At 31.3% G+C, this 72,089-nt stretch overlaps 3 protein-coding genes across 5 annotated transcripts; 2 read left to right on the forward strand and 1 right to left on the reverse strand.

Moving 5' to 3' along the window:
* The first annotated feature begins 12,658 nt into the window (after positions 1–12,658).
* On the forward strand, positions 12,659–17,534 carry LOC102660819 (pyrophosphate--fructose 6-phosphate 1-phosphotransferase subunit beta). Of its 2 annotated transcripts, XR_005888498.1 has the most exons (5): positions 12,659–13,392; positions 13,608–13,723; positions 13,942–14,287; positions 14,808–14,930; positions 15,182–17,534. XR_005888498.1 is itself a non-coding variant. In XM_006596573.4 (4 exons), exons 1-3 carry the CDS (start codon positions 13,264–13,266, stop codon positions 14,084–14,086), a joined length of 390 nt encoding a protein of 129 aa, XP_006596636.1. In that variant the 5' UTR covers positions 12,659–13,263; the 3' UTR covers positions 14,087–14,287; positions 14,808–15,065. The 2 variants fall into 2 exon arrangements, 1 of the variants encoding a protein (XP_006596636.1); XM_006596573.4 differs by lacking the exon at positions 15,182–17,534 and having other exon boundaries at positions 14,808–15,065.
* Positions 17,535–48,132: 30,598 nt separating this feature from the next.
* On the forward strand, positions 48,133–51,709 carry LOC100777487 (beta-fructofuranosidase, insoluble isoenzyme CWINV6). 2 transcript variants are annotated; one of them, XM_003544491.5, is made up of 7 exons: positions 48,133–48,389; positions 48,575–48,583; positions 49,022–49,887; positions 50,199–50,357; positions 50,457–50,695; positions 50,768–50,858; positions 50,939–51,709. In XM_003544491.5, exons 1-7 carry the CDS (start codon positions 48,227–48,229, stop codon positions 51,140–51,142), a joined length of 1,731 nt encoding a protein of 576 aa, XP_003544539.1. In that variant the 5' UTR covers positions 48,133–48,226; the 3' UTR covers positions 51,143–51,709. The 2 variants fall into 2 exon arrangements, with proteins under 2 accessions (XP_003544539.1, XP_040865276.1); XM_041009342.1 differs by having other exon boundaries at positions 48,308–48,441.
* An 18,280-nt stretch (positions 51,710–69,989) lies between these two features.
* On the reverse strand, positions 69,990–70,707 carry LOC100778024 (glutaredoxin-C6). Its single transcript, XM_014766607.3, has one exon. The coding sequence runs from the start codon at positions 70,616–70,618 to the stop codon at positions 70,193–70,195; it is 426 nt and encodes a 141-aa protein (XP_014622093.1). The 5' UTR covers positions 70,619–70,707; the 3' UTR covers positions 69,990–70,192.
* Positions 70,708–72,089: the final 1,382 nt, after the last annotated feature.

Consider the following 72,089-nt stretch of genomic DNA (forward strand, 5'->3'; position numbering starts at 1 on the left):
CAATGCTTAATCACCACACATGACAAAAGCTATAATAATCAAAACAAGCCTAAAAGGCTGAAAATAATAAGCCAACACAGGCCAAATATCGACAAAATAATGAAAAGATTATTCACCAAACAATTGGTATGCACCTTTCTGAAATAGTGCAGAACTTCAAACAATAGTTAGTACCTTCAAAATTCGAAAGCATTTAATCAAACATCTTGTAGGTAAAAACTAGGTAGTGCCCTTGTTTGTCCCACATGCAAAATTCACATCTGCCTTGAGGCACAACAATATAATCTTCATAACATCAATGCTACCATAAGTTGTAGAAACTATCAAAGAGGTTCTATGCTTCAATCATGCTAAGATCATTCCTTTGTAGTTTCACTTCAATACCATTTGTAAGAACCAGCCAATGCCATCCACCTAATTCAACGACTTTCTTAACAACACCTAAAGAAAAGATGAAGTTGAATGAGATTTTGATTTCTCTAGACCACCTCATGTGCCTTCAATTGACAATTATAGGTGGAAACAATGGTGATTATCAAGTTTAAAAAATTAAAGAATTTTAATTTGTGTTTTGATTTTCTTGGGAAAGCAGATAATAAAAAGAATGAATGAAGCAACGAAAAAATGGAGATGAAAGAAAATGGAGAACCATGATAAATCTCTGAATGAAAAGGATGAACGAAGCAGCAGAAAAGATAAGTGCATCGAAGAAAAGAAAAATTGGAATGAATTCATAGCTCTGATACCATGATATATCTCATGTTTTCCATGAATGAATGAGTGCAAATGGAAGAGAAAGAAATGGAAAAAGATAAAACTGATTAATATTGGGGTAATGCTCAAATGAGTAAAACTCAATTTTTACATGAATACATTGCGTCTTATATAATTGATGTTAGTAACTAACTTGTAACTAACTATTAACCAATTGACAAGTGTACCAATTTGTAATAAGTAGTAAAATACTCAGAAGTCCGAGTGTCAAATCCACAGGAACTTTATTTGTACTTAGATTGATTCAAACCCAATTTAAAAATAATAGAAGAAGGAGAAGAGATAAAGATGTAGAAGAAAAGACAAATATTTAAAGATAAAAATAGAAAATAGAAAATATTTGAATTAAAAGATGATAGAGATAAAAGAAGATAAAAGATAAAGAAAGATAAGAAAAGAAAAATAAAACGATAAGATAAGATGAAATTTGAAGTAGAGAAAGTAAAACGAAAAAAATAAGAAAATTAAACAATGGCTTTTGTGTTAAGGGTCTGTTTAGAATAAAGATAATGTTGGGACCTAGCATGCCTAACTCTCCTTGATGCAATTTTAATGATTTTCTCTATTGAATGTTTTCCCAATTTCCACCTCACATATGCTAATATACTCAACCCGGATCCCTCAGGTTGAAGAGCCTAATTTATATATTCTCTCTCCCAAATCCCTTTGCAAAGACAGAATAATAAACAACATTAAGTAAAAAGATGCTATACAGAGGCACAACAAAATCACGCTATCCTTATAAATATAATGTTGAGATGTTCTTTCCCAGTTCTTTTAGACATTACCACTTCCTAATGAATAATTCCTAAAACAGATGCAAGGATGATCAAACCACACAATAACAATAAAAGCAAGAAAGAACAATAGAAACTAAAATTGCATTAATAGATAAGAAAAACAGTTACATTACAAGAGCTGTTGGCTATTAGGTTCCAACTGGGGGTTTAGCTTCTCATAGTCATGAGAGGCTTTACAATTCAAAGGCTAAGGGAGTGATAGATGACTAGTAACAAGGCAAAACAAAAGGGGAATGGCTAAGAAGAAGATTTCCCCTAAGGAAGAGGCTCGGGATATGGATTTATGCACTGCCTTTGCTTGACTCCCTTTTTATAACTGCTGATATTTTCTTTTCATATCTGCAAGTCATAGATAAGAAAAATATCAATTCATAGCATTTAAGTTAAAAGTAACTGCTAAATAAATATCTTTTAAAGATATTTTCAATATATTTTTATTATCAAAAATAGCTCATATTTAACAATTATCACTAACCAAACTAATAACTAACTTGTAACAAATTAAACTAGTAACTTAATCTGTATCTCTAATACAAGATGCAACTAAAGCTTGACACATGGTGTTTTTCACCTAAGATTAGGAGTGGGCTTTCAATGTTCTGATTGCTCATTGATAGCAACAAAAGAGAGAGATAAAAATTGTACTGATCTCGTAAAAATTGTACTAACTAATAGTAATAATAAAAACTAAGTTAAACATAATATATGATATAATAAACTAAATTAATCAACTAACTATTAATATTTATTCGTTCATTCTATGGTTGTACTCTTAATTTTAATATGGGTTTTGTACTTTTCTGTTATATTACTATTAATATTAATGTTTTCATTTTAATATGTAATTTCTAATATTTTTATTAATGTTTAATGAATATACTCTTAATTTTTTAAATATGTATCTTAAACTTATCTTATCTTATATTTCTAAGAATTGACGTATTATCATATCAAATAGGTATTACATCCGTGCATAATAGGTTTGTATCAAAGTTCATGCTTCAGGGATATTATTTTGGATAATGGACATGCATACAAAATCACTAGTTTATATACATAAACTTTAATAATTTATATATTTAAAAATAAATTAAAAAAATTATGTATTGATTGTGTAAAATATTTTACACAATTGTCCAATCATAACTCATCATATATTATAAGTTTGTTAATTTTTAAAAGAATTACCTTCAAGTAATTCAAATGATAATTTGTGATTTGATGACGGTGTAAAATCAATTTACACCGTTATAAATATTAAATTCTATAAAAGAAAATATAAAAATGTATAGGAATATCTTTGGTATTTAGTGTAAGTGAGTAATAATCAACTAGCGAACCCTATCAACTAAATTTAATTCAACTACATTTATATGTAAGTAGAGGTGGAAATAGGTCAGGCCAGACTTTGAAAGGACTGAGCCTAGTATACGATGAATCTTTGAGGCCTGAGCCTGACCTATAGCCTATCAAAGACTTTTATTTTGGCTCGGTCTGATCTTTTTAAAAGTCTAATCTAGCCTGATAGTCTTTTTAAAAGTCTTCTCCACAATAAATATTTAATATTTTATGGAATAGGAAGTAATAGGAAAGTTAAAAAAAAGGAAAGTCAATCAAAATAATGAGGAATATAAAAGGACACATAACTCACATCTAAATTGTAATTAAACTCCTTGATTATAGGAATAGAAGTTATAAAGCATTAATGTGTAATCAAAGTTTGATAGTTTAAAAAAAATTAATTGTATCCAAAAAATAATATTATATATTGGTACCTAAAAAATAATATATATATATATATATATATATATATATATATATATATATATATATATATATATATATATATATATATATATATATATATGCTTTTAAAAATGTCTGAACATACCTTTTTATATATATATGTCTGTTCAGACCAGACTTTATATAGGTCAGGTCATAGACTCCTGTGGGCCGACCTAACCTATTCCCATATATATATATATATATATATATATATATATATATATATATATATATATATATATTATTTTTTAGGTACCAATATATATATATATATATATATATATATAGGCCAGCCTATCAGGCTTATAAGACTTTCTAATAAACCTAAGCCTGATCTATTTAATTTAATAAGCTTTTAAAAAAGTCTGAACTTACCATTTTAATTAAATAGGTCAGTTCAGACCAGACTTTATATAGGTCAGGTCATAGACTCCTGTGGGCCGGCCTAACCTATTCCCACCCCCTATATGTAAGAGACATATAATTTAATATCCACAAAAATGTTAAGTACGTATATTGGTAAAATTAATTTCTCTCTATCAACTATTGTCAAATGATGTTCAATTGTTTATTCGTATTCATTTGGCATCACAGAGAAAAACAGAGCAGCGTTAGTTAGTATGTAATCATGTATATAAAATACTAAGAAAGTACTCCCTAACATGAAGATATTAGACGCCAGTGGAGTAAAGAAGTTCTTTTATTTATCTTCAAAAAGATATAAGAAAAATAAAGAATCTAATTATACTCAAAACAATTAGGTATTTCATCATGCGAGTTTGTAATAAATAGGTAACTAAATAGTGTAGATGAAATTCAATACTTTGTGTTAGTAAAAGCTCAAAAGGCACTCCTAATTATATTAGAGAACTAAGCTTAGAAATTATTTTCCAAGTGAGTTACACTTTAGTATTAAGTTCCTTCCTAATACAAATTAAATTACTATATTAATAAGTATATCAATCATATAAATAGCATAATAAAAAATAAGAATATCATTCTTACGATGACTTTTGCACCATTATTACTAAATACTATTAAGTCATAGTTATATTAATAATCAAGAATAATAATCTACTTATCCTTAAATAAACAATAAATGGATTATGTAATGCAATGAATAAGGGATGGGAAATTCGAACAAGTATGTGGATGACTAATAAATTGATAATCATAATTCTTCTACTTTCACCTAATATAATGCCATCAAGTTAATAATAATAATATTCTACTTTCTCCTAATATAATATCACCTCTCCTTCAATCATAGTCAGTCTTTTGTAATATATGTGTGATAATTTTAGCCAAAAACTTTGATTATTTTTAGATAAACTCATAAAAATGAACAATAACTATTTATATAAATGATATCGACTTATGTTCTTTAACTAAATGATTAAGGATTCTAATCCTAATTAATTTTTGGATGTGAAATAAATTATACTAAAAGAGAAATACTTATTTTTTATGCGCTCACAATCTATATAATTATTTTGTTCCAATAGCATAATCAACAAAAACAAATTATTGAACAACTACTTTATAGAAATTGCATCAAAAGACGGATATAAAGGGGGAGAAGAAGGGGTCCTAGCCTCCCTCTCTTGGTACTTCTTATGTATATACATATGTATTTTTAAGTTAGTGTAAAATTGTAAATAATGATTTATATTTTTTTAGGAAATGGTGTAAAATAATGATGGGTAACGGTTACTGTAAAACTTTGACAAGTTAATTGTGTTTGTTATTATTATGATAATAATTAGTGATAACTAGTATAAAATTATGTAAAATTAGTTGTATGTTTATTGTTATTATCATGATGGCTAAGATTATTATCATTTAAAATAAAAATTTATTTTAATTTTATGTGTAAAAAGTTATATATTTAAAAAATTTACAAAGGAAAATAAAATTCAACCTCTCCTCTGATAGATTTCTGCATCCCCGCCAAGAATTTTTTTGGCATGTGTTTACTTTAATTGTAATTTTGAAACTTAATATTTAATATATCTTTAAAGTATTATTTAGCATGACATATATATGCACATGACTTTAAATTCTTTAATATTTTTTTAATATTATAAATATAATAAATTTATAAATTAGTTGGATTATAAATAAAAAGTTAAAAACTGTATGTGTTAATTCTTGTGCTTATAATCATTAAATGAATAATGCTCCATTAATTTGAAATAAAAAGATGCTTACGAGTATGACCATTAATAATTAAATAGATATAGTAGATTTTTTATAAGAAAAATAATTTTATTAATAATTCTAATATAACACAAGTTGTGCATTTTTTTTCTTAATTTTAAGAGGAAAATTTAAATCAATAAATAGTTTAAAAGTGCATATTATATTTTTCTTTCAATATTAATGGAATAGAAAATCACTAAATATATTTAATTTGGTTTTAGTTGAGAATTAAAAAAAATATTAGAAAGTGTAATATTTAACATTATTAACATATAATATTTCTTTAATCAAAATTTGTAATAAAATACTTTTATTTATCAATTCTTTATTACCACTACTAAATCTCTGTTATTAATTATAACGTCAATGTTAAGGCAAGTGTACGGTGTCATTGCAAGAGAAAAACAGAACTCAAACTCCAGATACTCTGTCCTTGCTTGTTTCGAACTCCATGTTATATGCAACTGCAAGTTGGAGGAAACAGCTAAACAAAGATGTATAATTTTACTTAAGCACATAATCAGAGTCTGTATAAAAAACATTTTAGGATAAATTAGTCTCTATCCTGAGATCGCAAGGGATTAATCTATGCTCATTTGGAGATAGCTTGAATTAAAATAAAAACTAAAATAAAAATGTTAAGATAAAGGTACATTACTTCGTATACCCCCAAAAAAGAAAGAACAAGACTTTAATTTTCTTTTAATATGTTTACCTTGAAGACTTTGAGTCTTCGAATAATAACATCTCCAAGTAAACTTTAATAATGAGATTAATGAGATGAACTTTGAATTACCGCCGACAAAATAAATAATTGGAGTATGCTAAATTGCTAATATTTTTCCATTCACATTATTCCGAGTCTTTTCTCCTGTTTTTTATTCGTTTCTTCCACTGAAGACTTGCCATATATAACATAATAATCAAGCACAATGGTGTAGCATACAGGATCTAACAGGATTTTGGAATACTTCCTTCTGGAATTTGAGTTTGTCTTTTGCGTGTTAACCTCGATTATAGAACAATAAAATATCAAGATGGCATCTACTAAGTAGTTTACTTAAAAAAGAAAATCCAATTTGAGGAGACTTTGAAAGTCAAGTTATCAATAAATATAATTTCTAGGTATATTATTCTCAAAGTAGGTGTCTATTTTAATTCTAATAATACGAATTTGTGTATGCAATTCATGTTATTTATCTGTGGCGTTTCTTCCACAAAGGGAAAGATTCATAGTGTGCATAATTGCAAATATTAGCCCTTGATCAAACTAAGCCACTACCCATCTGGCTCTTTCCAATAACTTTGGTGATCAATGCATAATTGCAAATAGGTAAAATTATACTTTTGATCTCCTACTTTAGCTCCAATTTCACATTTGGTCCATCGATAATTTAATTCACAAATTTGGTCCTCCTGTTTTATAAAATTTTGTAATATTTGTCTCGAACGCCTCAATTGGACGTTGATCGTTAAGTAGTGACGTTGACTGCCACGTGTCAACGTCCGAGAGACATCTTGAAATTGCTTGTGCTTTTTTACCTATTAGTAAAAGTAAAATATTTTTACGCTGAAAAAACCCTAAACATTTGTGCAAATTTTTTCTCAGATCTATCCAACTTCTCTTTTTTGTCCTTTTTATTTTGTTTGGAAATCGTCATCATCACCATTTGATTTGCAGGGCCATAATTTTTCTGCTTTGGTTTTCAACTCTTCCTCGCCATTTTTTATTTTTTCTTCTTCTTCTCTGGTTGTTTTTTTTTTCCTGAGAAAAAAAATTGAGCTCTTTTTAGCTAAGCCTCCAAGCAGATCCAACTAAGGAAATGTAAAATTTTCAATTTTTTTTATCAGTATCCTCTTTTCAAACCTTCCCCTCATGTTCTAGATTTGAAGATCTTGTCATTACCTCACTCCTGTTTGTGCCAAGATTTGTTCTGTTTCGTTCCCCCCTTTTTCTATTTTTAGATCTTGGTCTTCTCCATGAGGTGGCTTTTTGTATCCATGGATTGAGGCCCCATGCTTAGAGCGCGAATCATAATCGTCGCCATCTGTGGTGGTTCTGCTAGAACGCTTCCTTTTCGCGCCTCCATCGAAACCCTCGCCGTCATCCTTGCCATTGGCACCGAACTTCCTAGACCTATCCTTCTGCTTATCACTAAACTCCCAATCCTCATCCTCCCTCTCGCGCTTGGAGTAACCGCGATCACTGTCGCTCGAATCCATAACCAACTACCGAAATCTAAAGTCAATGCGATTATTCTCTAGAACTTTCTCGAGGGAGCACATGAATTCGCCCAAACTAGTCTCACTCTGCGGGGGGGTTTTGGTTTAATGATTTGAAAATTGAATGAAAAAAGAAATGAAAAATAAGGGTTTTGGTTTTTGGTAACAAAATTGAGATGAGAAAAAAGGGGGGACTTACCGGCAAACAAGAATGGAGAGGGGTGATGTTGTTGACAGTGGGTGGTAAGCACAGAGGGAAAGACCAAGAGAAGAAAAGGGGCTCTTCTTGATTCTCACCAACGAAACGATACGACGTCGGAAGTTGTTTGGCGAAATGTTTAGGGTTTTTTTAGTGTAAAAATATTTTACTTTTACTGATGGGTAAAAAAACACAAGCAATTTCAAGGTGCCTCTCAGACTTTGACACGTGATAGTCAACGTCACTGCTTAACAGTCAACGTCCAATTGAGGCGTCTGGGACCAATATTACAGGATTTTACAAAATAGGGGGACGAAATTTATGAATTAAATTATCGGGGGACTAAATGTGAAATTGAAAGTAAAGTAGGGGACCAAAAGTACAATTTAGCCTTGCAAATATCATCATGGAGATCAATGCATCCCCCCACAGCATTAATTCAGTCAAGTATAGGGTACATGAAAAACAGCATTACCGAACTTGGTACCACTTTCAGGCCCCACAAGGCCACAAAATTGGATGAATGGCATTATCCTTAGCACTCTCTTATATTGTCCATTCACTTTTAGCACACACATGCTTATGTTCTAAATCATTGTCTCTGTCTAATTATTTTCCTTGCCATTTGACATGTTTTGCTTGTTGATGAAAATTGAACATGGTTGCCTTCATCATGCAGATCCAAATGTATGCTAGTGAACTTCTTCGACTTTCAGTTAAATTAATATTTATCTCTTGTCCATGTTACCCTTCTAGCTCCCCAATGAGAAATTATTTAGAGAAACAAACACTCACTCCTTGTTCATGTTAACCCCCCGTTAGATTACTATACGATGTGTAACCATCATGTGTCTATTGTTCCGGTTAATCTTTATGTGTGATATGTAGTCGAATTTTTCAATTTATCAGAAAGAGTTTATAAAATTTGATTACATGTTACCTGAAGATTGATCAGAACCACGATAATCATAGACTATACAATAAATTCTTTTAATTATTTCAACACCCTCCATGTTAAAAATTGTTTTAGGACCATATTATCATCATAAAGTGATCTACATATTTTGAGATAGTGTGTTGTTTGGCTATGTAGAATATTCCAAGGCAAGTTTGGCTTCATAAAAGTGGGAAGTGGTTGATGCAGTGGCCAAATGAAGAGGTAGAAAAACTACGTGACAAACAAGTTAGCATAATGAGAGAGAAATTGGTTGGTGAATCAACTATTGAAGTCTCTGGTATCCCTGCATCACAAGTAAACTGGTGCAGTATTTTCTTACATTCTTTTTTTTATGAACTTTATAACCTAGGACAACATCTATGAGATTTTTCTTTAAAACTTAACATTTCAAGGTCGATGTAGAAGTGTTGTTTGAGCTACTGAAATAAATAAAACTGAAAATTCAAATCACTTATCTCTCTTTTCAAATATCGTTTTGATAATCCAACTGGACAATGTTAAGTATCACGGATGTAAAACCTACTGTCCAAAAATCAGCTCAATCCAATAGTGAACGAATTCATAGTTACAATATGAAAAAATGCTCTTTGCTGAGTGTGCAAAAGTCACAATGACTTTTCCTCTCCTTTCTCTCTCAATGTTTTTTAACTATTTTTTCTCACAAATGAGTCTCTCTCTTACATTCTAATTTGATTCCTTTCTACTTAAACAAGTAAGACAAAGTGATTATTTACTCCATATAGGAAGAGAGTCCAAAAAACCCAACAATTTATACCTCATGTGTTGTGACCAAAATAATTTTTTTTTGTTATTCTCATTATTTCATTTGTAAATTATGGTTATTATATTTTATTTTGGATAGTTATTTATGGTTGAGACTTGAATATACACTTTACAAATCTTCATTGAGGTAGGAACTTGATAAAACCCCATATGGAACAATCTTTGACATTGACCCTAATGTCAAAATGATTTCACTTAGAAGTTTGGCATCTTTATCGCTGATAATAAATACTATCCGACTTGTTGCATCATATCTTAGAATTTAATTCCAACCTAATTTGAATCGACGTGGAATTGGATTTTTTCCAATATCATGCTTACTAGTTTGATATATATAGGTTCATATTATGCAGATGAACCGCTCAATAATTGAAAGTCTTCGGGAGAAAGGGAGAATTTGTATTACTAGTAGAGTTTATCCCTCGTTTGTTATTGACAAAGATGCCCATCTTTATGTTTTCTACAATGGAAGCCAGAGTGTGGTGATCTCTGAACTGAATGCTTGGAGCATGAAGCAAGCAAAATTTGGCCAGGAAGAAAGCATAGTTAAGCTGTAACTAAAAGGATTTTGATAATCATTTAAAATTTTGTCCAGGTATTTTATGTTGTATGTTATGTTCTCTCTTCATTCATATTTAAAACAAAAAAATGAAACAAGAATACATTATCTGAATAGATCTTTAAAATTTAAAAATGATTTCGGTCATTATTTTGATGATTGATACGTGTCTAATCATGTTATATCGTTGATCATGTTAAGCTAACATGTAAAAAATGTTAAAATGTATGTGATGTTATTAATAAATTATGATATTTTTTTTAAATTTCAATATTTCAGAATTTAAACTAAGATGAAAAATATATTTGAACACATTTATATATAAAAATATTTTTATCTTTTTTTAATCTCTCCTTAAGCTTCTTCATCTTTCGGTCACTTGAAATAAAATTATAGGAGCAAAAAGAGAGAGACAGATACGGAGAAAGAAAATAGGCAATATATTAACAATATAAAATATTTTTATGTTGTCACCTAATCATAAATACAATCATACATAAATGTTGTGAATGTCAAACCTATAATGTCACTCCCTAAATGCATAGCATTCTTTAAGCATGGATAAAAATCATCCAGAATTGGCCATTAATCCTAAATGATCTTGCTTTCCCGTGGTTGGCAAGGATAGTCTTTAGTTAGAACACCCTAACTTCTTTCTTCAAGTTGATGTACTTAAAGGATCTCCTAAGGAATTCATTTATAGTTGTGACTTTTTTCTTGGGCATCAACCCTTGAACGTATAAGGTCTCCTTGTTGAAGTAGTCAATATATTATTTGAGTGGCTCATGAGGTTTTTGTTTGAAGACAATTAAGGTGGCTTTAGACTTGGGTTGGACTCGGCTTATTGAGAAGTGGTTGGCAAACTTTTGTCTCAGACATTTCACCTTGTGTTTATTAACTCAAATATGAGTTCTTGAAACCACCTTAATGTTGTCTTCTTTAAAATTAGGGGAAAGACTGACATAGTAGAGGCTTTAGCACCTTTGTAAGAAAGCATAGACTTAAAAACATCCATGTTTTCCATTAGGTCCCTAGAGCCATCATATTGCTCCATGGTCTAGAGTTGCTAATGATTCTTAGGTATCAGGAACATCAAAATACGCTTTGAAAATGGTTATTTATTGCTAGAGTTTCTTTGTTTGCGAGAGTTACCATTGTTTAGGGTAGGGCCGTAGGGGGACACAATGCATGTTTGAATTAAAGTTTTAGTGAAGCTTAAGTTTGCAAACTGAGTTTGCAAAAGTATCTAAAGTCTTACATCTCTCAAAGTGAGTTTCAAGGCAAAATTTTATTCTCAAAAGTACTTTTGAGGGATAACTAAACATTTGGGATTGAGTTTGGAGAGAGTTACCATTGATTAGGGGGATACTTAGTCTCCTTGGATTGAGTTTAGAGTGTCTGGTAGCTAGTGTGGATCTAGGAAGTGGATGGAAGATTAGTTGGTGTGATTTACTTTAGGTTTGAGTACTTCATTAATAATCTTAGCATATCGTTGCTCCAAATGCTAGATTCGTTGATTTTGGCTTATGATAAGTTATTAGTTTGAGCAACTCGTCCTTTTTTAGTGTTGCATCATTGAGTTGGCTGAGGTTGTGAGAAGAACCTCCATTCTTGGAAGGAAGGGGAACTTTTATCTCATGATAAGAAAGAGGTCTCAAATTTGGTCCAAAGGCTCCCACAGCTGTAAGCATCTCGTGAAAGCTTTGCAGCTTGACTAGGTTGAAACACAAGCCTGCCTAGTACCAAAATCAAGCTATGTATTGATGAACCCTTGTAGTAGCCTCTTTATCACATGAATGCCTTGCAGCCGAAGTTATGAGTTTAAAACCTTCATTTGGTTTCAAAAAAAAATTCGCAAGGATTTCACTCCCATCCACCTTGCTTTACAACATCACCGTTATAGAATTGCCCTCCGCCTTGTGCAAATCAACAAAGACTTGTTCTAGTTAAAGGGAGGGAAGATCTCACTCCTATGCATCTTGTAATTCAATTAGGGATAAATGACCTTAATTTTGACTAAGTTCCTCAGGACTTGTCCGGATTCCATTGGATATGTGACTGCTAGAAACGAGAATATATTGGTTAAGGAAGATCATCAAATCAATTATTCTTTATAATTATTAATTTCATTGAGTATTATAGATTCAGTTATTTTTCATAATTCTTTTTGATAATCTAACATATGGATAATTATTATCAATATCTATATACTAGAACTGAAGTATGTGGAAAATACTAATGTACCCATACTTAAAAGCTTGACACATGTACACTTGCAGTTGACAAAATTGAAATTTTAAAAAAGTTGAAAGATTGACACGTGTACACTTTTTTTTTCTTCCAAAATTATTATCTTTCCATCTAAACTCACTTTCTCTTTCTCACTCTCTCCATTCACATTCCTATTTTCTTTTTCTCTGTATTCTCACTTCATCTCATTTTTTCCTTTTTTGTTTTCAAAAATTTTAACCGTTTCTTTTGGGTTTTTTGTTTGTGTCTCTCTGGTGTTGTAATTTGTAAGTTGTTTATGTGTTTGCATGTGTTGGACATGGATCTTGCTTTTTTGCCTGTTTATTTTGAAAGAAAAAAAGGATTTTTCCTTGCCTACAAACCACGTTTCGTTTCAGAAATGGAGTTTTCTATTGTTGCTGGAGTTTTGTATGTTTTTCTTCATTGTTTTGGGTTTGCTCTTTTTTTGTGTTTAAGGTTTAGGGATTTTCATTTTTTTAAAATTATTTTCTGCCATTTTTGTGTGCTCCTCACAAACAAAGAACCTTGCATGTATCATATTTCTTATTTTAATTATAAATTTATGTCACTTTTAAAATTATTTATTTTTCACATGGGATATATTTTCATTCCAGCATTTTAATATATTTGTATTTAGAGGAGGGACTCACACGGGAGACAAATCACGTCAGTAGTGCAATGAAGGAGGAGGAACTCACAAGAATGAGAACTGGTCAATACTAAAGGCATGTTACAAGTTGCAGGTATGGTATCAATCTGGCTAAAGGTATTATGGAACATTACTCGAAAGGGATCCAAGATTCTGACAAACCAAGGAAATTGCTCGAAGATTTTCGAATTGGGAAGCTCATCACAGGTAATATACATAGGTTGCAGGTTTCTAATTAGCATTTTAGGATAACTTTTTTTTCCCATTTTTGATTAATTAAAATAATTCAGATTGATAATTCACATTTTCTGATCATGTTCATTAGGACATTTATTGGTTGCAGGTTATGTGTTTGATCAAATGTCAAGATGATATTTTTGGGTATATTTTCTTATTTCTTATTGGTATATATTTCCATTTAGGTTGGCAAGATAGAAGCAGAGAAAATGCTTATTCAAATGGTTGAAACTGAGTTGGAGAAGAGAAAGCAACAGGGCACATATAAAGGAGGATTTAGGGGGCAGTCCCACTTTTTTGGGTACTCCGTCTATTTTAGATATATCATTCTTAGAGTTGTAAGGTTTGATAATATGATTTGCTATGAGACAGAAAAATATGAAAAGGTCCTATGGTCCTGCTTTAGGATTTACCTTCAAGTTTAAGCTGGATTAAAATTCTTTTGACCATACATTTGCTAATGGCATCTCTATCTTTGGTTAGAATTTGTAGTCACCTGTACTCTTTTAAAATATGCAGCTATGAAGGGAGATGTGGCTTGCCAACTAATTTTGATTCTACTTATTGCTATGCATTGGGTTATGGTGCTGTAGCCCTCCTTCAAAGTGGGAAGACTGGATTAATATCATCAATTTGTGCCAATGCTCTTCACATTATCTTCTAATCATCAAATTAGATATTTCTTCTCGATTGGTTTTAATGATTGATTATGGTTGAAAATGTTTGGTAATATTGGGGCCATCAACTCAATTTTTTTATTTGCTATGATATTTTGATCAGGTTGGTAATTTATGTGCTCCTGTAGAAGAATGGATTGTTGGTGGAACTGCACTCACTTCATTGATGGACGTGGAGAGGAGACATGGTATACATTGTGATGTAGCGGAGCTTTTGCTTTGCCCCAATACTTATTTTCTAAATTTTTATTCATTACATGACATTTTGTCTCCATGTTGTTACATTTATTTGAATGTGCTTTCTCTGATGTTTTGCTGTTAATGAATTGTGTGATTTTCTTTTTAGGTAAATTCAAGCCTGTTATCAAAAAGACCAATTGAAATTATATATCAAACCAAGAAGCTTTTCATTTAATTGATTCCTGCGTCTTAGCTTTCAGGCGTTTGGTGGTGATTATTTTATACATTATATATACTTTGATTTTTATGTCTGTTTAGATCTTATTCCATTGAAATTAATTTACATATATAAAGACATCCAGATGTAGCTTGATGTACCTGTAGTCCTTTAATACTCTTTAACAAAGCAAGGGTAGATGATAGAAAAAATTATTTAATTCACAAAACAAAGAAAATAAACGGTAGTTTTGTAAATACTAAATACTATTATAGTAGTAATTTTCTATTATATAATTATTACTATTACAGGTATGCATCAGCGGTGGCAATAGAGAGCCAGTCCAAGTTGGATGACGAGCAATGGCTAGCTTATTAGATCACCTATTCGTTTGTCACCCTTGCGGAAATGATTCTTCAACCTATCTTAGAGTGGTGAGTTAGAAATTATATATTTGTATGAATGAATCATGCATAAACATATTCTCTCATTGAATTTATTTATTTTCATTGGAATTTATCTTGAATTTTATCAAAGAGGTTTAACTGTTTAACTCAGAAACTTGAACAAGTGTGTCATAAATCTCTTAATAATCATCTTTGTGATTCCTACGGACTACGGATCAAAAAGAAATTGTTGATTAATATAGTTAGGAAAAATTGATTATATAATTTGAAATTGGCAGGATACCAATTTGGTACGATGTGAAGCTATTGACGGTGGCATGGCTGGTGTTGCCGCAGTTCGCAGGAGCTGCGTACTTATATGAAAGGTTCGTGAAAGAGCATATAAGGAAATACATAACGGAGAGGCAGCATCTCTATGGCAACCACCAGCAACAAAGCACAAAGTCTCCCAATAACAGTGGCAAGGCCAAGAAGTTCTTCGAATTCGTCACGCCCAAGAAAGTGAGTTTTAGTTGGTTTAACCTTTTTTCTAATTATCATTTTGAAATGAATTAATTTGATACATCAAATTCTAATGTAAATTTGTGGTTGTGAATTTGCCATGACGGTGCCAGAACAAGGGGATCAGGAGGCGTATTGAATTGGCAATTGGACAGTGCTGACCAGTGTATTTTAAGTTTTTTGACTGAGAATCTTCCAATTGGTCTTTTGAGTCAAATCAACCTTCCTTTTAATTTGGTTATAACTGTGTTTTATTTATGTTTTATGTATATATATGTATGTGGATCTGTAAATTAACCATTTATTTAATTTTGATTTCTTAAATGATTGGCTCTTATATTTCTTCTATCGACTGCTTTATCTTCTCTTTTCTTCACTTTCATAACTTAAGCTGCAAGGTACAAAGACAAAAAAAAATGTAATCTTCTGAGTTCCTTGATGTAATGTTTTGCGCTGTGTATTGTTTTCTTAGTTTTGATTAAATATATATGGTTATACTAATTTAGAAGTCAGATGTTGTATTTGTTGACCCATCACATGTGATTGTGTAAAACTACTTGCTGCTTAGACTTATGCAGTAATCTTCTAGGTGGGCTTCGGTTAGCATTCCCAGCATGCCAATCAGCATTGTTCAATGTACTTATATATATAGATAGATAAATTGTCTCACAGCAACACGTTTCTTTTTTTCCCACTTTTTCCTTTTGTTTTTTGATATTGTTCAGTGGTATTTTTAGTGCTCGCAGTTATGCATTTTCTGATCATGTTCATTAGGACATTTATTGGTTGTAGGTTATGTGTTTGATCAAATGTCAATATGATATTTTTGGGTATATTTTCTTATTTCTTATTTTAATTTTAAATTTGTGGCACTTTTAAAATTATTTATTTGTGATGCATTAGTACAGTTTAGAACTTTTAATTGCTCGGCTCTTGCTGTTTGAAAGAGTGAGTTATCATGTTCATTAGGACATTTATTGGTTGCAAGTTATGAATTTTCTGATCATGTTCATTGGGATATTTATTGGTTGCAGGTTATGTGTTTGATCAAATGTCAAGATGATATTTTTGGGTATATTTTCATATTTCTTATTTTAATTCTAAATTTGTGTAACTTTTAAAATTATTTATTTTTCACATGGGATATATTTTCATTCCAGCATTTTAATAGATTTGTATTTAGAGGAGGAACTCACACGGGAGACAAATCACATCGGTAGTGCGATGAAGGAGGAGGAACTCACAAGAATGAGGTAATATGAATCTTGCATCTTTGGAAATCAGCATTGTTCAATGTGTATATATATATATATATATATATAAATTGTCTCACAGTAACACGTTTCTTTTTTTCCCACTTTTTCCTTTTGTTTTTTGATATTGTTCAGTGGTATTTTTAGTGCTCACAATTATGCATTTTCTGATCATGTTTATTAGGACATTTATTGGTTGCAGGTTATGTGTTTGATCAAATATCAATATGATATTTTTGGGTATGTTTTCTTATTTCTTATTTTAATTTTAAATTTGTGGCACTTTTAAAATTATTTATTTGTGATGCATTAGTACAATTTAGAACTTTTAATTGCTCGGCTCATGCTGTTTGAAAGAGTGAGTTATCATGTTCATTAGGATATTAATTGGTTGCAAGTTATGCATTTTCTGATCATGTTCATTGGGACATTTATTGGTTGCAAGTTATGTGTTTGATCAAATGTCAAGATGATATTTTTGGATATATTTTCATATTTCTTATTTTAATTCTAAATTTGTGTCACTTTTAAAATTATTTATTTTTCAGATGGGATATATTTCCATTCCAGCATTTGTATTTAGAGGAGGAACTCACACGGAAGACAAATCACGTCGGTAGGGCAATATATATTGTCCCACAGCAACACGTTTCTTTTTTTTCCACTTTTTCCTTTTGTTTTTTTTCTCATTTTAAATTTTTTAAAAATCATGCAACGCACAGGTCCCACACCTAATTTTTTATTATAAAGTTAACAAAAATAGAAATAACAATTTTTGGATTCTGATGATATTGTGTATTTGATTAATAAAGAAGACATGTATAATTCTTTTAATGTAATAGGAATTACTGATTTATCAAGTCTATTTTTGTTATGATATTTTACTCCCTATGATATTGTATGTATATGTAAATTTGTTTGGGCCCCTTGGGTGGAGTACCCTCAGGTATAGGGTATTTTGTTTTTCTGAATTATGATGGAAAAAACGCTGACTTGACTAATGGATAATGTTGTGTTTGTAGAAATTGATTGTTCAAGTGCTTGCGGTGTGAAGAATCCATGATTCACTTGGGGAGGATATCACATTTTTGTGTTAATTCCTCACAATGTATTTGATTGTGCAAATAGAAGATTCGCTTTATATTAACTACAGTTTTCTTTAATATCGCATTCTTTTTCTTTATTTTCTTTTAGGTGGATTTGACACAATGCATGCTGCGGCAAGGTAATTTGAATTTCGTGATTAGGTGTTTTTGGTTTTGTTTAAGCGTAAGAAATATTATTATTATTATTATTATTATTATTATTATTATTATTATTTAGTTTCAGGGCTTATGATCGAGCTGTGATCAAGTTCCGTGGCGTTGATGCGGATATCAAAAGGAAATCGACCTTTCTAAAATGTCAATGATGAATCAACAGGTCTTTGAATCATTTGTAAATTAGTTAGTAATTTAACCTATTATTGTAAGATAAAATAAAATTATTGTATCATGTAATCATTTTAAAAATTCACAAATATTTATTGTTTAAGAAGTAAACGTTCGAAAATACAAAACTATGAATGTTAATTAAAATAATATATCTCACATTTTAAATTAATTAAAATAATATATCTCACATTTTAAATTAAGAAAATATGGTTGTATTTTATTTGAATTTTAAATATTATTGACAAATCCTTTTCTACTAGCATGATCCATTTCTGCAACAATAGTTTTTATTTAAATTGTTTAGGATCGAAGTGGTGATATTAAATTATTTGGATAGAAGTTATAAAGCAGGTTGTTAACTATGAAGTGTTTTTTTAATTTGTTGCTATTTTTTTAACAAACTTGAATTGAATTTGTAGTTTGTGGATTTTATGTGCAAATGAGTAACTTGACGAAGGAGAAGTTTGTGCATATTTTGCCGTGACAGAGCATTGGTTTTCCAAGGGAAAGCTCCAAATACAGGGGATTCAATATGGGTTAAATCTGTATTGCTAGAGGGTAGTCTTATTCTGTATCAATGATTTGAATTTGGGCTTTAGATCTCTTTGTAGTTCTTTTTTCCCTTTTGTTAAGTATGTGCTCAATGAGATACTGGGGCGGCAAGGTCAAGGCATTTATCTAAATTGTTAGATATTATGTAAATTGCTAGATATTTTCATTTGGGCATCTTTCATATTATGTAAATTGCTAGATATTTTCAGTTTTTATATGGCAAGGTCAAGGCATTTATCTATCTTTGTTGCTTCTTCAGAATAGTTTCTACCGGTATTAGTGGTGCAAGCTACTACACTGGAACTTTCAATACTGTCAATCGCTCTCCGGATGGAAGGTATGTTGTTGTGATGGCATTTGCTTTTGCTTCTATTTGTCTAGTACTTATACTTTTTCTATGCCTTCTTGCATAGTGTTTCGTAATAATTATTTTATTTTTTTCCAGCCATTCTGGCTGCCACGTAATAGAGCAGTTGCCAGAAGAATCTAGAACATGCGATGGAGAGCTGATGGTGGTCTGTGATAGACTATTCAATTTTTGTGATCTTGAAACTAAATTTCTTTGCGTTGCTCTATTTTTCCTTTTTTTTTGCTAAATCATGTTCACATATTGGCTGATATTAATGTAGTGTTGCAGTCTTTGATATGTCGAATTGGTTGCCTTGAGCAGCCAGTGTTAACATGAATACATAGGAAATGATCCTGGAAAGAAATTTTTGCTTGATGGAGAGGTCACTATTGACACAATGACAGATGATGTGGAATTCACAGGTTAGATTTTGGAAATCCAAAGGAATGTCGATAACTAATCACTTACTAATTTGAAGTTTTTTTTTAAAATAGTGTTGATTGAAACTCATTAAAATGTGTACATTTTTTGTTGCGGAGCTGCCTTTTCTTATTTTAAAAACTTATCATCTAGACTATGACAGATAGTTGGATAGAGAATGCTGTCAATGGGCTGATGGGCAAGCAGGTATCAGCTTCATCTTATACATTTGTTAACCATGATTCATATTATTTTTTCCCATTCAATGTTATTATATTCTGTGTTATGAAATTTTGGGTACTATATGCAGAACATGATTCTGACCGGATTGAGTTCTTGAAGCTCTCTAACAGAATAGAGTACACAATTCGAACTTGGTATCTTCTATAATTTGAGGAGTTGATGGTATCATCTATTTTTTGATTTGTCTGACATAATCATAGTTGTTTTTAAGTTGTTGTAGATCTTTTATGTAATTTATTTTTTGAATTCTGTTATGGAGTTCAGATTATATATATATATTTTTTTATTTACATGGAAAAATGTGGCTAATTTTTTCCCTATTATTTTACAGATAATGTTTTGTTAATTTTGATGTTTAAATAATTATTTAATTATTAATATTCAATTTTATTATGCTTCAGCATTATGTTTCATTTTATGCCTATGTTGCAAATAAAAAAAATGTATACCAAATTGGTTAACAAATGACCCGTGCATATGCACGGGTTACAATCATGAGCACAAATTACATATTATTGGCCTTCTTGCAGTTTTATTTACATAATATATTTTTTATTTTCTGTGTATTTTAATTATTTCTCTTTATATTTATGGGTGAAAATAAATTATACTCAAAATTTCTTATTTTATTATAATTGAACTAATTAAGTAACTCGTGCGTACGCACGGATTACATACTAGTTATCTTATAAACATCTCTTAAAATTCCAATACTTGACTGAGTGACTGAGGACAAAAACAGATGTAAAGACACAGAGTTATTCTTTACTTTCCCCTATATATAGATGAGGCTGACAACACTGTTTTACACATTGCAGCATTCAACGATGACACAGAGTTATTCTTTACTTTCCCCTGTATATAGATGGATAAATAGGATCAAATAACACTGCTAAGAGGATGATACGGTTTATAATATCTCAATGCATATAATGATATAATAACTTTAACATATTTTGTGGATGTCAATTAGTTAACTTTAATTCATCAATTAAATTATTTAATTTGATTGATTTAATTTTCTGCTTTAATTATTTATTAAAAATATTAACAAATTATTTTTTTTTTACAATTTTCAAGTAATAAATATAAAATATATAATAACATAATATAATATACATTTTTAAAATATTTCAATGAATTAAATTAACACTTTAGTTTGTAATAGTATATATAATAGTATAACTAAACATGTATATATTTTATCAAGAAAATCTAACTCAATTGATTGAGTAAAGTGTACGTGTGAGTTCTCATTATATATGGGTTGATACATAACTTTGATGGCTACCAATAAAAAAACATATATATACTTCTTAAGATTAAATTAAAAAAAGGATAAAAATATGTTATTGATTCCTCTAAAATTTTTCAAGATTCGATTTTCGTTCTCAAAAATTTATTGTCTTATTTTGTTCCCCTAATTTAGAAATACTCCACTTTTAGTCTTCAAAGTGACTATAATTATTAACATTTAGTGGTGATTATAACCTGCCACAAATTGCACTTTGGATATCAAAACTAGAATGTTTATAAATAAGAAGGACAAAATAAGACAACAAATTTTTGGGATGAAAATTGGATTTTGGAAAATTTTGAAGGAATAATAAAAAATTATCCATTGAAAAATATATTAACAAATTTTTCTTTAGTAAATATTAGACTAAAATGTAATTTTGGCTACCTTTAATTCTTAATATGCAATTTCTGTCCTCATATTTTTTTCATTATTTTTGTCCTCAAATTTTAGAAAATTCATAATTTTAATACAACCTTCAATTTTGCATACATTTTTTTTATTTTTTACATGCTAATTGGTTAAACTATTTATTAATTTTTCCTTAAATGAATAGATTAAGTCTAGGATTCAATTGGGCAAACAAAAAACTTATGAAAAAAATTAAAATTGGATCAAAATTATAGTGGATTTTTAAAATCTGACAACTAAAATCACAAAAAAAAAAAAATAGTAACCAAAATTATAATTTATCTTAAATATTATCTTTGCATACTACGGTATACATTCTAAAACATAAGTGGGTATATGTTAATAAATATTTGTGGGGTATGCTACAATATACATTCACTTCTTTTTAAGAGTATGCTAGCAAGACTAAATAAGATTTTATTTAAAAAAATAGTACTACATGACTAAAATGATTTTTTTAAAAGAATATAAAATGTTCAATAAAAAAATTATCCTAATAGAACAAAAATTAGTTTGTTCTTTAATCTTGTAAAAAGTTTGTTTAATTTAATCCTTTTTGTTTTTAAAATAGGTGAAAACTGTTCTTATAAAATAATTATTGTTTTTTGATTTTGAGACACTAATTTAAACCTTCTTTTTTACTAATTCAAGACATGAAAGCTTTTTCATTATATTTACTTAGGTGAAAAGGTGAAACCCAACTAATGTTCAAGCCAAAAAATGCCATAAACATGATGATAATTACTTGCAAAATGAGTCTTATGAGCAACCAAAGAAAAATATGATATTAGATTTTTCTATTTTATGGTTGTTCATTAGATTCATTTTTCACATAATTTTCATCATGCTTATATCTTTTTTTTTATTTTTAAAATTAGTTAGATTCTATACTTTTCATATACGTAAATCTAATGAAACAAGTTTTACATCTCAAATTAGTAAAAAAATAAATCAAAATGGTGTATCCATATTGAAACTAGTTATTATTTTTATAAGGACCATTTTGATTTTATTTTTTTTGGAATGAAGGACATTTGGATTTATTTATAAAGAACTATATTGAATTTTTAAAAAATATAATAGAAAAAACATAAAAGACTAAAATGTATTTTATTTTAAACTTATCATATAACACAGGAAAAAAGTTGTATAAGTAGGTCAAAGTACAATTTATGAGTTTACGATTTTAACAATCCCTTGATTATATTACAGGCAATTACATTATTGTACAAAAGTGGGTTAATTTCTTTTCAGAAATTTGGAGGGCGAAACAGCACTAGACATGGCACGTAGCCGAGATATCAAGAAGAAATTAATTATGCTTAGAGCACACATTGAGGGTTATGATAGAGGTCGTAGGTTTGTAATGACAATTATTGAGTGGATAACTGGCACAATAGATAGAAGAGATACCAAATTAATTATTAAGTAACATAGAAAAAATAATATTAATTTCATCAGACTGATGCTGGGACTAATAATACTCTGAGTCATGTGGCCTCCAATTCATCCATAATTTGGAAACCTATCATTGGTAATGAAGGGAAATAAATAATGTCTGATTTAGAGAAAGCAGCATACTTTGAGTGATTCACAAAATGAGAGAGGATAAGAATTTCGTGCAACCCGCCATGGCATGTTTCGGTGATCACTATGATCATTGGAGCTTACTTTATGGAAAATCTCTCGAGGTCAAAGGGGTATTGGAATTTGGTGGAGACGAATTATTATCAGAATTCAGAACTAACAAAAGTACTGGAGTTAACCGAGGCACAACAGATTGGAGGATGTTATGTTTAAAGATCTCCAGGTAAAGAATTATATGTTTGATAAAACAACTCTTGAACAGATTTTGGAGAATAATTAAGCTGAAAGGATTCTTTGTATATACCAAGGAGTCGTAGAATTGTAACTGGATAATGGTGTTACTACACACTTTTTAGCAAGAGTATAGTAAATAATTTTAAATAATATTAATTATTGAAGGCCAGCTTAATGGAGTATATATAATAATATTTATACTATATATATGTAATTTATAATTTTAACAAGATAAAATATTTATTAGTTGTACTAATTTGTAATAATGTTTACACTATATATAAAACTTCGTACCCCATTGCCCGGAGGCTGTTTCCGGATTCGAATCCATGACCAACAAGTCACCAAGGCACAACTTTACCGCTGCACCAGGGCTCGCCCTCAAAAACTTCGTACCCCATTGCCCGGAGGCTCTTCGCTATGCGAAGGTATGGGGGAGGGATGTTGTACGCAGCCTTACCCTTGCATATGTAAAGAGGCTGTTTCCGGATTCGAACCCATGACCAACAAGTCACCAAGGCACAACTTTACCGCTGCACCAGGGCTCGCCCTCAATGTTTACACTATATATGTAATTTATAATTTATTTTGTATAATTTATAATTTTTAGCTAGATTAAAAAATTAACAACATACTCATTTATATATTATAACCTATTATAAATTTAAATAGGGTATTGAAACGTATTGGTTGTGAATACCCCTTGTGTACGAATTCTTGGTAAGGTTACGAACCAGTACCACGTACCAGAGCGCACCGAGAATTATGTGACTATGACGGGTAAACTCCTTTGTAGTACATAGGTGCTGCGATAGATAAATCAACACTTGCCATTAAATCATAGTCACTTTTGGATGTCATTTCAATGATTTCATTGAATTTAAAGTTGACAAATGGGCTAGTAGTAGATTAGTAGTGTACGAGCAAAAATCGTAGAGGAATACTAGAATATGACATTCTCTCTCTCTCTCTCTAAACAAAAACAGCATTGAAATAGCAAAATCAATGAAGGACATCCTAACCAGGGCAATACCCCCTCCATTTCCCACGCTCAACAACCTGCCTTAAATATATTAATAAGAAGAAATAACTAGAAAATGCATGGGGGAATGAACCAAACCCATGAAAGAGAACTATTTGGGCAAATTTACTGTACATGGATTGTTTTAGAAACAATTTATCAAACAGGATTTGTTTTAAAACATATTACAAACAGGGTCTGTTATGGACGTGGATGCCGTCATTGCTGCCGGCGGGAGAGCTTGTACCGTCATTGACAACAGCGGCCTCAATGCATACCGCCATTCCTCCTGGCGAGACATGGTGACTAGGAGAGAGAGGGGCATCCATACCGCCATTCGTCCTGGCGGGACATGGCTGACGAGGAGAGAGGGAGCCATGCCGCCACTGGTACTGGCAGGACATGCCAACGTGGGCAGTCCCGCCACTGCCTCCTGCGGAACACGTTGAAGGCTTCAAGGATAGCTAGGCTTGCAGGCTTGCAGTGTTTAGAAGATAGCTAGGCTTGCAGGCTTGTAGTGTTTAGGGTTTGCAGTTCTGAAAAGCCTACTATTGCATGTGAACATTAAAAAATTTTGAACGTTGGGGTTCAAGTTTTCAGCTATAAAAAAAAATGGTTGAAGTTCATTGTTTACGCTTACATTTCTCCTTACCTTATTGAGTTCTCTTTCTCTTTCTTTCTTTTGTGTGAGAGCTTATTGTGCTTGTGTTGTGCTTGCGTGCTCGTGGTTCAAATTTCTTTCAAATTTGGTGCTTGTTGTTGGTGTGCTTCCATCCTTCAAGTGTGCCCTTACCCTTATCTTGGACATAAATTCCTGGTAAGTATTTTCAAAGTAAATCTGTTAATATATATTATAAGTTTAAGTTAGTTAGTATTAAGAAATATTCTAAGTTAGTTAGTATGTAAATAGTAGGTTAGTTATTATTATCAAAAGTTCTAAGTTTAAATTAGTTAGTATCAGTAGGTATTTTTTTTACGTATTAATAGATATTCCAATGTTAGGTTAGTTAGTATGAAAATATTATTTGGTTAGTTAGAATGAAAATTTTATTTAGTTATTGTATATATTGTTAGATATTATTTGGTTATTGTATATATTTGGTTGAAAATAATATTTGGCTGAAATAATATTTGGTTGAAAATTTTATTTAGTTATTGTATATATTTGGTTGAAAATAATATTTGGCTGAAAATATTATTTGGTTACTTAGTATGAAAATATTATATATTTGTTTAGTTAGTATAAAAATATTACGTGTATATATATTTAGTTGTTGTATATATTCTTAAATTTTATATATGTGATATTAGCTTTTGTAGTATTAGGTATATATTTAGACGGATGATACTTTAGCCTAATAAATATATATACATGCATGATACTTTAGGATGACACACGTAATATTAGATATTTTAGTATTAAGCACAAGTTAATATTAACTTTAGGTATATATTTGTAAATTTTAGACACACGTAAATTTTTAGTTTTTGTAATATTAAATATTTGACACTTAAATAAATAATTGTAATATTAGACACTTGACACACGTAAATTTATCTTTTTAGTATTATAATTTTGTATTTTAAATAAATGAGTTGATAATGTAATATTATTTGAGTTAATTATTTTTAGTTAGAATGCTATATATATTATTTGTTAGTTTTAATTTGTAGGTTAATATTATTTGTTTTAGAAAACTTACGTGATTAAATATATGATACATTGTACATTATTATTATTTTTGTATATATATTGTTGAAATGATTTTTTGCATTTCAATATTTGTTTGTATTATAAATAATTTGTTAGTCCATATTTTATTCAATTATTTATTTGTTAATTGTAGAAAAAAAATTACTAATAAATTAAAGTTTTCTTCACATGTATTTTAATTTATGTATAGAATATATTAAAAATTGGTCAGTTTGATTTTTTACAAATTTATTGTTATATATTTAAAGTTTACTAATAAATTAAAGTTTTCTTCACATGTATTATATTTTATTTTGTAGTAGCAATGGCATCTTCATCATCATTTTCATCACATATTAACATTAAGTCTGGCTCCATCGATACTCATGTATTATGGATGCAACCTAAGCATGTTTCAGAACATGTTTGGAATGAGGAAGAAAAAAGGAAATTACATATCAGACGAGCTGTCCCCATGTATCAAGGGGAAGAACAAATTCTAGAGCAAATTTTTCCTTTTCTTCAACAATCTGGTTTCGGCTAGATTATCAAGATGAGATACTTAAAAATAAATGCCTCATTAATTAGTGCTCTGATAGAAAAATGGAGGCCAGAAACACATACGTTTCACATGAGATGTGGAGAGTGTACTATTACTCTACAAGACGTCTCTGTATTGTTAGGTATAAGTGTGGATGGTTTACCATTAATCGGTCCAACAAATCTTGATTGGGCTGATTTATGTGAGGAATTATTGGGAGTCAGACCACAAGAAGATGAAATTAAAGGTAGTGTGGTTAAATTAAGTTGGCTGGCTCACCATTTTGCACAAATAAATAATGACGACGACGAAGAACAAGTACGAAGGTTTGCCCGTGCATGGATACTGAGATTCATTGGAGGTGTCTTGTTCGTTGACAAAACCAGTAACAGAGTTTCGCTAAGGTACCTTTAATTTTTACGTGACTTTGAAGAATGTGGCAGATATGCATAGGGAGCTGCCGTACTTGGTTTTCTATACAGAGAGATGTGCAGTGCCACCGATTATAAAACTAAATCAATCGGAGGTATGTGCATCTTACTACAATTGTGGGCATGGGAACGATGTCCAACCTTGGCTCCAAAGAGGACTCATTCCCAAGTAGAAAATACACCACTGAGGCACAGGTCAGTCTTTTTTAACAGCATCTTTCATTTCAATAGAATAAATGGTTTTAGGGTATATTAAATTTTATTCTTTGTAGGTGGCTGCGACGTGGAAACCAACATATTGGCAATGATGATGTGAAAGTTTTTCGTCACAAGTTGGATATTATGAAACGTCATAAGGTAAGAACCATGCTATTGTATTTGTAAAATAAAAAATTATATGTCTTATTTTACTACATTGTTCACAACTATGTTGTTATATGCAGTTTGTGTGGGAGCCTTACTCATCAACCGTTATATCATTGTTGCCTCCCGTTTGTTTAGTCGGAAGTCTCGCGTGGTACGCAGTGGTGCCACTAATTTGTTTCCAAGTTATTGAGTGGCACCAATCGGACAGAGTGTTGAGACAATTTGGGATGCAGCAACCAGTTCCAAAGTCTCCTTCACAACCCTTAAGCATTCATGGCATAACATTAAAAGGGAAACATGATGAAAATTGGGGGCAATTGTTCGCCCCAATGATTCATCAGTGGAATAATCGCCATGCATTTAGGGTCGACGCTTATCCCCGACAAGAAGACCTATTGAGCTTTAACTCGGACTACATGGTCTGGTATAGGCGAAAGACAAAGATGTTTGTTGACTCACAAAATGCAAAGACGGCTACATTGGTATTCTTTAATTTTTTTGAATATTTAACTTGATCTTTTTTTTAATGATGACCATTAATTTTCTGACCCTTATAATTGCAGGCTGAAGTTGCGGAGACATTACAATACATGGTGTCTCCTCAAGGAAGGAATACATGGACAGTTGATGATCTCGTGCCTTATGTGGAAAAAATTACAATTTTATCCGAAGAGCAAGAGAGAGTCACTGAGCCAGTGTCACATGGTCCCGCATCAGAGCGTCAATTTCCCGCACAACAGTTTCACATACTTCAGTCAAGTGTTGAAACTCAGGGCATAGATAGATGAAGGGACACTGTTGAAGCGGAAGAATATTCCCAACAAATGGCGGAGCGTGGCCATGGAATGTATTACACGCCACAAACATTTGCTGAGTATCCGACACAGATGTATCAGTATCCTTTTCAGGGTCATCACACTGATACTTCTGCAAGCCAGCAATCGTTCGGTGGTGTTGCGGAAACACAAGCTCATTTTTCATGGCCCACAATGACCCCTTCACAGCAATATCATGGCCCAATTCCAACACCTAATGCCCCGTTAGGAACACAATGGAATGTACCGGGACAAATACCTAATACGGGTGACTTATTCGGTGTTGATTTGCGTCACGCATTTTCTGCAGAGGCTGACGAAGAAGAAGCGGGGAGGCATCGGGGCAGAAGAAATCCTGATCGCCAAGCACGACGATGGGATCGACCATGTGGCACATCCTCACGGCATCACGGACACCAAAATGAATGATTTGCATGTCTCCGTTTATTAAGGCTTTGTTGTATATTTGTCATTTGAATTTCACACGTAATGTATGATATTTAGTTTATTAAGGCTTACTTATGGATACAATTTATGTCGCGTATCAAACTATAATAATCAATGAACCCTAAACCAAATAACTAAGGTAGCCAAAAGGAAAAAAACTAATGTTTCTAAGTAACGATGAACATCAATGTGAACTAAACCCTAACCCATAAAACATAAAAACTAACCCCTAACCCTTAAAATAAAAAACCTAACCCTAACCCATAAAATATAAGCAATTAGCCCTAAAATGTTTAGAACTAAACCCTAACCCTTACAATAAAAAAACTAACCCTAACCCATAAAATATAAGCACTTAGCCCTAAAATGTTCAGAACTAACCCCTAACCCTAAAATATAAAAAAACTAACCCTAACCCTAAAAAATAAGAATTAACCATAACCAACTAAACCCTAACCCTAAAATAAAAAACTAAGCCTAGCCCTAAAAAATAAGAACTAAACCCTAACCCTTAAAATAAAAAACCTAACCCTAACCCCTAAAATGTTGAGAACTAAACCCTAACCCTAAAATAAAAAAACTAAGCCTAACCCTAAAAAATAAGAACTAAACCCTTACCCTTCAAATAAAAAACCTAACCCTAACCCCTAAAATATAAGAACTTAGCCCTAACCCATAAAATATAAGCAATTAGCCCTAAAATGTTCAGAACTAAACCCTAACCCTTACAATATAAAAACTAAACCCTAACGCTTAAAATAAAAATAACTAACGTTGGTAACTAACGATCAACACCAATGTCACTCAACCTCGATTGATCCACTCCATTTATTTCAACTTCTAAATGTAATTTTATTTCATTAGAACTAAAATAAAAAAATTAGCCCTAACCCTTAAAATAAAAAACACTTAGCCCTAACCCCTAACAAATAAGAACTAAACCCTAACCCCTAATAAATAAGAACTAACCCTACCCCCTAAAATAAAAAAATAACCCTAACCATAAAATAAAAAACTTAGCCCTAACCCCTAACAAAAAAGAACTAAACCCTAACCCCTAAAAATAAGAACTAAACCCTAACCCTTCAAATAAAAAACTTAGCCCTAACCCCTAAAATAAAAAAATTATCCCTAACCCTTAAAATAAAAAAAACTTAGCCCTAACCCCTAACAAATAAGAACTAAACCCTAACCCCTAATAAATAAGAACTAACCCTACCCCCTAAAATAAAAAAATAACCCTAACCATAAAATAAAAAAACTTAGCCCTAACCCCTAACAAAAAAGAACTAAACCCTAACCCCTAAAAAATAAGAACTAAACCCTAACCCTTCGAATAAAAAACTTAGCCCTAGCCCCTAAAATAAAAAATTTAGCCCTAACCCTTAAAATAAAAAACTTAGCCCTAACCCCTAACAAATAAGAACTAAACCCTAACCCCTAATAAATAAGAACTAACCCTACCCCTCAAATAAAAAAAATAACCCTAACCATAAAATAAAAAAACTTAGCCCTAACCCCTAACAAAAAAGAACTAAATCCTAACCCCTAAATAATAAGAACTAAACCCTAACCCTTCAAATAAAAAACTTAGCCCTAACCCCTCATATAACCCTAAAATTAGCCCTAACCCTAAAATAAAAAACTTAGCCCTAATCCCTAACAAATAAGAACTAAACCCTAACCCCTAAAATATAAGAACTAACCCTACCCCCTAAAATAAAAAAATTAGCCCTAAACTTAAAATAAAAAAACTTAGCCCTAACCCCTAACAAATAAGAACTAAACCCTAACCCCTAAAAAATACAAACTAACCCTAACCCTTGAAATAAAAAAATTAGCCCTAACCCCTAAAATAAAAAAACTTAGCCCTAACACTAAAATAAAAAAATTAGCCCTAACCCCTAAAACATAAAAACTTAGCCCTATCCCTTAAAATAAAAAACAAACTCTAACCATTAAAATAAAAAAAACTAAACCCTAACCCTTAAAATAAAAAAACTAAACACTAACCCTTAAAACATAAAAAGTAAACCCTAATCCCATAACCATACCTTTTAAACCCATAACACTAAAATATAAAATCTAAACCCTCAACCATAAAATATAAAAACTAAACACTAAACCCTAAATACTAAATTCTAAACCCCAAACCCTAAACACTCAATTTTTAACCATAAACCCAAACCCTTAACCCTAAACCCTTAAATCCAAAATTCTAAACACTAAAACCTAAGGCTTAGACCCTAAACACTAAACCAAAATACTTAGACACTAAACCATAATGACTAAGTCCATAGTTTGTCATTGTAGATAGTTAAAAAAAACTAAGGTAGACAAAAGAAAATAACTAACTTTTTTAACTAACGATCAACACCAATGTCACTCAACCTCGATTGATCCACTCCATTTATTTCAACTTCTAAATGTAATTTTATTTCATTAGAAGCACACATTCAACAAAAAGTAACTGACGATTTCATTGAAGACCAACAAGTAAATACATTGAACAAAACCTAAAGTAATACAAGTCAGTCATGTAACATACATAAATCAATTAAATAAATTACTCCCACGGTCAGATTGCATTGGACATCGGCGCGTATTGTGCCCTTCAGCTCCACATCTACTACATTTTTGTCGGTGGTCAGATGGTTCGACCCAATACATCTCATTCCTTATCCTTGTTGATTTTGGCCGACCTTTCGCACGAATTGTAGTTGGGTCAGGGATTAGTGTCCATGCCTCATCAGAAGGAGGAATTGCCACTTCATTCCCAAGAGGCCACCACTGTGCGGAGTATGCTTTTAAGATGTGCTCATTGGTGTAAACAACATCTATATATTGGTAGTAGTTCATGCTCACATAACCACAAGCTGCAATAATGTGTGAACATAGATAGTGAAGCGCAGAATACCTTCCGCATTGACAATAATGGCCATTCAAGTTAACTGCCCACTTTTGTCCGCCACGTTGCGTTATAGGATTGAAGGTCTCCTCTACTTCAAACCTTGTCGAGTGGATATCATACACGCGAACGATGTGCGAACAAGTTTGTTCTTGATTTTTCCTAAGTTCTGTAACAAGCTTAGAACAATAAACTTGGCCTTCTCTTAATTGTCTTTGGGCTTGGCGACCACGATCAACAAAGTACTTTCGGCACCTACTATATGTTGACTTGACCAACACTGTTATTGGAATGCTGCGACAATCTTTCAACACCTTATTCACACATTCTGATAGGTTGGTTGTCATGTGACCATATCGTCGTCCAGATGTATCGTAAGCCATGCTCCATTTTTCCTTTGAAATGCGATCAATCCATCTTGCTATGGCTGGACTCAATTGACGAAATTTTTCTAAGTTTTGATCAAACACATGCTTGCAAGGAGTGTACGCTGAATCAAATTTGTTATCATCAAAAGTTGTACGTAGACATCAAACTCAAATTAAATTAATGTATAAAATAAACCTTACCCAATTTCTTGAACATCTCTTTTTGTTTCGCGTTGTTGAATTTGTGATTGAAATTGCTGGCTATGTGTCGGACGCAGTACACATGATAACCGTGGAGAGGTTGCCAACCAAGATGTTCGTTAGCGACAGAAGACTTTATACTCGCGTGACGATCAGATATTAGACAAATTTCATTCTTATCTTTGACGTGTTCACGCAAGTGGGCCAAAAACCATGACCATGCTGTTAGCGTCTCGCCTTCAACCACGGCGAATGCTAGAGGAAGAACACCACCATTTCCATCTTGCGATGTGGCCATTAACAGGGTCCCACGGTATTTGTCGTATAAATGTGTGCCGTCAACTTGTATGATTGGCTTACAGTACTTAAAAGCCTCTTTGCATTGACCAAATGTCCAAAATACTCTATGAAACTGACGATGTTCGCGACTCACCCTATTACCAACAATAAAATCGTCATGTAGTATTTGAAAGTAAGAGCCAGGAGAATGATTTTGCATGTGTGTTAGCCATGACGAGAGTTTCACATACGACTCTTCCCAATCGCCATATTCAATTGCAATCGCCTTTTGTTTGGCCATCCATGCTTTTCTGTATGAAACCTTATAGGAAAATTCACTATTTATCCTTTCTTGAATCAAAGAAATTTTTATTGATGGATCTTCTCTGATCATGCCTGTAATTCAAATAATAAAATAAAATTACAAATTAAAATAACAAATAACGCAAAACTAGGATAATATGAACATAAAAAACGTACCTACTACGCAAGTCGCAATTAAATTTGAATCAAGTTTCTCATGGTCTTGTGTCATAGTCATATTTAGACATGTGTGCGGTCCACCCCATTGTGTCACTTTTCATGCATCAGTTTTTTTGGATAAAATTGCCCTCATATAAAAAGGGCAAGGAGACTCTTCGGTGTTGTTGGGGCAATAAACGATATATTTGTGTGATTTCGTTTCAACAACCTTAAAAGTTTGATGCACCTTCATCACATATTGTTTCAGTGCATTTTTGACCGCATCTTTACTGTCAAAATCCATGCCAACATATAATTCTTGTCCAACATTAAAAGTCGTTGGCATGCCCAGACCACAAATGTCCTCCTCGTTCGGATGACTCCAATTGATATTATTATAATGCGTAGCATCATTCCAAAATGGATTTTGAATTTGTGGTACACCTAATAATTTAAAAAAAAATCACGTCAAAAAACTACTCCTATTTAGTTACCATTAAATACAATTCTCATAAAAAGATAGATGTATTCAACTAATTTTGTATTTCACAAACATTTACCTTCGGTTGGGTGAACAATTGAAACTGGTTCAACGATGTCAGTGACTTCATCGTCTGTATCAGATATTCCATCATACTATCATCTTCATCGAAAAGACTCTTCAACGTATGAGTTAGATGCAAGATAATCATCATCATCATCTTCATCATCATGTAAATTGCTTATATTTCTTGGCAGTTCCGACTCATGATGAGATACATTACGTCCACATGACGTAACAGAATTTGCAGCATGAAACATCGAGCCACCAACAACATCCTTTTCTACGTACAATTCTAGAACTGACATTTGTTGTTGTTGTTGAAAACTTTCGATCATAGTTTCAACATCTTCGTCATCACAAATTTGCAACGCAACATATTTTCCTGAAACTAAAAATCTACAACTTATAGTAGAAATAATTTCATTATTTTCTAACTTTACCTTATCTCCAATTTTTTTCTTCAAAGCATTGAAACTAATCCCGCGTTTAATCTGAATGGCCTTTTTACTGTCTTCAAATATTACACCATCATTGTCTTTATATACTCTTCCGTTGAAATACAACACTGTAATAATTGAATTCATGATATACCTACATGATCAAAATTAAAAATAATTAATCATAACAATAGTAGTTTTAAAATAAATAATTACTGATACTAATTTTATAATAAAAATTCTAATTAAAAAAATTAATTCACTTAAACTTTACCTTCAAATTTTAGTCTAACAAATAAAATCATTACTTCAATTAAATATTTTGTCGATGATACAAATATAAAATATTTATTTTCTTCCTCTATTAAACTTAAACTACACATTCATACTTTATTCTAAAAAAATTACTCTAATTAGATAATTTATGGAAAATTCCTCAACTTCAAAAAAATTCCAGACAGACACAAAATGGAAGGGTTATAAATGAAAGGATTAGACTTAAAAAAATTTCAGACGGAACATGACCAACACGCCTAGGCGCCCCAATATTTGTATCTTCGAAGCCGTTTTTCAGTACTAATTGACGAGAACAACTTACTTAACTCAAATGAGATATGTTCGGTAATGAAGGATATATCATATATATACATATGAGAAAATTAGTAGGAAAGTATACTCTCTATATATAGGAGTGGAGGAGAGACAAATAAGGCCTAATTGTTCTCCATGTCCAGTGAATAGTCTCAATGGTTAATTAATTAACTTAACTACATGCAGGTATATGTAAGGCAAAGAATACTCGGTGAACAACTAATTTGAAACTTAGTGAGACAAAGAGATAAAAGAAATATATACAATTCAAGTATAATAACTAATATTATATATGCCATAAAAACAAAGAGATACAAAATTAGTGAGTGTTAAAGAATTAATTCAACTATATTTTTTAATATTCTGTCCTAGTGATTGCTTGGAGAGATAAAATATTCACCTATTATTTTTCGAAAACTGGAGAAGTATTAGACCTTATCTAGTGCTAGTTTGTTGTCTCAATATTTTTCTTATTTACCATAAAGTATAAAATAATCTAAAAATCCAAGTAAAGTTCTTTTAAGATTATTAAAAATCAATAAATTACTAATAAATATAGTAACGAAAAATTGTTATTCCCATGCTAGTTTTTATGTTAGTAAATTTAAATGACGGGACTTTTAAAATTGGTAATATTTTTCTTATTGTTTTTATAATTAAAATTACAATTTCTTTTTGTTAACTTATACTAAATTTTATTACAAGTGAAACTTCGTACTCAGGACAAACCACAAAATACTTAAGAAATAGCATGTAATTAGTTTTTGTCTTAAATTAAATTATATGTCAAATAATACTTCAGACACAAAAACCATTAACAAAAAGGCTTACAAATAATTACTACTAATAATTTTTAAATTTAAAACGTAATTTACAAAATTAATACACTTAAATTTGAGCTTCAAATTTCATTCTAACCATAATATTTGTTACTTCAAAATAAAAAATTTGTACATGATAAATAAACAAAACGAAAGAAAACTTTATTTAAATAAATATAAAACATCCTTACAATAGAATCAGCAAATTTAACGAAAATCTTTCTTCCTCTTTCACACTATTTGATACTCTCTTCAATGTCAAAACGAAAATCTTTCTTCCTCTTTCACACTATTTGATACTCTCTTCAATGGCAAATTTTTGCATGTTGAGTGTCATTGCAAGTTTGCTCTATTTAAAGAAATTTTTACCAAAAAGCTATGTGCAAAGTAAATTTACACGCTATTATTAAAGTAAATCTGTATGCACGTCACCTCCTACTTGCCTAGCCCTAATCTTTAACATGCCATGCATGTGATTTCTGATTGCCCTATCCAATACAGTGTCCTAGTCTCCTCTAAAGCAAGAAGTGGGTGCATGTGAACTATCCTGTATCACAAAAAAATGATTCAGATTGCATGTGAACCCTAGCCTGCATCACAAAAAAATGATTCAGATTGCATGTGAACCCTAGCCTGTATCATAAAAAAATGATTCAGATTGCATTTCAGAACCCTGCATTACGCTTCAGTCTCATCACCTAATGCTTCAGTCCCATCAACGTGTTACGTTGGAGCTAATGGCGGGACTGCCCACGTTGGCATGTCCCGCCAGCCCCAATGGCGTTACATGCTCCTCTCTCTCTCCTACTCAGCCTGTCCCACCAGTACGAATGGCGGTTTAGGCTGAGTCATACCCCATCCCGCTGCTGCCAATGGCGGCATCCTTGTTCTCGTCATTGCCAGTGGCGTTACAAGCTTCACGTCAATAACAATGGCGACACCCACGTCAACAACAGACCCCCTTTGCAATTTGTTTTAAAACAGACCCCGTTTGGTAAATTGTTTCTAAAACAAGCCCTGTACAGTAAATTTGCCGAACTATTTGAATCTATAACTAGGAAGACCCAATCTATTCCTAGTGAAGTCAGTTAAGAAGAAAGATGGGATTAGATCCCACCACAAAAAGCCTTCTGAAGAGGTACATGAGAGGCTAACCTAATTGTACAAGTATTACCCTCATGGTAGATGTGTCGTCCAACTACAAAAGCATACTTTTAGTCATGATTATACAATTTTTCCAGCTATTCCTAATAGCCCAAGGAACAATAAAGTCAAAAGAAAAAGCTTGAACCACAAGTAAAGAGTCGCACTCTAGCCACAAACTATGCCAACCTTTTTTAAACGCAATTTCAATAGCTAATATGGCTCCAAATAATTATACAATAAGAGTGTGCTTCACAACAAGATTTGTCGAGAAACATTCCAAGGTTGCAGCACTGTTGTCTCTAAAGATCCCGTAGCTAAGCCCGAAGAGCCTTTAGAAGCCCCATCAATATTACACTTTACCTAGCCACAAATAGGGGCATGCCAAATCACTTCTTTGATGGAGATTGGACATCTAGGATTCCCAGTGAAAGAGAAACAATTTAGAATGGAAAATTATGAAATTGAAGATGGCAGCCCTGGTCGAAAGAGAAACAGTGGCAACCACTAAATTGATGGCAATCAGCAAAGGAATATTAAGATTATCAAATTTGAGCTTGTTCCTGCAATGCCAGATAATCTAAAATATTAATGGCAGTTGCAAGGATTAGATCATGGATTTGTTGAGACCAATACTTAGAACAAATCGTCAAAAGATTAGGGATGGAAGACTTGTCTAAGGGATAATTAAGAACATCACCGAGCCAGTCCCATAGTTGATTGGCAAACCTGCCTTCAAGAAATAGATGATGAATGATTTCATAATGATCATCACAGAGACTACACATAGAGACTGTGACAACCCTTTTTCCATAGATTATGGTCTGTTGGCATTCTGTGGTAAAAAATTCTCCGCATAACGAAATCTTTAGAGGGAGGAACAAAAGAATTCCAAAGCAGTTTCCCTCAAGAGAGACGGCTCAGTACTGGAGAGAGAAAGAGGAAAGGATCCTTAAATGACAAGTGCCCAGAGTCATTTAGGCCCCATAGAACATGGTCATTATAACTGGGGAAAAGAGGGATGATTCTGTCTTTGATTTGATCTGCAACAAGCAGATACTAAGCAGCAAGAACAAGAGGAATTACCCAGTTGCCATCTTGACTAAAATCCTTGACAGAAGCTAAAAGTGACCCATAGAGGTGCTTAGAAAGAGAAATTAGATTTACAATCGGATCAGATAGCCATTTATCAGTCCAAAAATTGATACTTCCACCTACGCTAAGCTGCCAAGTAGCGTTGGGCAAAACAGTCAGAAAGAAGGTTCGAATGCCAGGCCAGATGGAAGAAGAAAAATAAGCCAAGGTAGGATGCTTATTTCTCAAAGTCCTTGCTCAAAGGAGAGAAGTCCAAGGAACATCAGAGGATACATTTCCCAACCAAGTCTCAACATAACAACATTGTTAATAGTATGGATAGATTTAATTCCAAGACCAGCCTCAGAGGTAAGAAAGCAAACCATTGTCCAAGCAACAATCATGAGCTTTCTAACTAAGACATCTCCCGACCAAATAAAAATTCTTGATCCATCTATCGGTGTAGATTAACATTCCATGAACCACTATTTTCACCAATTGCACTCTTCCCATAATAGAGAGAAGAAGGCCTTTCCGAGAAGCAAGCTTCGTTTTGATCTTATCCGTGATTAGTTGCAAGTGTCTTCCCCTTGATTTCCCTATAAAAATAGGAACACCAAGATAAATGAAAAAGCAGAGATCCCTCCTTGAATCCTAATAAACTAGCAATTGCCTTTACTCTGTTTGCGGAATAGAACCGGCAAAAGAATTGGATTTCTCCAAACTGATGATTTGCCCGAAGACCTTGCCATAGGTATAAAACAGGTCCATGAGATTTCAGAGGTTCTTTTTAGTACCCCTGCAAAAAATCATGATGTCATCAACATACAAAACATGAGTTAGGGTTTGCAAACCTCTAGGACTAGCCATTGGCGGCAAGATGCCCTTATCAACCAAATTTGAAATTGCTCTACGAAGAACGTCCTCGGCAAAACAAAAGAGAAGGGGAAAGAGCAGGTCTCTCTGCCTAACACCTCTTTTACCGGAGAAAAAACCAACTAAGGAACCATTAATAGAAATTGAAATTGAAAGTTTGACAGAAAGTAAGATAGTTTCCACCTAATTACAGAAAGAGTGATGAAAACCAAATACTTTTAGAACTGTCAGGATAAACTTTAGGAGGAGCATGTAACATCTCATTTTTTTAAATGAATTAAAAAAATTTCTATTCAAAGATAAATAAAATTTTAGAAAAAATGATGATGTTTTTATAATTAAAATAATAATTTAAAGAAAAATAAAAAATATTTTATTTATTCATTTGAGATAAAATAAAACAATTTGTTTATAAAATAATAAAAAAAATAAAGTAAAAAATAGGCTAAGAGTATCCTAAATATAAATAGAGATATGTTAGATGTTAAGTGAGTTCTCATATGACGATACGTCTTTACGCTCTCTCTTCATCTCAAATTCATTTTTCCTTCTTCCTCTCCCAAAACCTTCTCTTTTTTCATATACCCAAACTTGTTTCAGTAAATGACGATCACAGACTCGTTAACCGTTAAATCATCATGAAAATTGAGAATCAGGTTCGGAACTCATTTCCAAACATTCTCACCGTTGGAATTTGCGAGTCAATGTCTGAGATGAGAGAAATTCCCTTTGCATCGTAGCTTTCTTTTTCTCGCATACACTCAAACTCGTTCCAGCAAATCTACAATCTCAGACTCGTTAACTGTTGGATCGTCATGAAATTTGGAAACCAGGTTAGCAATTCATTTCAGCATATCTTCACTGTTGGGATTTTAAATTAATGTCTGTGGAGAGAAAAATACTCATCGCGCACAGACAATGGAATGAAAGCTTCAATCTCTTCTCCTTCTCTCTAACGCTTGAAAACCCTAGTAGAGCAACCAGAGAAAAAGCTTGAGAAATCTCAAGAAACCGCTAGAGATGTCACTATGGCTATCGGAATACACACATGAGCCCGCTTAGAGGTAAGGGATGAGTTTATCGCAATTGGGGATTAGAATGAACATGTGTAGGGATCCTTAGGATTAAATTGAGGTTTATTTTGGGATGCTTATTGAATTATAATTTTTCCTTTACGATTATAAATATGATATTGTTGTGTTTGACGGACCAATTGATATTCTGATGTGAATTGGTTGATAAAATTGAGTGCTCTTGGTGTTTTCGTATTTTTGACTTATGATTTTGATTCATTGATTTTAATATGATTGTGTGAAATTGTTTGAGGGGTTTTACTCCCCATATTGTGAGAAGCATTTTTGTATAAATTGTTATATTCAGATTATGAAATAGTGATTCAAATTGTGAGTAAGTGACAAATTGAACCTGTGATTAATGGTGAGATACGTGTGTATTGAGATGTTATATATATTGAGTTGTGAGTTATGAACTGTGCAATCACACAATTGTAAGATCCTTTAAGGTCGACGAGTATTGTGATGAGATCCACTGTGGGAACCCGACGATTTTAAATGATTTTAAAAACAATTGAGTAGTTGTGTATATTGCATAGTTCGTAGGTAAAATGTATATGATTCATGAGGTGTGATAACATGCTACTTTGGGTTATAGTATTGTGATTGAGACCGAGTATATGTGATAAATTGAGTATGTATTGACTTGTAATATATGTGTGCATTGAGATGTTGTGTGCATTGAGTTGTGAGCTATGAATCGTATAATCACACGACTATAAGATCATTTAAGGGCGACGAGTTAATGCGCAATGAGTATTGTGATGGAAATCACTGTGGGGACCCAACGAGTTTAATCATAAGCGTGACGAGATAAAATTATTTTGAGAACAATTAAAGAGTTGTGTGTTTTATACAATTCATAGATAGTCTATGTGCTAAAATATTTTCTGGATTGGACCTGAATCAGGAGGGAGAGGCCTTGACGGACTCTTTGGAGTCTAGACCTTGGGGGTAAATACACCCAGTTTGAGTGCTCCTTTAAGTATGTGCCGATCCTACATGGTTGGAACATTCTCGCAAAACAGCGTGACCCTACTGGTCTCCCTATGATTTTACCTAGTGAGAGTGATCTAACTTACCAGTGTGTGGTTTGTCTTGTCATGTACTTTTAAGCACCCGACAAAGTTTTTCACTGACATGGTACCACATTGCATATAGGATTAAGTCTTAGTGTATTTGTTGCATAATGCTTGTGTATTGATCGATATTGATTGATTTAGTGATATTGTGTTTTGATCCTTGAGGACGTGAATGATGTGAAAATGAATGAGACGTGTTATATTATGATGTGATGTTACACAACAAAGTGGTGGAATGACATGAGTTATGTTTAAGTAAGTTGTATTTCATTTATATGATATGTATATCTACATGTTGTCTTGTTTCTCTCTCTTAGTTAGAAATGTGATAACTCACTCCCCGTGTGTTGTTTGTGTTTGAATCTTGTGATGATCTCGAACTTTATGTTCATGGGAACAAATGACTAGGTGAATTGTTTTAAGGAACCTTGTGCTGAAGGACATCGGGACACAATGCTCTGATAGGATGTGACATTGAGACATGAGTTTTGTTTAATTACATGATGTTTTGCGCCAAAAATGTTTCAGACAAGTTTTATTTGGTAATAGTGAAGTGAATGTGAATCCTTTACCCTTTTGAAATGCTTTTATTTAAATGTGTTTTAAAAACTTTTAATTAATTCTGATTTCTTATTCATTTTATTATTAGTACATATATGTGTGGGACAGAGGGTGTTACACAGTACATAGAATCAAATGCCTTCTTGATATCAATTTTCAAAGCAAGGTTTCCACCGAAGACTTGCTTGTTCAGCATATTAATCGCTTCAAAGGTAGTGCAAACACAATCAAGCATGTGCATTTCCCTAAAGAATCCACGCTGGTTTGGAGAAATAAACTTAGGAGCCACAAAAGAAATTTTGTCCACTAATACTTTTGTAATTTTCTTAAATTGATAATTAGCCAAGGCAATGGGCTTGAAGTGCTCTATTTGATCGTCATTAGGGGTCTTAGGAATCAAAACCACCAGATTAGAGTTCAAGTTAGGAAGGAGCCAACCTTGTTTGAAAAATTGAAGTGTTGCTATAAAAACATTTTGCCCCACAATGTCCCAGAATTTCTTGATAAAATTGAGAAAGCTGAGAGATCCTTCATATGGGGAAATCAAGAGGGCGGGAAGAAAATGCATGTTGTGAGCTGGAACACTATAATAAGGCCAAAGGTTTATGGAGGAATAACTATGTGTAATCTTAAGCACATGAATTTAGCTTGTAATATGAAATTGGGGTGGATGCTTAGAAATGATGGGAATAGTTTATGGTGCCAAGTCCTAAAAGGGAAGTATGCTAGACAGGGTCTCATTTCTAGTTCCTTGATTGCCAAACCTCAAGATTCTCTTATTTGGAAATTTGTGGTTGAGATTTGGCCGCAGTTAGTGATGGGTCTTGGGCTATTGGAGATGGGAGAATGGTCAATGTTTGGGAAGTTAGATGGGTCAACAATGAGTTGAGGTTAGCTGACATTGATATTTATGATAGTTACATAGAAGTGTTCCCAACACTTGTAGCAGAAAATTATGATATATTTTGCATACAAAAATATTCAACAATAATAAATAGAGAAAAATAGGTTTGCGCACTCGGATGTGCATTCTTGAGACAACAAAAATTTTCTTCAATAGTGTGAAGACTCTAGTGTATCCATACCGAGATTGTTGTCAACTCTTTGATGAGTGAAACTCTAAAGAACAATTCTTTTTTTATTTTTCAGATCTAAAACTAGTCTTGAACTTTTCTAGTTTGTATCTAATGCACTTTGCCTTAGGTATATGCTTCTATTCATAATGTTAAAGACACATGGATTTGGGATTTTTCTCAAAGAAAAAAAAAAGAAAATATTTTATTTAAAATAATTTCATATCTCTTTACCTTTATAAAAATAAAAACTATCACATAAATTTTATTTTAAAAGTTTCATGATATAAGATAAAGATAATTCATAATTAATTACACGACTAATTACGATAATTAATCACATGATCTGATCCTGATATGCAGCAATAGAATATTATCCTTATTTTATGGACCACTTCCACATTTATAAAATAACACTCCCTTTTTTATATTAATTATATTCTTGGTGCTAGCAAAAATATAATATTCCACTAAAATATTTATTTGATTAAATTAAATTCTCTAATTTAATTATCAAATAAATTATTTTCTTTTGCAAAGATTGAAACACTTGTTTATGTGTGACCCCATAGATTCAATACTAAATCGACACTAAATTAGTCTAATTATATTTAATTTACTAATTAAGGTAGAAGTCTAACAACATTCCGTAATGTCCAGATAGCATGAAGTAATAACATCTTTTACCTTCAAGAATCCATAAAAGAATAATGTAATATTTTATTTCATTATTTATCGCTCAAGGTCAACTATAGAGTATAGTATTATGGTCAAATTCTAATAAGCTAACACATTTAATCAATGAATGACTTAAGAAACTTTTTTTCTTCTTTTGCTTTGGCCAATGTCTTAATCTTATCATAGAGCTCAAACTCATTATCTAGAGTTGATGAATTCCTTCTTTGTTAATCATTAATTCCACAAGTATTTAATCATATCCAATATTCATTCAATTAATGTCAAAGACATTAGGTGTCCGAAATTAAAATATAACAAATAACTTGTTAATTACTATGATCATTGCAAGTTAAAGAAAACTATTATATTTCTTCTCGAGAACTTCCTATTGAGATATCAAGATAATATTAACCATCATAAATTCTCACTTGAGTCAGTTCAATGATGGCATCCATATATATATCATCTAATAAATGAGATCTATTAATCTTCTATCAAGAACAATTTTTAATAGTTAATATTAATTTATCTAAATTATTGATGTCTTATTCACAATAATCATACTATCAAGAACAATTTAGATTAAAATTATAAAAGACTTATTTCTCATTATTATAATATCTACTATCATAACAAACATCTAATTTTAATCAAGGACTTATGAAATTAACAATTTAATAAAATAATAAATATAATAAAATAAAAAATAATTTGTTATTATAATTGATAACATGATAAATTAAATCTTAAACATAAATATTATTCCCCAACAAACAAATGAGATTTTCCAGCAGTTGGCTAATTTAAAAGTTCATCAACTTGTGGGCGATGATGAGGATTGGAATCCTTCACTGTTGCAACAGTTGTTTTCACGTGAGGTGGTTGACCTTATCAAATTTGGTCATGTGTGTTGTCGAATCTCTTTACCTTCAATGTATGTGGGAGGAATCACTAAAACTTCTTTATAGTTTTAAGAATATTGTTTACATTATATATTTTTAAATACTTTAAAATAAAAATTGTGTGTTTGTGTGTGTATCACAAAAATACAGACTATGTCAGCTTAATGTAACTTTACTTTGCTGTCAATAAAAAAATCTGTAAAATTATATCTCTAATGTGTAATTTGGTCTCTTAGTTTATTAAAAGTATTCAATTAAGTCTTTTATTTTTTAACTATGCAATTGATTTCCTTAATTTTCTAATTTTACCTGATTAAATCCTTATTGTTACCTGTGTCAAATCAATTAATGAAAAGTTACATGTGACACTTCAAGAATATTATTTTTATTGTTTGTAATAAGTTGTACATAGTGTATAGTTTTTAGCTACCACTATATTGTTATAATTTAAAATAAAAATCAGAAAATTCCCAATAACTTTTATTCATTTTATCTTTCAACCCAACTATGTAGTATTTTTGCATCGATCACTTATGCACCATTTTGTCATGAACATCCATTACTGCCCTCCACATGCTTCCAAGTTCCCAACAAAACAGAATGTTTTTCCTATTATCTCAACCATAGAAAACTACTTAATGATGAGCTTTAACAAACCCAAATCAACACTACGAGGATCTTAGGATTCCTCCACAAGTTTTTTTCTCTACATTTTAGAATCTCAATAGAAAATTGAATAACAAAGGTAAACAGAAATTAGAAATCGGCCTCACATCTGCTTCTTCCTCCGCACACGTTCACATTCGCTTCTTCTTTTGGCTATCCCTTCTCGATTCGAAGGGGGAGACGGTCACTAACCACCAATTCCTTCTTCACGGATTGATCTAATGTCAGTGGTGGTGCCGCATTAACGAGTCATCAGCGAATAACCAAGATATGAAAAATAAATCTCAGATCTAACACAAGAAAGGGTGGTGGTGAGATTCAACGAGGGGCGACGGCTTGTGGTGGTGCATTGAGACAGAGGAAATGCTGTGTCTATGAATTGTGATGGTGCAGGAGAGGAAAAGGAACAAGAACATGGAGGTAAAGTGTTTAAGGTTTGGAGTGACCATGGCGTTGGAGTTTTTGTTGGATGCAGTGTTGGACACTTGGCTTCTCCAGATCTATTATTCACGACTTTTTTTAAAAAAAAAATAAAATAATAATAATAATAATAAATATAGTTTCAGTTTCTAACCACCACTATATATGTGGACGTTGTTAAAAAAATATTAGTAAGTGTCACGTGTAACTTTTCGTTGATGGATTTGACAGAGGTGACGAAAAGTATCAAATTGGATAAGATTAGAAAACTAAGGGATTCAATTGTATAGTAAAAATACAAAAATCTAATTAAACACTTCTAATAAATTAAGGGATCAAATTACATGTTAAGCCCAAACAAAATTATTAGTTTAGTAATGCTAGCTAGATTTCTCTGGGCCTGGATCGAGTAGTGATAGCTAAAATGAAACTCGTCATTTTAATATTATCAATATTTTTTCTCATTAAATGAATGATATGTTACTCTTTTTATACGGCATGTATTTATGTTATTTGATAAATTAAACTTTTATGAAGGTCATTTAATAAAAAATCTACTCTTATATATATAAATGAATGTTTTATTTTATTGAGTGATATTCTTTAAATAATTCAATTAGTATAAATTTTATATATTTACCCTATTTTATTATATTTTCAATAGAATCTTAAATCAATTATAATACCTAAGAATCGTGTAAATTATTTATTGGCATAACTACTAATACATATTTATTAAAATTTAAACTAAATAATTAATAATATATTAAAAATTTAAATAATATAAAAGTATTATTTCTTAATACCAAGATATGGAGAATTAAATTAGTATATATTAAAAAGAGTGTGTTATGTTATGTTAATCGTTAGTTTTTTTAGATCAATTACATTGTGATTTAGCAAAATAGCATGGCTACACCAAATTTAAAATTAATTACCACTTGCAATTGGATTCATTTTTCTTGAACAGCTCATTGGTGGTTGTCAACCTCATTTTCTGTAACTGCGTGTAGGAGGAATCTGCCCTAAGAAATGTTTCTTAGAAGACTTTAATATTTTTAATTAGAACTTATATTATATGGTTCGTTAACGATTGGGTCTCCTTATTTAAATCACCAATCACGTGATAGATTGATGAAATCAACTAAGAAATATTTGTTTAGGAAGACCTTCGCCATATAAGCACACAAATTATAACAAAGATCATTTCCCCCGTTCACCTGCCAACTCTGCTCTATTATGGTTTATGTTGTAAAATCTGCCATCAGATACACACTCCCCATTTTCTATTTTTGTTCTTTCAAAGTCCAAAACATTCTTTTATTCTACAGTAACATTCACTAGTCGGACATATAACTATAGCATAAAATTTGCTTTTAAGTTTAGTAGCCATTTTTCTATCACAATTAGTTTTTGAATACTTTCTCTATTTTAGTAAAAAAAAATTATCTTATGTGTGACCTTCCATTAATTTCCAAATTATTTTGTAGTATGATTCTAAATATTTAAATTTAAAAAATTGTGGTTAAATATTTTCTCCCAATTTTCTTTGAATTTTTATTCCTTTTGTTTGAATTTTTATTCCTTTTGTCTTTTGCTAAAACAACAATACATATACTTTTTGTTATTCCTACTAAGTGGAGATATTTCGTTTTCAAAATTGGTCTCCAAAATTCATGTTGAACGTTAACTATTTCCCTTTGTAAATTAAAATTATATCATCTGCGGAAAAAAAATGTAATATATGAAGTCCTTTGGATGTACCTAATAGACACATCTAAAATTAGGTTAAACAAGTAGAACTTAAAAATGAGTTACGATATGAAATTATTTCTATAGGAAAGTCTTCAATTTCATTTTTAGGAATTTTCACACTACGAGTAACTCTATAATACGTGTCTTAAATAGCTCAAATATAAATCATTAGAACCTTTTTTTTCAAGGTCTTCCAATATTTCTTTTAACACTTCATCATAAGTTTTTTCCAACTCCAAGTTAACAAAATTATATTTAAGTTTCTTACTTTATTTGGATACCTCTCTATCAACCTCCAATAAAAAAATAAATAATTTCCATTATAAACTTTTTTGGCAAACCAATTATTATTTGTTTGAAATCTTCGTCACTCCTCTTAATGTATACTTAATTAACTTTAACTATAATTTTTATAGTGTAACCCATAAGTGCCAAATTAACAAATTTCTTAATTTAAGAATCAAAATTCTCTTCCTCCATTCCTTTTTAGATAAATAAGATCATTTCATTTTATTCATAATATGAGAATAGATACATATTAACACAAGATCATGCCATCCTAGTATGGCAGATTAACTTGTCTCCTATTAACTCACCAGAGTTTAGAAAATGGGAAAGAAAGGACTCTACCTTCTTTATTTGCCATTCAATTGTCATTTAATGTTAGGGAAAAAATCACATATCATAATTTAATTGAAAAACTAGATGATAAAAATATAAAAAGAAGGGGTGTATCAAGCCAAGCATACTAAATGCCATAGGAAGAAAACAAATACCTGTTAAGTTCTTTTGAAAGGTCTTTCTGTCTTTCCATTTTATTTTGTTTGGGCCATTATAGGAAGAAAACAACTACAGAGAGAGAGAGAGAGACTTAACTAACATAATTTACTAAAATAATGTGGCACACTTTTGAGAGGCTTGGGCCACACTTTAAACGTATTCACTTCTTTCACTCAGTTATAGCTATAGAGAATCATCATCACACTCATTTTGTTGTGAGGAAAGTGGGTAATTTTCACGTGCTAAGCTCTCTAGATAGCTTCAGCCATAACATGAGCATATGCATCAAGCCTGTCATATTTTCCCTGTCCCGTGTGGCCAACCTCCACACTAGTCACTAAGGAAAGGCCATGCTTTATGGCCAAATTTCGGATCTAGGTGCAATCATACCAAGTTCTTTTAAAAGTTAATGGTTGAGTCAGCCGTAAGTGCTTAAAATAATTTGTCAAAACATGGTATTAACTAGGATTGAATTTACATACACTCACTTAACTAATTAGAAACCACCCGTAATAGAATTTTAGTACAAAAGTCAATAATTTTATCATAGTAACAATAATAATATTTTTATAATTACTGCATTCTAATTGAATTTGAGTTTATGTATTGTTAGTAAAAAAAATTTACTAAGCTAATCAATTAAAAAATCATCTTTAAATTTTAAGATAATTATTGTAAAAGTCAATAATCTTACCATGTGTGATAATTTATGATTGGATAGTAATATAAAATGTATTTTACAAAGTGAGTGTATAATATATTTTTCATTAAATTAAATTTATTTAATTATATCATGTAGACTTGTATGCATAACTATATATATATATATATATATATCCCAGGTGATGTATATTTAAAATCTGATTGGCTTTGGTTTTGTCTCTTTTCACAAGGTGACAGATCCATTTAGGATATAATATTCCTGTTTCTTGATGTACTGTGCATATATGAAGTCATTGATCAAACTAAAATAAAACTCATAGATAAGCCATCTTCTCTCTTGTTGAAATTCTCCTTCTCCTACATGCTTGCATCATGAAGATCATTCCAGAACTACTATTATTTGTGATAGTTCCTTTTCTGCTGAACAGTGGAAATGGAATTGAAACATCCACACATAGCATCAATAATAGAACACCTGAAAAACAACCTTACCGAACTTCTTATCACTTTCAGCCCCGACAGAATTGGATGAATGGTATTTTCATCCTCACCAAGCTTTGTGAATTTAATTTTAGCATTAATGCTTCGTAAGTTTACTAGTTTATCTGTTCTGTTCTGTTCTGCTTCTCTTGTTATACCACTGATAAGTCTAATCCTTTTCTTTCTTCACTTGACATGTTTTTGCTGATTATAATTGGAAATGGATTCTTCATTATGCAGATCCAAATGGTAAGCCCGTGAATTTATATGACTATCAGTTATTTGGTTACCTCCCCAGCTCATCATCCATAAGAGAAAATAGAAACTGTCATGTTCTCTTATGTTCCATTTGAAACTTGATTTCTTTGACTTATTAAGACCCTCTTTAGATAAACTTTTCAGTAAGTATTTATATGAGAAGAAAATAAGAAGAAAAAATAAATTAATTTTTTTCCATAAGCTAAAATCAACTTATGAACATAACTTCTAGAAAATCCCTCATTTATTTTCTCCAAAAACTTGACTGCATAAGTTGATTTTAGCTTATGGAAAAAACTCAATTCATTTTTTTTCCCTAAAAGTACTCACGGAGAAGTTTATCTAATCGTGACCTAAGAATTCATACTTTGTTAAAGCAACCCAAACTATAATAAGATGATTGATCTTAATGTTGATTTAATCTTCCAGGGCCTATGTACTACAAAGGTGTTTATCACCTTTTCTACCAGCATAATCCTGAAGCAGCAACCTTTGGTGATAGGATTGTATGGGGTCACTCAGTATCCTATGATCTCATCAATTGGATTCATCTAAATAATGCTATTGAACCAAGTGGACCATATGATAATAATAGCTGCTGGTCAGGCTCAGCCACTATAATCCCAGGGAAAGAACAACCAGTAATTTTGTACACAGGAATTGATGATAAGAAACATCAAGTTCAGAACTTGGCTATGCCAAGGAATCTATCAGACCCCTTCTTAAGGGAATGGATCAAACACCCTCAGAACCCTGTCATGAGTCCACCAAGTGGAGTTGAAGTGAATAACTTCAGAGACCCTTCAACTGCTTGGCAGGGAAAGGATGGAAAATGGAGGGTAGTAATTGGTGCTCAAAATGGTGATGAAGGGAAGACAATTCTCTACCAAAGTGAGGACTTTGTTAATTGGAAAGTGGATCCTAATCCCTTCTACGCATCAGATAATACTGGAGTTTGTGAGTGTCCAGACTTCTTCCCTGTTAACATCAGTGGCAGCAAAAATGGGGTGGATACATCTGTGCAAAATCCAAGTGTTAGACATGTCTTGAAGATAAGCTATCTAAGAAAGCAGCATGATTACTATTTTCTTGGTAAATATGTATCTGATCAGGAAAACTTCATTCCTGATGTTAGGTTTACAGGAACTAGTTCAGACTTAAGGTATGACTATGGTAAATTCTATGCTTCCAAGTCATTTTTTGACTATGCCAAAAACAGGAGGATATTGTGGGGGTGGGTGAACGAGTCTGACTCCACACAAGATGACATTGAAAAAGGATGGGCTGGTCTACAGGTATCTTAGTTATTTCAGCTACCTTATTGTTTCTATGTAACTATGTTCATGTGAATCATATCATAAAGTCTAGTTTTTTAGGGAATGTTAGCAACACATTTTACCATACTCTTTGTAACACTCTATTAGCTGAAATTTATTGAAAAACACAATTTAATGAGTCTAACATGTGATATTGTAGTTTTCAGTGAATGCTAATCAATAGTAGAGATTGTATAAGAAAAAATATGCTAGAAAGTGTGTTACTATTACTCCTCATGTGGATTGAAAGGGCATCATAGTGACGAAAGATCCTTTTTTTTGGAATGTAGTCAATTCCTAGGCAAGTTTGGCTTGATAAAAGTGGGAAGCGATTGGTGCAATGGCCAATTGAAGAGGTAGAGAAACTACGTGATAAACACATAAGTATAATGGGAGAGAAACTCGTCTATGGATCAAATCTTGAAGTCTCAGGTATCACTGCATCCCAGGTAAGTAAATTGATGCTATATATCTCCATTCTTCAATGGTAAATTTTAGACCAAGTACAACATCAACGTTAAAGTACTTTCAAATTTAAACTTTTGAAGGCCGATGTAGAAGTGTTGTTTGAGCTACCTGAGCTACAAAGTGCCGAGTTTCTTGATCCCGATGGAGTTGATCCCCAACTACTCTGTAGCCAAGAAGATGCATCAAGAAGTGGCATAATAGGGCCATTTGGTTTGTTAGCTTTAGCTTCAAAGGATCTCAAAGAGCATACTGCAATCTTCTTCAAAATATATAGAGCCCCCAATAGATATGTTGGTCTAATGTGCAATGACCAAAGAAGGTTGCTTCTGAATTCTAACATTCCCCCAACTTAAATTTGTGATTGAGACAGATTTTTGTCTACACTTTGCAGGTCCTCATTTCGCCATGATCTTGACAAAACTGCATATGGAACTATCTTTGACATAGATCCTAATCTCAAAAATATTTCACTAAGAAGCTTGGTATGTCTATTTCTAATGACAAGTATACTCCTCCTTGTTTTATGATATGCTTGGTAGTTTGATGTATTCTTGTTATGCAGATTGACCACTCCATTATTGAGAGTTTTGGGGATGAAGGGAGAGTTTGTATCACTAGTAGAGTTTATCCATCGTTGGCTATAGACAAAGATGCCCATCTTTATGCATTTAACAATGGAAGCCAGAGTGTGGTGGTCTCAAAACTGAATGCTTGGAGCATGAAGCAAGCGGAGATTGGCCGTGAGGGAAACATAAGCTATACCTAAGAATGATTAGAAGATTTTGGATATTGTTGCATTGAATAAAACCATCAATTTAGTATCCGAAGTATTGCATTCTCTCCTATTTACTCTCTAAAAGTAATAAAATTATATTAGTAATCCACTAAGTATTGAGCATCCATCAGTTTAGTGCTTGAATTAGTATATTTTACAAACCTTTAGGGACCAATTTGATAGATTTTACAATACTTGAAGGATTACTTATTATGATTTCTAATGTGAGAGAATACTTGTATAATTTTCTTACTAACCATTTAGGAGAGAGTAATACTTCAGGGATGAAATTGAGGGTTTTCTCTTGTTGTAGTTGTGTCTTATAATTTGTTTTTCCCTCTTTATTGGTCTCTCCAAGGTTGTCTTATTCGGGATGTAACTCTGCTGTCTATTGTTATTTAAGAACTAATAGTAATGAGTCTCTGCAGATCAACGAATTTAGCTTACTCACCAATTTTGTTAAAGAACATTTCCAAATTCAGTACCACTCTACAGAGTTTTTCCTGGAGCTTACACAATCTTCACATGAATCAAATTTCCAAATTAGTATTTTGTTTTCATTATGCTCTTTGTTCTTTATGAGGTAACCAATATTCATTGCATTTTCTATATTGATATATATCCGACAGATCACTGAAAAGAAGAAACAGTCTCACTCAAATATATGGCTGAAGGGAGGCAGCGATTAAAACAGAAGCGCTATGAAACGAGAGAGTAAACAACAGCCAAAGGAGGAGAAAAGCCTATGTATATGTTTGATGCATTAATTTCTTCATCAAGTTTCAGATTATATACATTGTGGCTTAACTAGTGGTTTCAAATATACATTATTTACATACTGATATACAGCTATATCAGTATGTGGTTTGATGTTTATGAACAAAAAAAATATTGAACATTTGACCTATCTGTTGTCATGCCCCACTTTGAGCAGAGATGTTGGAAACCTGCTTCACCAAACCAAATACCAGAACAATGGTTTAACATCTTAAAATTTGAGTGAAAACTATATCATCAAAATCTAACATGACATAGTAGGTAAAGTTACATCTTAATAAGATATCATAAACCTCCATACTCCAGTTGTAATATAGAAGTTTTTGCAAGCTATCAGCCAAATTTATATGCTGAGCATTTTCCGCGAATAAATTGATCACATCCCCAAAAACACAAATGCATGGAGTCAAATTAAAAGGAAAAAATTTCCAAGTTGGGTTTCATGTCCAGGTGCCATAAAATTGTGCCTATGACAATCTGTGTGCATGACTTGTGGTCTACCTAACTTCAACTAAAAATTAGCATGGCTTTACAAGATGCACAGCCATAGGAAGGCAAACAAGAAAAGTCTCTAGCAATGGTAGGAAAACCAAACTAGATGAACTAAAGTACATAATCATAAAATGAGCCTATCAAGTCTAAGCTGTAGAAACAGAACAGTAGAAAGAGAACAGAATTAGGTACATGGTAGCTAAGCTGTTTAATGAATGTTTTGTTGTAGTGTTATATGTCTGACTGTACTCTTGTAGTGAATAATGAAAAAAGATGACTGAAAATCGGTTAAGATGGTTAGGACGTGTACAAAGAAGGCCATTGGAAACATCAATGACTAATTAGGAGAGTAAACTGTAAGATTTTTAGTCTTGTGAAAAAATGAGAGAGACCAAAAAGGATATTGGAGAAAGTTGTTAAACCAAGCTGAATGACATCGTGGGAAGATACAGGACAAAGACAATTTTTTATAAAATAAGCTATTAAAGAAAAGATTATTTAGACTATAATTCAAGTTAATTAGCAAAAAATACTCAATTTTTAGGATTCACACTCAACACAATAACACAACAATTCCTCATCGGGACATCAATTGGTCCATCAAACATATATAAATTTACATTTGTAATTGTAAAGATAGGATCAAAATTTGTAGAAACACCCCAAAACTCATTCCGATTAATCCTCTAAGGATCCCTACACATGTTTGCACTACTCCCTAATTTTGAATAACTCATCCCTTACCTCTAAGTGAGCTCATGGGTGTAGTCCGATAGTGATAGCGGCATCTCTAACAGTTTCATGAGACTCTTCAAGTTTTTCCTCTGATTGTTCTACTAGGATTTCTAAGCGTTACAGGAAAGGAGAAGATATTGTAACCTTCATTTCACTATCAACGTGTGAGACTAATTTGTCTTGGAAAACCAATTATTTCACAAATCTCAATTGTGAGAATGTGTGAAAATGAGTTTTGAAGGTGGTGTCCAAATTTCACAACGATACAACGGATAATGAGTCTGAGATCATAGTTTTACTGAGATAGGTTTTGGTGTATACGGGAAAAGAGAAAGCTCAGTGCAAAGGACATTTTTTCCACCACAGACGTTAACTCGAAAATCTCAACAGTGGGTGTGTGTGGAAATAAGTTCAGAACCTTGTGTTCACATTTCACAATGGCCCATTGGTTAACGAGTCCAAAATCATCTTTTTACTAAGACAAATTTAAGTGTATGCGAGAAAAAAAAAGGATTTTGAAAAAAAAAGAAGGAAAAAATGGATTTGAGAAGAAGAGAGACAAACACGTCATAAAGGTAAAATGTGACCTATTATGTATCTATTTATAGCTAGGATACTCTGAGTTTATTATTTACTCTATTTTTTTTATTTTATCATTTTATATAAAGAAAATCTATTTTAGTCCCTGTCAAATGAATAAATAAAATATTTTTTTTATAAAAAAATATATTTATTTTATTTATCTTAAAACTTTTATTTTAATTAATTAAATTATTTTTATTATTTATTTAATTACAAAAAATTTATTATTTTCCTAAAATTCTATTGATTTTAAATAAAATCATTTTTAATTTATTTTATGAAAAATGAGATGTTACACATATAACCCATCCACACACCACCAAGTAATTGGTATATTAAAGACTTCTATCAATACATATATGAATAAATTACATCTTATAAGTGTATAAGGAGTATACATTACTCGATATGAGTATTTTTACTTTCTATTAATAAGTTGTTTGTATAACTACTTTAGTTAGTTGTTTGTTATTAGTTAGTAGTTAAGTCTGTTAGTCTGGGACAACTTGTGGCAATTATATAAACTCGTTTGTAATTAGTTATAATTTGGGTTGAATAGTATTGATTTCTCAATCTGAACTCTTTCTCCTCTCTCGAATTCTCTTAACTTTATTACATCTTAAACCTATCTGCAACCTAAACCCATTGTCTTAAATCATGAATTCACAAAATTCTAAACTTCAAAAAAAGTCAACCTTGTGGTTAAAGCTATATGTGTTGGGTCAGGGAAGGGATGGACCCAATATGCATTGGTGTATATAGTTGCCAACCTTGCCTTTGAATAAGGCCGAAGGCTAAAATTTCCTGCACTTTCCATTCTATTCTAGAAAGTCCATTCATAAATGCAATAAGAAGTACAGGAAGCAATAATGAGAATGCGGGAAACAAGAGCCTACATGAACACCTGAAATGAATCGATAACTTGAAACCCTTGTGCCAAGACTCCCCTACTTTCACAAATTTCTAAACTGATTCTTAAATTCATATTTCACCTTCTCAGACAATAAGGAATGATTATGAGCATGTTTGGATACACGTTAGAAATCCATTCAACGTGAAAAACACACTTTCTTAGGCATGTAATAGTCACATAGAAGTATTCCTAACACTAACACTTGTAGCGAAAAAATTAGGATCTAAAACTAGACATGAACTTCTCTAGTTTGTGTCTAATGCACATTTTGTCTCATAATGAGATATGGATTTGGGACCTTTTTCAAAGAAAAAAGAAAATATTTTATTTAAAATAATTTTATATCTTTTTATTTTTATAAAAATAAAAATTATCTCATATCTTTTATGTTAAGAACTTTCCTAATAAGACAAAGATAATTCACAGTTAATCTTACATGACTAATTACGATAACTAATCACATGATTTGATCCTAATATGTAACAATAGAATATTATTCTTATTTTATGGACAACTTCCACATTTATATAATAATACTCTCTTTTTATATTAATTATATTCTTAGTGCTAGCAAAAAATATAATATTTTACTGAAATATTTATTTGATTAAATTAAATTCTCTAATTTAATTATTAAATAAATTATTTTCTTTTACAAAAAATTGAAACACTCATTTGTGTGTGATCCCGTGGGTTCAATACTAAACCGGCAATAAATTAATCATAATTAATTTACTAATCAGGACAAGCGTAACGTCCAGATAGTATGAAATAACATTTTTTACATTCAAGAATCCATAAAATAATGTAATATTTTCTTCCATCATTTACCGCTCAAGGTTAACTCTAAAGTATAGTATTATTGTCAAACTCTAATAAGCTAACACATTTAGTCAATGAATGAGTTAAGAAACTTTTTTCTTCTTTCATTCAATGGTCAAGGTCTTAATTCTATCATAGAGCTCAAAGTCATTTCCTAGAGTTGGATTCCTTCTTGATTAATCATTAGTTCTACAAGTATTTAATCATATTCAATATTTATTCAACTAGTGCCCTAAGGCATTAGGTGCTCAAAATTAAAATATAACAAATAACTTGTTAATTACTATGTTAATCTCACGTCAAAGGAAACTATTATATTTCTTCATGAAAATTTCCTATTGACATATCAAGGTAATATTAACTATTAAAAATTCTCAATTGAATCAGTTCAATGATGACATCCACATATACATCATCTATATATGCAATTTAATAAATGAGATCTATTAATATTTATCCAATAAAGACAATTACATATATATTGGTCTATCCAGATTATTGATGTCCTATTCACAATAATCCTACGATAAAGAATAATTTAGATTAAAAGTATAAAAGACTTGTTTTTCATTATCATAATCTCTATCATGATAACAAGTCTCTAATTTTAATCAAGGACTTGTCAAATTAACAATTTAATAAAACAATAAATGTGATAGTAAAATAAAGAACAATTTTTTTACTAAAATTGATGGCATGATGGATTGAATCTTGGACATATATATTTATTCCCAACAATCTTCCACTTGCACCAGAGTCAATCACTCATGTATTTCATTACTAATTCCAACTTATACTCATCAAACTACTTTAGTTTTTAATTTTGAGTCTCCATAATGAGACACAATCTTTAGTTCTTCTTAAGTACTTAAGAATGGTCTTACCCACTTTCAATGCTCTCCACCAAGACTTTCTTGATATCAAATTGTTACACCTAGTGCATAAATGATAATAGAACATGCAAAAATATGTCATATACAACAACTCCCACTCTGCTAGCATATGGTACTCTAGTTATGTATTCTCTCACTTCATGAGTTTTAGGAAAATCCTACATGCTAAGAGTAACTCCAATTCCTATTGGCAAATAGTCACTTTTGGAGTTTCCATGTTATACCTCTTTAGGATGGTATTAATGTACCTAGATTGGGAGACACCGGGCAACCTTCTAGATCTATCTCAATAAATCTTTATTTATAAAATATAGGTTGTTTCTCCCAAATGTTTCATGGATATTATATTAGTAGCCAAATTTGTCTTCCTTGTATTATGTATTATTTTATATGTCATCTACATATAAATGTAATGCTCTCACTGACTTTTTTGTACTCACAAAGTTCTTCAACTTCTACACACTTGTTTCAATTCATAAATGAATTGTTGAAACTTGTAGACTTTATTATGATCAGACAAGGATGTGAATCCCTTAGGTTGTGTCATATACACATCTTCTTTTAGCTCACCATTAGGGAAAGTCATTATCCACATCCATTTCATATTTCATGATCATAGTATGCTACTATAGCAAGAAGAATCCAAATTGATTTGAGCATTGCCACGGTAGAAAAGTTTCATCATACTCTATACCTTTCTTTTGACAATATCCCTTGACAACAAGACAGGCTTTGTAGGTTTCAACCTTCCAATATGCTCCAATCCTTTTTATTGTAAACCCATGTACAATCAATTGGTTTTATATCCTTTGAAACTTCAACTAAAGTCCATACTTTGTTGATCTTCATTTATTCTATTTTGGATTCCATAGTTTCTTGCCATTTCTTACAATCCAAGCTTTGCATAGCCTCTTCATAGTTTCTTAGATCAACATCATCATGATAAACCTCATTTGATGTGTCATCTAGGACCATCAAGTTTAATCTATCAGGTGCACGATGCACTAGAGTAGATTTTCTTGAAGGCTCATGTATTAGGTTCATAGATTGTTGAATTGCCTCTAAGATTGGTTCATTAACCTGATCTTGAACTATAGTTGGCTCTTGAACCACAATTGTTGGAGGTGATGACCTTTGTGGTAACTTTAGAACATTAAAGAAAGCCATCTCAGTTTTCATCTCATAGTCCTGAGTTGTTTCATTGGTTAATTGAGTTTCATCAAGCTCAATTTCTTTACCATGACTTCCTCCTACAAGGAATTTCCTTTCTAAAAAAAATATAGTTCATCTTGCCACGAACATTTTATGGTCAGAAGGTTGGTTTAAATAATATCTCATAATTTCTTTGGGATACTCAATGAATCTACATTTCTCAAACATTGCCTCAAATTTTTATATTCACAATCTCTTAATGTAAGTGGGACAATCCCAAGCCTTGTTGTGTTTAAGATTCATTCTAGCCATTTCCATATCACATATAGAGTTGTAGATACTAATTTTGTAGAAACTTTATTTGATAAATAAGTTACTTATGCTAAAGCATATATGCACATAAACTTACTAGAAGATCATAGGTAACTTGATTTTCATAGTCAATTAGCATATTAAGCATCTTATGCATGAGAACAATTCTTAGGTAACCATACTAATCATCATAATTGGATCTAACCAATTTTGTTTCAATATTTCTTTATGTGAGAAATTCCTTAAAACTATGAATGAGTCATTTGATTGTCAAGTCGTTTCTCAAACATATTTTAAGATAGAATATATCACATTTTTCTAAGACATAATGTATCACATACACTTTGAAAAATAATCATACCAAATAAGTATTTGGTTGTCTAGTCAATCCTATTGGTATCTACAAATTAAATTTTATACTCCTCCGGGTAGTCTAGATGTTTAGTATAAAAAATCATTTCAAAATTCACATCTCATGCTATATTAATGAATTATAAGTCTCCTGGTTGTCAGGTCATTCCTTATTATTGTTTAAATAAATAACTTGTATCACATGCTTTTATTTTGAGCTACAAGTCTCTTGGTTGTTAGGTCATTCCTTGTAATCAAAATATTTTTCGTCACATGTTCCAATTTATTTTCAAATTACAAGTCTCTTGTTAGCCAAGTTGTTCCTTGTGATAAAATAAATCAAAACAATTTGCATCATATGCTCCAATTTTTTTTTAAACCACAAGTTCCTTGGTATCAAACAATTTAATATATAAAACAAATTGGATAATATATCATCATATAATAAAACACATATCACCATATGTTTTGCCATAAAGACTATAAACAACATATGGAGAAACAAAAATTTGCTCCTGAAATAAATTTTTTATAGTCATTGACAAGATACAACTTGAATTAAATCATTTTAATTCAAAATCATGTTTTTATATTAGTTGTTTGAAATAGAATCAATTTCTGATGTCAACTTCTTTGACAAGCTAAACAAAGAATAAGAAGAAAAAATAAAATTATAGTGCTTTCGTTATAAAAGAATAACAAGAGAAATAATAATTATTTGTGTTTTCAATGTGCATAATAAGACTCTTCTTATAGTACACATAGAAAAATTCTTTTTCTAATTCTCTCTTGTTTTTATCTAATGTTTAAATTTAAAAACAAAATTCCTTTTTTTATTTCTATTTGTCTACTATTAGCATATTAAAAACAATTTTTTTTTCTAATAACGCGGGAGCAACACCCTTGTTGCTTTTAAGAAAATGCTGGTTACGTTTTTCCCAAATATAACACAAACACTCGCTATAAAACCAAAAGAATCTCCAAATTGTCAATCCATAGTAATTACTGTGTTGCAGATGCTAAATCGATGTAACTTGGAGAAATCACTTTAGTATTTGTTCCAGCAATGAGCACTAACTATTAGTTTGGTGTTTAGACTTTAGACCAATGCAACTTGGTATCTTGCAATTATTGCAGATTTTCCCTAAATTGAGACACATAAGGATTAAGGAACAAAGTAGTAAGCATTACGCGATAGGGATGGATCCAAGGCTGGTGACTTGTCTCATTAGATTCACCGCGTGAAAAATGAGTTTAATCGGAAAATAAAAAAAATCTAACATCATATTTTTTTTCAATTTGTTGTTGATACTTGTATTGTATTAGTTGTTTGGATTTATTAATTCACTAATATTGTTTTGATAGACATATGCTTGCTTAAATGTTCTACAGATTCGTAACTCAAGACAATCATTCTTCTTTTAGCAGAATTTAATGAAATATGAAGAGCACGAAAAGCATATATGGGGTGTGATATATATTCTTCTTTTATCATTCTTTCTTTTAGCATAGAAAGACATCCTAGTGTGGGTCTCACGCACCCATTGTGTCATTCTCTCTTCTACTGGAAAAATCCCCAGAGGCAATCTAAGCTCATTATATGAGTGTATTTGGTAGAGTTGAAAATGTGAAGAATGATAATGAAAAATATGAAAGGAGTGGAAAGAAGAAAAGTGAATGTGCTTATTTAAGATGAAAAAGGGTGAGAAATTTTGAGGAAAATATTGAGAACCTCAAAAAAAAAATCATTGTTCAAATGGGATGAAAAAAGATGAAAGCTCATTTTTTGAAAAGCACACGTCTTCATTGACTATGTAGAGATAAATGAAGATGAGGAAGAGGAATCAAATTATTTTAAGAATAATTCTTAACAAAATTAGGATGAAAAATAATTCTTTTAAAATTATTTTTGAAGTAATTTAATCCTTCATTTTTCTTTTATATATATATAATCAGGCACTGCATATTGAGATATATGTATTGAATGTAGGCACAAAAAAAAAATGCTTTCAAAATTTTTTTTTAACAATGTAACACATGTATATTTTTTGGTGGGTTAAATTGGAAGTTAATTCTCATAAATAGTTCTAACCAAAACTAAAGAATCCAAAAGCATGGTATCAGTTATTTTTTAGCCAAATCTATGTTGGCCACAAACGTTAGTACATGAGTCAATTATATGGGCATCGACAGCTTAGGGCCTCCATTTTGAGGAATTCTACGACATTTAAAAAATTTGAAAAAAATATATTAATTTTATTTACCAAAGTTTCACAATAGCTTCACGCCTTCACCGCTTCACTACTTTAGAAATCTACTTTTCCTTATCTCTTCTCAAACCTATCAACTACTTCTCTCACCTCAATCTTTAATCTTTCTCTCACTTCATTTATCAACTTCTCCTCTCCCAATTTTAAGAGCAATGACTCTTAAAAATCTTCATCTAAAGTTTATAATTTTTTGCTATTTATTATTCCTAATTAAACCCACAACCATGCCAAAAAATTTTATCTTGCCTTCTTCCCCTTCTCTTATCTCAAGTTCTTGCGGTGGCCGGTGAAATTTCAGTATGGTGGCCGGAAAAAAACTCCAACAATTCGAGTTAGTATTCCAACAATATATGGCACGAAATTCCAATAATATCAACCACAAATTTTGGCAAATTAGGGTACAATTGGAGCAGAAAATATTGGTTTTTGGCACAATTCTCCCACATCGACACAAGCACCATCATCAATTTATAATTTCAATCACAAAATTAGGTGTTATTGCTCCTATTCTTGCCCTTAATTAAATCAAATTAGAATTCTTTATAACTTTAATTTGTTATTTTTTCGGGTGCTATATTTAATTAATTTGATTGTTTTAGCCAAAATTGTATGATTTGATTTAATCTCTGTTTATTTGTTTGATTGGAGTTTTTTCCTATAATTTCCTTTTTTGTTTTTAATTATGAAGCATAAGAGAAAATACGAGTCAGGTTTTGAAAAGCGTAAAAAGAAAAAACAGAAAGAAGAGTTAGCTCAATCTCAAAAAGGAGCAATTGATAAATTCTTTGTTAAAATTCATGAAACTTTTTATCGATGAATTATTTATAAAATACGTTTCTTTTATTTAGAAGTCTCTTTTTTAATTTTCTTTTATTTAGAAGTCTTTTTTTAGTTTTTGCTTCGGGCCAAAAAATGTCCAGCACGACACTGATTGCTAGGTCAAGTACCAAAACTTTTATTAAAGCATATTTAGTTAACCTAGGGCATTTAAAAAGGTTTTTCAGGCCTATTTAAACAAACATAAATTAATTAATTAATATTATTATTATTATTGCTATTATTACATTACATTAAATCTTACATTTATTTACTCTTTTTAAATATTAAATATGTTGATCTACATAAAAAGTCAAGTTAAAACTTTAATTAATTTTATTGAAAGATAATCTGTCTTATTTAAAAGACTTATTATAAAATATATATTTAATTAAGTTATCATAAATGTTATATTTAACCTTTAAAATATATGTATATAGTATAAACAAGTTAAATTCAATTCTCATAAAGCATAACATACATATTTTGGACTTTATCTTAATGTTAAATTATCATAAAGTAAATTCTTAAACAAACTTGTAGATCAGGTCATACTTTCATGTAGGTCATGTCAGACCTTTTAATTAAGGCCTTTGATAAGTAAATAAATTAGGTTCAGACCATATACTTTTAACCATTGTCAGACTTAGGTCTAGTAAAGCATAGTCAGAGTCGATCTTTCCACCCCTACTTCAAAAGCATGTGTTGATTGTGTTGCAATATGGGCCACGATGGGGTGGCGAAATAAAAAGATAAATAAATTGTTTCCCCAAAAAGAAAAACTTTGGAAGTTGCCACCAACGTTTATTTAAGAAAAAACGTTTGGAAAATTTAAAAAAAAAAGATAAAGAATGGTCTACGGTTTGAGGAAAAAGATTCGGAAATCGTTTACGCACGGGAAAAGTGTTAGCACCTCACGCGTCTATCATTAAATCTTACATTAAATCTTTTTTATTATAGTAATAATATTATTATTATTGCTATTATTACATTACATTAAATCTTACATTTATTTATTCTTTTTAAATGTTAAATATGTTGATCTACATAAAAAGTCAAGTTAAAAATTTAATTAATTTTATTGAAAGATAATCTATGTCTTATTTAAAAGACTTATTATAAAATATATATTTAATTAAGTTATCATAAATGTTATATTAAACCTTTAAAATATATGTATATAGTATAAACAAGTTAAATTCAATTCTCATAAAGCATAACATACATATTTTGGACTTTATCTTAATGTTAAATTATCATAAAGTAGATTCTTAAACAAACTTGTAGACCAGGTCATACTTTCATGTAGGTCATGTCAGACCTTTTAATTAAGGTCTTTGATAAGTAAATAAATTAGGCTCAGACCATATACTTTTAACCATTGTTAGACTTAGGTCTACTAAAGCATAGTCAGAGTCGATCTTTCCACCCCTACTTCAAAAGCATGTGTTGATTGTGTTGCAATATGGGCCACGACGGGGTGGTGAAATAAAAAGATAAATAAATTGTTTCCCCAAAAAGAAAAACTTTGGAAGTCGTCACCAACGTTTATTTAAGAAAAAACATTTGGAAAATTAAAAAAAAAAAAGATAAGAAATGGTCTACGGTTTGAGAAAAAAGATTCGAGAGTCGTTTACGCACGGAAAAAGTGTTAGCATCTCACGCGTCTATCATGAAGACGACAACCTTTAATCGAGTGTGCTAAAAATAAAGTGACTTTTAATTATTTATCTTCTCTTGAAAACATGAATTATATTTTGATATATTATTTTTTATTTAGAAAAGAAAAGAAAATCAATTTTTTTTTTAAAAAAAAGGATTTTATTTTTTTGTTTTTTTTTTGGGCCGACAAAGAATTTTTCCTTGCTCCTACGTATCTCCAGGTACAATGAGGAAATCAGACTAACGTAGTTCTTTGTAGAAAAAAGTTTTTGTGTGTTAGGTTTATTTTATTTTATTTTGAAAGATTTTGAATTTTGTGGTAAACTTTGTGAAGTCAAGCAAGCCAAAGATCCAGCATGGGATTTACAAAATTTACTCACACTTTATTGAAACACTGTCAAGCAAGTCGGGGACCCAACATGGAGTGCATGTAACATGAAAAAAAGAGAATTGAGTGATCATTTATTTGAGAATTTTATCTTTTTTAGAAAAGACTTTAATTTTGTGATAAACTTTGTGAATTCAAGTAAGCCGGAGACTCGACATGTCATTCGTAAAATTTACTCACACGTTATTGAAACACCACCAAGAAAGTTGGAGACCCAACATGGAGTGCACATAGTGTAAGCATGTACTAAAGAATGCTAATGCGAATTTGCAAAAATAAATAAATAATTGACATATGACAGGAAATCAAATAAATAGAATGGGAATAGAAAGAGATAGAATAGAAGTGAGGAGTATACTTAGTAATTAAGGGTGCGTGATTAAAACATGGGGGGAAATAAAAATGTATAACGAGATATTTGCAATGCATTATTAATTAAACTAACTAACAAGACAAAGATAAAAAGAAAATCACATTGAAGAATAAATGATAGAGACAATAAAGAAATAAAATAAAATAAAGAACTATCCACTAAAATGTATAATTATTTTTATTTTTTTATTATTTTATCTTCTTTTTTTCTTTTTTTTTCTTTTTTTGTCACAGTCAAAGGGTGGACTTGGACTTAGTCAATACTGACAGAGTGCTGACATGACGGGCCTAGTCACCATCCTAAGTGGCAGAGGTGCACATATAAAGAAGGGGTATAACTATCAATTTTATTTTGCTTCTGACTTCAAAAAAACGGGTAGGGCCCAAAATGAAAAAGGTGCATCTGTTCAAAAAAGAGGTGTAAATAGTTGTGTTCATTTTGTTTCTAACTACGCTAAAATGGGCTAGGCCCAAAACAGAAAAGGGTTGAATGTATTAACCCATGAAGTGTACACAACAATTGTTTTTGTTTTTCTTTTCCGTTGGGTTGGAACCGGGTCAGTGATCCGACCCAAACCGCATTTAGGCATCAAGGTTCCCTAGATGGCCTAGCTCCCAAAATGGCGCTGCAATAGGAGAAGCCACCACGAAGGGTGGTGCGCCTCCCCGACGCCACTAGTGCATGGTGTCGTGACATGAGGCCGCCACGGGGACGGCGGTGGAGTGAAAGTGGCCCACAATGGTGGCGTGCTAGCTTCATCGGAAAATGAAAGAAGGAAGAAGAAAAAAAAAGAAGAGAAGGATGACAGAATGCAAAAACTCCAAGAAAAGAATGATATTATCATGTACAGATCTCGTCGGTGACCATGGAGCTCACCGGCAAGACAAATGGTAAGGCTTTGTAGGAGAAGAAGAAGAAAAACGAAGAAGAGGAAAAAGAAGGAGAAGAAACGTGAGAGAGTGAGGGAATGAGGGATTACATGGTGACCCCTCTCTCTTCTCTGGCGCCATAGCCAAATGGCGCGATGTAATTGGTTTGTTTGCATTGGCGTGATGTAATTGGTTTGTTTGCATTCCTCGAGATCCGCACTGCTCTGTCCTCTCTAGAGACCTTCCTTTCTTCGCTTTCATGTCTTGTATTGTCTCTCTTGACCTGATTGGCTCTCTTTAAGAGTCCTTTAAGAGTCAAATAGGTCATATAATATTGTTTTTTTAATACGTTTTTTCTCCTTTATTTATTATTGTTCTTTTTTTTTTATATTGTTCTTCTTTTTTTCTTTTTTTAATATTGTTGTTTTATTTTCTTAATACTTTATCTTTCTTCTTTTTCTTTTCACGTTTCCTTTCTTTTGTCCTTCTTTTTTTATTTTCTTTTGTTTTTTGTTTTTTCCTTTTTTTTCATCATTCATTTTTCTTTTTTTGTTTTCTTTTGTTTTCTTTCTTCTTCTTTTTTCATTTTTTTATACATTTTTTTTTACCTGGACAGAATTAGAGTCTGAGAGGGGCTAATTGTTAGGATGGACCTAAGGAGACTCAAGTATATCCTAAAATTAATGTGATTAAAAGATTAAATTGGGTTGAATTAAATATTTGTATTATAATTTTTATTTTATGTATGTTAAAATAATATGATTTTGACACTTGGATTATTATTATCCATTGATTGATGTCACTTAAGATTAGATAAATGTATTTATCTTTATCTATTATCAGGTCCCAAAAAGTTATAAAAAATACTTGTGCAGTAAATTTATTTTATACTATTTTCGTAAATACGTTGAAATTATTTTCTTTGTTGTATATGTCTTTTATTTAAATTCAAATATAACATGTAAGTAAAAAGTACAAAATATTTTTTTAATATGTTATATTCATAAATTCATGTTAAATGATTTTTCAAGAAGTACGTGTGAAAGATTAACATATAATGATCATATTATAATAACTTAAAGTAATTATTTTTAACAAGATAAGAAATACATGCAACAACTCAAATTATAAAAAAAAATTAATATATTAATAAAGAACAAAAAATATGATGTGGAGAGAATAAAAAAGAGAAAAAGAAAATGAAGAGATTTTTTAAGAAATAACATTACATATATATATATATATATATATATATATATATATATATTGTGTATATTTTTTTCTTTAAGATTTGATTTTATATATAAATATTTGTTGCATGTAATATTTTGGGTGGTGTATTGAATGAAAATTATAATCCATCTTACTTTTTAAAATTTGTTAAAATCATATCATTTGCTGAATATAATGAAATTTATCATTTTTAATGAAATTATAGGGTTATTTTTATGTAAAATATGTTTACATTTTTAAATACTTATATATAAGTTGTATTAGGGCGGTTATCTTAAATAAGATTTTAAATTAGAATGAAAAAAATATAATTAAAAAGAAAATCTTATTAAATATTATCAATACCAAAAAAGTATATACCTTTATGTATTATTCCACCTCACACTCCGAAAACGTGAGGACCGGCAACAGTAGACAACTTAGAGAGTGGCATAGAAAAGCTGTAGCTTTCTAACACAAACGAACACCAAACATGCTGTTACAAAGTGGTGACTTAAAATACCTTTTAAATTTGCGTTATACTGTATATCTGCGAAAGGTAAATCTACCTCAAGCATTAAGGAACTTCTGATTTTGATGTACGAAACTGCCACTACTGCCACTTTCACTTAAGATGCCTGATTGTGTTTTATTTATGCATAAATTCTAGAGTTTTAAAATCTGAAACTATGCGTTGATGTATTCGGTTTCGTTGTCCATTCTTGTATACTAAGTGATAAAAGAATCATTTTGGAGATTCTTCTCACGTTAGGTTGAAAGATTCTAAAACGGGACCCACCAATGTTGTTAATCAATGCCATGGCATGCATGCCAGGTCTGATTTTGTATTAAAGAAAGCCTTAAATATTGGACAATGAAACCCCCACTACCTCACTTCTACCCTTTCTCCTTGGATTGTGGCCGTAGTTGCAGATGCAGTGCTTCATGTCGTCACATTGCCGTCTTTTCCCAGCCTAAAGGAAAAACTATTTGGGTCCCACTACATGGGAAGTGGAATTAGAAGAACTCTTGATCATGCCCTTAATTAGCACCACCAAGGCTTCCTTCACGGCCTAAAATGGGAAAAGATCCTTTTTACCTTTATTTTTTATTTTTTTTTCTCTCTCTAAGTTTTTTTTAACCTATTTGTTACCTATTCATTCTAGAAGGAAAGGAAACATAAGATTAACCTATTGGTTAGAAATAGAGACTTAAAGATGAAGGGATAAAGAGAAAGAGAGGCATCACAAGATCAAATTTTTCTATATGCTATTTTTAATAAAATTAACATTAATATTTGCTGAACTCGATCAAGAGTTTAGTGAACTCTAATGTGTAAGAGTTTATTGTATTTATTTAACAAATGTGTCATTTTATTGTTTTTATCTTTTTTAGAGTGGTGCCAATGGTGCCTTATCTAAATTCATTGGAATAATTTTGAAATCGTTAGTTGGGTACGTTTGGATGCATGCCAATTTAGCGTGCATCAATGAAGTTAAAATACTTAGCTTTTGCATTTTTCTTACTTTTTTATATGAAAAAATTTGAAATATGTGCATTTCAAAATTGAAACTAGACACACACTTACTTAGGAACTCTTCACGACTCCGAACTCCTTGTTGCTATAATTAAAAACACAAGGATTCATCGATCGTTGCGTCAAATTAGCTTTCCAAGTGCAGATTGGTTACGAGATTGAGACTGAGCTTGGTTGATTGTTTTACCTTGATCAATCATGATTAGACTTTGGTCAGAGGATTCATAGCCCCTTAGGATATGCTTGTTTTCTCGTTTATCAGTCACATTGAATAGAACTTTAATTTCTTATCTTTCAAAGAAAAACATAGAAGAAAAGGAGAGGTTCGATATTCAATTGAACATGGCTAAAAAACAAACAAACTCTTTTCTTTTTTCATGTTTGATTTAATGTTGAAAAGTCCCCAAATAATTATTGAATAAAAAGCTCTTAATTCTTATTTCTCACAAAGCTTATATGAGAATGTGTGACCATTGATCCTAACATTAAATCAAACACATACTTAAACATCGAACTGAGCTTGAAAGGTGTAAATAATAATTCGATCAAACAATTCATAACTTCTCAAGTATCGAACCTAAAAGACAGAAGCGATTATTCAGTGGGACAATCCAATATAATACGAATACAATTAATATCGTGCTAGTTAAAGCTATTGATATTTTTTTATTTAAAAAAATCAGCCTTTTAAATAATAAATTACCTCTATTTGTTTTGTAGTACTTTTTGCTGCAACAAACATACTCATAAACGATTAACAAATATGTAGAAAGCACCAAGACCCTTCTCTGGCTGTACTCCAGCTTCTAAGATGCTTTGCCTATCAATAAATCACCACTAAAGTGCTTTTTGTTTATAGTACTGTGTTCCCAGGGGGAAAAGCAATGGCACTGCAACTTAGTGCTAACCTTTTCGATTTTGTTTCTATTTGAGGTTCATGGGCTTGGTTTAAAGGGTAACATCGAAAGTTGATATTTTGATTCTTGCCTGATGCTGATGGTGGTCATGTGGCTGGTACTTTTGACTATTGAATTAAGACCTTAGCTGAGGTTTTATGGGGATGTAGTCATGCATGCCATCACGCACCACCCATCAAAGCTGTCCCTTGGCATGATGACAGTAATTTAAGTTTGTCCTTGCACCCCGTTTTAGCTTTGAATCTATCTGGGCTTTTTACCTTTTGTGAATTCTAGATTCAATAACAGTTATTAAAATATCTCTAATAGTGCCCCCACGCGAATATATTATTTTTATCACATACAAATTTTAAATTTCCACAGCTTGCTACATTAACAAACCCAAGGAAGATAATTTTTTATAATCGGTTTATGGTTATAACACCTTGGCAGTTGGCACATAAAAAGTGGGACTTTGGTAAAAGTTAAAAAATAAAAAGGTCATTATCTATCTATCAATTTTGTAAAAAAAAAAAAAAAGTGAAAGCAATTTATACCAACATGGTCAAAGAAAGAAGGAAGAATAAGAAGCAGGAGCTAGGGTTGCAATTCCATCTCCTTTTATGCAAATGATTCTTCTAGCTTGACAGTAACAAACATAATTAAAAAATGACTGTGCAAAAAGTGGTCACATTAGTTCTTTTTAGAGGACAGTATTTATTTCACTGTCACGGGGGATTTGATTCTATGATGTTTACCAAAGTGTCAAGGGAAGAGGAGGGTAAAGAAGAAAAAAAAAAGGCTTCAATAAATTAAAAAAATAATGAACAAAAAAGAGCCATGCCGGATTTAAACTATATATAAATATTTGATTTGCAATAATTGGAGGTGCGTGCGTCTCTTCATAAAAAAAATAGTAATAATAAATCATCTCTTTCATGGCGTTCTTCACTCTTCATCTTTTCCAAAGTACTTTGTGAACTCCCTTTCATCCTTAACGGCTTAACCCCCACAGGGGACAAATCAAGAACCCTAAAATAAAATAAAAAATAAAACAATCCTCTTTTGGACGGCCGTGATTGTCCCTATATATCATTGTTAATGGATCGTGAAAATTGTCACACCCAATCAAAACTAGCCATAAAATCCCCATAGAAGGATGGTCAATTAAGTAAAGTAAAATCTTCGTAATTACTAATGTATCAATATGAACATTATTCATAAGTCAATAACTATCTTTTTAATGGCATACTCATTGATTAAATTAGATAAGCTTCTGAGTTAATTTTTTTTTCTTTACTCTCCATTTATAAGAGATGATAATTAATCTGAAATTTTCGTGAAAAAGATTAAATTCAGATACTATTGAGTTCAATCTTAACTATGTTCAATCACTTTATTTGTAAGTTACTTTGATCAATATGATAGTTCAAGCAAAAGTAATAAAGCTATGGCCTTTGCATAATAATTGAGAAATATTGGCATCCAATTCAGCCAGGATCCATGCCATAATGATAAACTAAATGAGTCATATACCATGATGATAAACTAAACCGAGTCATGCCCTTGTGGCTCTCAAGATCACTAAACACAGATGCCCTTTCCTAACACGTGTCACTCAAACCCCACTGAGTATTCTTCACGCCCAACCATACTACACTAGCAGATTGATTCCAAGCCCCCCATTTTGACCTCTCTCTTTTTCACTCACAGCAACAACAACAAAAACAACACTAAATAAGAACTCAATTAAATTAAATAAATAAAATAAAAAAGAATAAGAATAAAACTCCATCAATTGAGATTCCATTTCACATAGAAAGAAGACCCAAAATTATATAATTAGTTTTTTTTTCCTTTTCTGGAAGTAAATAATGATAATAATATATTTGTGGCTGGTATTTGACTTGATTGGGATGGTGGAGGTAACTGGTAATTGATTAACTAATTATTATTATGATTGTGATTATTATGATAATGATGTTGTTATCACACCCAGAGGGCGCCAACTTGGACGAGTTTGGGGACGAGGTGGCCGGAGACGTGAAGGGCGACGAGAGACTCGAGGCCGCCGACGGAGTCGCCGCCGATGAAGACGGCGGGGATGGGGTTGCGGTGGTTGTTGTCGGGAAAGGGGAGGGCGGCGATCTCGTGGTCGTCCAATTCGATGACGGTGGGGTTGACGCCGATGGTGGCTAGGAGCTTCTTCATGACGTGGCACATGCAGCACGAGGACCGCGTGAAGATTATCACAGGGTGCTCCGAGATCAGGCGCTGGATGCGGGCCTCCGTTGATTCGTCCACGTCGATGGAGAGAGAACAAGAAGAGGTGGTGGTGGTGGTGGTGGTGGTGGTGGTTGGGGTGGAGAGGTCTAGCTGGACGACGTCGTTCGAGCAGCGGCGAAGGCCTTGCATCGTTAATTAAGTGAAGGGAACAGAACAGGAAAAAGTGGAAGTAGTGTAGTGAGAAACTGAGAATGAAATGAGAGGTGGAGGTGGTGGAGTTTTTATTTATAATATAATAACATGAGTTTAATGGTACTCAAATTTTTTTAAGCTGTAGTTCAATCATACATTATAGTAAATATGATTCTTAAAATAATTATTATAAAAATTAATAAAACTATTATATGTACTGTTGAATGATGATATAAAAAAAATTTATAGGCACAAATTTTGTCTGATAATAATTAAAAAGAAAGGAGTATATGGGAGGACTTGCTTTGTGGTTGCTTACATCACTATGCTTGTGTTGTGTTGTGTAGTACTAGTGTTTCTTTCTTTCCTTTCTGGCCTCAACCCCACTACCACTCTCCTTGCTACCTTTCCCCCACTCGCGCTGATGAACTTCTCTCTCTTGCCATTGGTTAAATAAAATTTTGTTGTCCCCACTTGGGCCATTTTTTTTTTTTATATTTTGCTTTTACTATACATCTTTCTTTTTTTTTTCTTTTAATGTCAGGTCCATAATATTTGTCTTCAAAGACCTATTTGATCACAGCATTTACACTTAAAATCTTGGCAAAACGATGATAAAGGTATTTCTTTTTCAAAATTATCACATGGGAATAAAATTTAAATTAATATTAAAAAAAGATAAGTCCTAGAATAATTTACTCTGAACTAAAAGTCATAATTTATGTTATGACTTTTAATTTTTTTTTCTTTTCCATTGAAGTTGAATTTTTTTTTATAATTTTAGTTTTTTTAATACGGCTTTGAAATCAATCGTAAGTATTTTTATTTTTTTTAGAAGTCATAAACTATTTAAAACTTGAAAGTTGTAAATAGTTTTTTTTATTTTAACTATTAACTAATTAATGCATCTTTTTTTGTTTCATTTCATATTTTTTATACTTTTTATATTGTTTTATTTAATATTTTTTATATTCTTGTCTATATTTTATTTAATATATTTTCTATATTTTTTTACTAATGTTAAAGATTATTATTTATTTTGTAAATTATAAAAATAAAATAAAAAACTTAAATTTAAATAAAAATATTAAAATGTGTTACACATATTTGTTTAACAAAAAAATTAAGATGTTTTGTTATTAATATTAAAAAATAATATTAACTTATAATTTATCAAATAATATTAATTTTTTTAAAAAAATTAATATTATTTATTAAAAAATTAATATTATTTGATAAATTATAAGTTAATATTATTTTTTAATGTTAGTAACAAAATATTTTACTAATTAATATTTTTGTTAAACAAATATGTGTAGTATATTTTAGTATTTTATTTAAATTTAAGTCCTTTACATTATTTTTCTAATTTATAAAAAAATAATCCTTAACATTAATAAAAAAAATATAAAAATATTAAATAGAATAATATTAAAAATATAGAAAATATTAAATAAACTAAAAAAAC

This window comes from Glycine max, chromosome 14, assembly GCF_000004515.6.
Source record: "Glycine max cultivar Williams 82 chromosome 14, Glycine_max_v4.0, whole genome shotgun sequence".
Classification (NCBI taxonomy): Eukaryota; Viridiplantae; Streptophyta; class Magnoliopsida; order Fabales; family Fabaceae; genus Glycine; species Glycine max.

Bases quoted from the DNA above. Each gene is read 5' to 3' on its own strand.
- LOC102660819 (XM_006596573.4), top strand. From the start codon at position 13,264: ATGTTACAAGTTGCAGGTATGGTATCAATCTGGCTAAAGGTATTATGG. The intron at 13,393-13,607 runs GTAATATACATA...ATTTCCATTTAG, and splicing joins AATTGGGAAGCTCATCACAG to GTTGGCAAGATAGAAGCAGA. The intron at 13,724-13,941 runs GTACTCCGTCTA...TAAAATATGCAG, and splicing joins GGGCAGTCCCACTTTTTTGG to CTATGAAGGGAGATGTGGCT.
- LOC100777487 (XM_003544491.5), top strand. From the start codon at position 48,227: ATGAAGATCATTCCAGAACTACTATTATTTGTGATAGTTCCTTTTCTG. The intron at 50,696-50,767 runs GTTGCTTCTGAA...TACACTTTGCAG, and splicing joins ATGTGCAATGACCAAAGAAG to GTCCTCATTTCGCCATGATC. The intron at 50,859-50,938 runs GTATGTCTATTT...CTTGTTATGCAG, and splicing joins ATATTTCACTAAGAAGCTTG to ATTGACCACTCCATTATTGA.
- LOC100778024 (XM_014766607.3), bottom strand. From the start codon at position 70,618: ATGCAAGGCCTTCGCCGCTGCTCGAACGACGTCGTCCAGCTAGACCTC.